Below are 70,291 nucleotides of genomic sequence, written 5' to 3'. Positions count from 1 at the left end.
GCTTGTGGGTGAAGAGCTGAAATCACTGGGGCTGGGAAAGGGGATTTGTAGGGCGGCTGCTGTAATCACTGCAGGGCTGGGAAAGGGGGCTGCACACTCCATAGGATCCGAAGGGCTGGCACAGGGACTGTGGAGTTCTTGCTGCCACATCCCTTTTATGCCTCTGACATGGATGCTGGGGCTGGGCTTGTGACTGAAACTAGAACAGGATGTGTAGTGCGCATGTGGGGGCTCTAAGATTGCGCCTGAAAATCCCGGCAAATCAGTGATATGTTCTCGGTCTGCGACGGCACCTGTGGGGCTGGGGGCAAAGTCACTGTGAGGCTGGGATTGTGTCTGAAAATGGAAAAAGAATTCTATTGCTGAGAGCGGGGTTCTGGGCTTTGAATTGAAATAATATAGGCTAGGCACAGTGGCTGGGCATTGGTGGGTGGCAGCTGAAATCACTTCAGAACTGGGATATTGATTCTGGGGTGGGCTTAGACACCCTGGGGCACGAGCTGAAGTGTTGCAGAGCTGCAGCCAAGGCCAAGATCCTGCACGCTGAAGATGGAGAAAGGCACAGCTGGAGCTAACGAAGAGAGCTGGCAGTTAAATAAAGCTTGTGGGTGAAGAGCTGAAATCACTGGGGCTGGGAAAGGGGATTTGTAGGGCGGCTGCTGTAATCACTGCAGGGCTGCGAAAGGGGGCTGCACACTCCATAGGATCCGAAGGGCTGGCACAGGGACTGTGGAGTTCTTGCTGCCACATCCCTTTTATGCCTCTGACATGGATGCTGGGGCTGGGCTTGTGACTGAAACTAGAACAGGATGTGTAGTGCGCATGTGGGGGCTCTAAGATTGCGCCTGAAAATCCCGGCAAATCAGTGATATGTTCTCGGTCTGCGACGGCACCTGTGGGGCTGGGGGCAAAGTCACTGTGAGGCTGGGATTGTGTCTGAAAATGGAAAAAGAATTCTATTGCTGAGAGCGGGGTTCTGGGCTTTGAATTGAAATAATATAGGCTAGGCACAGTGGCTGGGCATTGGTGGGTGGCAGCTGAAATCACTTCAGAACAGGGATATTGATTCTGGGGTGGGCTTAGACACCCTGGGGCACGAGCTGAAGTGTTGCAGAGCTGGAGCCAAGGCCAAGATCCTGCACGCTGAAGATGGAGAAAGGCACAGCTGGAGCTAACGAAGAGAGCTGGCAGTTAAATAAAGCTTGTGGGTGAAGAGCTGAAATCACTGGGGCTGGGAAAGGGGATTTGTAGGGCGGCTGCTGTAATCACTGCAGGGCTGGGAAAGGGGGCTGCACACTCCATAGGATCCGAAGGGCTGGCACAGGGACTGTGGAGTTCTTGCTGCCACATCCCTTTTATGCCTCTGACATGGATGCTGGGGCTGGGCTTGTGACTGAAACTAGAACAGGATGTGTAGTGCGCATGTGGGGGCTCTAAGATTGCGCCTGAAAATCCCGGCAAATCAGTGATATGTTCTCGGTCTGCGACGGCACCTGTGGGGCTGGGGGCAAAGTCACTGTGAGGCTGGGATTGTGTCTGAAAATGGAAAAAGAATTCTATTGCTGAGAGCGGGGTTCTGGGCTTTGAATTGAAATAATATAGGCTAGGCACAGTGGCTGGGCATTGGTGGGTGGCAGCTGAAATCACTTCGGAACTGGGATATTGATGGTGGGGTGGGCTTAGACACCCTGGGGCACGAGCTGAAGTGTTGCAGAGCTGCAGCCAAGGCCAAGATCCTGCACGCTGAAGATGGAGAAAGGCACAGCTGGAGCTAACGAAGAGAGCTGGCAGTTAAATAAAGCTTGTGGGTGAAGAGCTGAAATCACTGGGGCTGGGAAAGGGGATTTGTAGGGCGGCTGCTGTAATCACTGCAGGGCTGGGAAAGGGGGCTGCACACTCCATAGGATCCGAAATGCTGGCACAGGGACTGTGGGGTTCTTGCTGCCACATCCCTTTTATGCCTCTGACATGGATGCTGGGGCTGGGCTTGTGACTGAAACTAGAACAGGATGTGTAGTGCGCACGTGGGGGCTCTAAGATTGCGCCTGAAAATCCCGGCAATGCAGGGATATGTTCTCGGTCTGCGACGGCACCTGTGGGGCTGAGGGCAAAGTCACTGTGAGGCTGGGATTGTGTCTGAAAATGGAAAAAGAATTCTATTGCTGAGAGCGGGGTTCTGGGCTTTGAATTGAAATAATATAGGCTAGGCACAGTGGCTGGGCATTGGTGGGTGGCAGCTGAAATCACTTCGGAACTGGGATATTGATTCTGGGGTGGGCTTAGACACCCTGGGGCACGAGCTGAAGTGTTGCAGAGCTGCAGCCAAGGCCAAGATCCTGCACGCTGAAGATGGAGAAAGGCACAGCTGGAGCTAACGAAGAGAGCTGGCAGTTAAATAAAGCTTGTGGGTGAAGAGCTGAAATCACTGGGGCTGGGAAAGGGGATTTGTAGGGCGGCTGCTGTAATCACTGCAGGGCTGGGAAAGGGGGCTGCACACTCCATAGGATCCGAAGGGCTGGCACAGGGACTGTGGAGTTCTTGCTGCCACATCCCTTTTATGCCTCTGACATGGATGCTGGGGCTGGGCTTGTGACTGAAACTAGAACAGGATGTGTAGTGCGCATGTGGGGGCTCTAAGATTGCGCCTGAAAATCCCGGCAAATCAGTGATATGTTCTCGGTCTGCGACGGCACCTGTGGGGCTGGGGGCAAAGTCACTGTGAGGCTGGGATTGTGTCTGAAAATGGAAAAAGAATTCTATTGCTGAGAGCGGGGTTCTGGGCTTTGAATTGAAATAATATAGGCTAGGCACAGTGGCTGGGCATTGGTGGGTGGCAGCTGAAATCACTTCGGAACTGCGATATTGATGGTGGGGTGGGCTTAGACACCCTGGGGCACGAGCTGAAGTGTTGCAGAGCTGCAGCCAAGGCCAAGATCCTGCACGCTGAAGATGGAGAAAGGCACAGCTGGAGCTAACGAAGAGAGCTGGCAGTTAAATAAAGCTTGTGGGTGAAGAGCTGAAATCACTGGGGCTGGGAAAGGGGATTTGTAGGGCGGCTGCTGTAATCACTGCAGGGCTGGGAAAGGGGGCTGCACACTCCATAGGATCCGAAGGGCTGGCACAGGGACTGTGGGGTTCTTGCTGCCACATCCCTTTTATGCCTCTGACATGGATGCTGGGGCTGGGCTTGTGACTGAAACTAGAACAGGATGTGTAGTGCGCACATGGGGGCTCTAAGATTGCGCCTGAAAATCCCGGCAATGCAGGGATATGTTCTCGGTCTGCGACGGCACCTGTGGGGCTGGGGGCAAAGTCACTGTGAGGCTGGGATTGTGTCTGAAAATGGAAAAAGAATTCTATTGCTGAGAGCGGGGTTCTGGGCTTTGAATTGAAATAATATAGGCTAGGCACAGTGGCTGGGCATTGGTGGGTGGCAGCTGAAATCACTTCAGAACAGGGATATTGATTCTGGGGTGGGCTTAGACACCCTGGGGCACGAGCTGAAGTGTTGCAGAGCTGGAGCCAAGGCCAAGATCCTGCACGCTGAAGATGGAGAAAGGCACAGCTGGAGCTAACGAAGAGAGCTGGCAGTTAAATAAAGCTTGTGGGTGAAGAGCTGAAATCACTGGGGCTGGGAAAGGGGATTTGTAGGGCGGCTGCTGTAATCACTGCAGGGCTGGGAAAGGGGGCTGCACACTCCATAGGATCCGAAGGGCTGGCACAGGGACTGTGGAGTTCTTGCTGCCACATCCCTTTTATGCCTCTGACATGGATGCTGGGGCTGGGCTTGTGACTGAAACTAGAACAGGATGTGTAGTGCGCATGTGGGGGCTCTAAGATTGCGCCTGAAAATCCCGGCAATGCAGGGATATGTTCTCGGTCTGCGACGGCACCTGTGGGGCTGGGGGCAAAGTCACTGTGAGGCTGGGATTGTGTCTGAAAATGGAAAAAGAATTCTATTGCTGAGAGCGGGGTTCTGGGCTTTGAATTGAAATAATATAGGCTAGGCACAGTGGCTGGGCATTGGTGGGTGGCAGCTGAAATCACTTCGGAACTGGGATATTGATGGTGGGGTGGGCTTAGACACCCTGGGGCACGAGCTGAAGTGTTGCAGAGCTGCAGCCAAGGCCAAGATCCTGCACGCTGAAGATGGAGAAAGGCACAGCTGGAGCTAACGAAGAGAGCTGGCAGTTAAATAAAGCTTGTGGGTGAAGAGCTGAAATCACTGGGGCTGGGAAAGGGGATTTGTAGGGCGGCTGCTGTAATCACTGCAGGGCTGGGAAAGGGGGCTGCACACTCCATAGGATCCGAAGGGCTGGCACAGGGACTGTGGGGTTCTTGCTGCCACATCCCTTTTATGCCTCTGACATGGATGCTGGGGCTGGGCTTGTGACTGAAACTAGAACAGGATGTGTAGTGCGCACATGGGGGCTCTAAGATTGCGCCTGAAAATCCCGGCAATGCAGGGATATGTTCTCGGTCTGCGACGGCACCTGTGGGGCTGGGGGCAAAGTCACTGTGAGGCTGGGATTGTGTCTGAAAATGGAAAAAGAATTCTATTGCTGAGAGCGGGGTTCTGGGCTTTGAATTGAAATAATATAGGCTAGGCACAGTGGGTGGGCATTGGTGGGTGGCAGCTGAAATCACTTCAGAACTGGGATATTGATTCTGGGGTGGGCTTAGACACCCTGGGGCACGAGCTGAAGTGTTGCAGAGCTGCAGCCAAGGCCAAGATCCTGCACGCTGAAGATGGAGAAAGGCACAGCTGGAGCTAACGAAGAGAGCTGGCAGTTAAATAAAGCTTGTGGGTGAAGAGCTGAAATCACTGGGGCTGGGAAAGGGGATTTGTAGGGCGGCTGCTGTAATCACTGCAGGGCTGGGAAAGGGGGCTGCACACTCCATAGGATCCGAAGGGCTGGCACAGGGACTGTGGGGTTCTTGCTGCCACATCCCTTTTATGCCTCTGACATGGATGCTGGGGCTGGGCTTGTGACTGAAACTAGAACAGGATGTGTAGTGCGCACATGGGGGCTCTAAGATTGCGCCTGAAAATCCCGGCAATGCAGGGATATGTTCTCGGTCTGCGACGGCACCTGTGGGGCTGGGGGCAAAGTCACTGTGAGGCTGGGATTGTGTCTGAAAATGGAAAAAGAATTCTATTGCTGAGAGCGAGGTTCTGGGCTTTGAATTGAAATAATATAGGCTAGGCACAGTGGCTGGGCATTGGTGGGTGGCAGCTGAAATCACTTCAGAACTGGGATATTGATTCTGGGGTGGGCTTAGACACCCTGGGGCACGAGCTGAAGTGTTGCAGATCTGGAGCCAAGGCCAAGATCCTGCACGCTGAAGATGGAGAAAGGCACAGCTGGAGCTAACGAAGAGAGCTGGCAGTTAAATAAAGCTTGTGGGTGAAGAGCTGAAATCACTGGGGCTGGGAAAGGGGATTTGTAGGGCGGCTGCTGTAATCACTGCAGGGCTGGGAAAGGGGGCTGCACACTCCATAGGATCCGAAGGGCTGGCACAGGGACTGTGGGGTTCTTGCTGCCACATCCCTTTTATGCCTCTGACATGGATGCTGGGGCTGGGCTTGTGACTGAAACTAGAACAGGATGTGTAGTGCGCACGTGGGGGCTCTAAGATTGCGCCTGAAAATCCCGGCAATGCAGGGATATGTTCTCGGTCTGCGACGGCACCTGTGGGGCTGAGGGCAAAGTCACTGTGAGGCTGGGATTGTGTCTGAAAATGGAAAAAGAATTCTATTGCTGAGAGCGGGGTTCTGGGCTTTGAATTGAAATAATATAGGCTAGGCACAGTGGCTGGGCATTGGTGGGTGGCAGCTGAAATCACTTCGGAACTGGGATATTGATTCTGGGGTGGGCTTAGACACCCTGGGGCACGAGCTGAAGTGTTGCAGAGCTGCAGCCAAGGCCAAGATCCTGCACGCTGAAGATGGAGAAAGGCACAGCTGGAGCTAACGAAGAGAGCTGGCAGTTAAATAAAGCTTGTGGGTGAAGAGCTGAAATCACTGGGGCTGGGAAAGGGGATTTGTAGGGCGGCTGCTGTAATCACTGCAGGGCTGGGAAAGGGGGCTGCACACTCCATAGGATCCGAAGGGCTGGCACAGGGACTGTGGGGTTCTTGCTGCCACATCCCTTTTATGCCTCTGACATGGATGCTGGGGCTGGGCTTGTGACTGAAACTAGAACAGGATGTGTAGTGCGCATGTGGGGGCTCTAAGATTGCGCCTGAAAATCCCGGCAAATCAGTGATATGTTCTCGGTCTGCGACGGCACCTGTGGGGCTGGGGGCAAAGTCACTGTGAGGCTGGGATTGTGTCTGAAAATGGAAAAAGAATTCTATTGCTGAGAGCGGGGTTCTGGGCTTTGAATTGAAATAATATAGGCTAGGCACAGTGGCTGGGCATTGGTGGGTGGCAGCTGAAATCACTTCGGAACTGCGATATTGATGGTGGGGTGGGCTTAGACACCCTGGGGCACGAGCTGAAGTGTTGCAGAGCTGGAGCCAAGGCCAAGATCCTGCACGCTGAAGATGGAGAAAGGCACAGCTGGAGCTAACGAAGAGAGCTGGCAGTTAAATAAAGCTTGTGGGTGAAGAGCTGAAATCACTGGGGCTGGGAAAGGGGATTTGTAGGGCGGCTGCTGTAATCACTGCAGGGCTGGGAAAGGGGGCTGCACACTCCATAGGATCCGAAGGGCTGGCACAGGGACTGTGGGGTTCTTGCTGCCACATCCCTTTTATGCCTCTGACATGGATGCTGGGGCTGGGCTTGTGACTGAAACTAGAACAGGATGTGTAGTGCGCATGTGGGGGCTCTAAGATTGCGCCTGAAAATCCCGGCAATGCAGGGATATGTTCTCGGTCTGCGACGGCACCTGTGGGGCTGGGGGCAAAGTCACTGTGAGGCTGGGATTGTGTCTGAAAATGGAAAAAGAATTCTATTGCTGAGAGCGGGGTTCTGGGCTTTGAATTGAAATAATATAGGCTAGGCACAGTGGCTGGGCATTGGTGGGTGGCAGCTGAAATCACTTCAGAACTGGGATATTGATTCTGGGGTGGGCTTAGACACCCTGGGGCACGAGCTGAAGTGTTGCAGAGCTGGAGCCAAGGCCAAGATCCTGCACGCTGAAGATGGAGAAAGGCACAGCTGGAGCTAACGAAGAGAGCTGGCAGTTAAATAAAGCTTGTGGGTGAAGAGCTGAAATCACTGGGGCTGGGAAAGGGGATTTGTAGGGCGGCTGCTGTAATCACTGCAGGGCTGGGAAAGGGGGCTGCACACTCCATAGGATCCGAAGGGCTGGCACAGGGACTGTGGGGTTCTTGCTGCCACATCCCTTTTATGCCTCTGACATGGATGCTGGGGCTGGGCTTGTGACTGAAACTAGAACAGGATGTGTAGTGCGCACATGGGGGCTCTAAGATTGCGCCTGAAAATCCCGGCAATGCAGGGATATGTTCTCGGTCTGCGACGGCACCTGTGGGGCTGGGGGCAAAGTCACTGTGAGGCTGGGATTGTGTCTGAAAATGGAAAAAGAATTCTATTGCTGAGAGCGGGGTTCTGGGCTTTGAATTGAAATAATATAGGCTAGGCACAGTGGCTGGGCATTGGTGGGTGGCAGCTGAAATCACTTCAGAACTGGGATATTGATTCTGGGGTGGGCTTAGACACCCTGGGGCACGAGCTGAAGTGTTGCAGAGCTGCAGCCAAGGCCAAGATCCTGCACGCTGAAGATGGAGAAAGGCACAGCTGGAGCTAACGAAGAGAGCTGGCAGTTAAATAAAGCTTGTGGGTGAAGAGCTGAAATCACTGGGGCTGGGAAAGGGGATTTGTAGGGCGGCTGCTGTAATCACTGCAGGGCTGGGAAAGGGGGCTGCACACTCCATAGGATCCGAAGGGCTGGCACAGGGACTGTGGGGTTCTTGCTGCCACATCCCTTTTATGCCTCTGACATGGATGCTGGGGCTGGGCTTGTGACTGAAACTAGAACAGGATGTGTAGTGCGCACATGGGGGCTCTAAGATTGCGCCTGAAAATCCCGGCAATGCAGGGATATGTTCTCGGTCTGCGACGGCACCTGTGGGGCTGGGGGCAAAGTCACTGTGAGGCTGGGATTGTGTCTGAAAATGGAAAAAGAATTCTATTGCTGAGAGCGAGGTTCTGGGCTTTGAATTGAAATAATATAGGCTAGGCACAGTGGCTGGGCATTGGTGGGTGGCAGCTGAAATCACTTCAGAACTGGGATATTGATTCTGGGGTGGGCTTAGACACCCTGGGGCACGAGCTGAAGTGTTGCAGAGCTGCAGCCAAGGCCAAGATCCTGCACGCTGAAGATGGAGAAAGGCACAGCTGGAGCTAACGAAGAGAGCTGGCAGTTAAATAAAGCTTGTGGGTGAAGAGCTGAAATCACTGGGGCTGGGAAAGGGGATTTGTAGGGCGGCTGCTGTAATCACTGCAGGGCTGGGAAAGGGGGCTGCACACTCCATAGGATCCGAAGGGCTGGCACAGGGACTGTGGAGTTCTTGCTGCCACATCCCTTTTATGCCTCTGACATGGATGCTGGGGCTGGGCTTGTGACTGAAACTAGAACAGGATGTGTAGTGCGCATGTGGGGGCTCTAAGATTGCGCCTGAAAATCCCGGCAAATCAGTGATATGTTCTCGGTCTGCGACGGCACCTGTGGGGCTGGGGGCAAAGTCACTGTGAGGCTGGGATTGTGTCTGAAAATGGAAAAAGAATTCTATTGCTGAGAGCGGGGTTCTGGGCTTTGAATTGAAATAATATAGGCTAGGCACAGTGGCTGGGCATTGGTGGGTGGCAGCTGAAATCACTTCAGAACTGGGATATTGATTCTGGGGTGGGCTTAGACACCCTGGGGCACGAGCTGAAGTGTTGCAGATCTGGAGCCAAGGCCAAGATCCTGCACGCTGAAGATGGAGAAAGGCACAGCTGGAGCTAACGAAGAGAGCTGGCAGTTAAATAAAGCTTGTGGGTGAAGAGCTGAAATCACTGGGGCTGGGAAAGGGGATTTGTAGGGCGGCTGCTGTAATCACTGCAGGGCTGGGAAAGGGGGCTGCACACTCCATAGGATCCGAAGGGCTGGCACAGGGACTGTGGGGTTCTTGCTGCCACATCCCTTTTATGCCTCTGACATGGATGCTGGGGCTGGGCTTGTGACTGAAACTAGAACAGGATGTGTAGTGCGCACGTGGGGGCTCTAAGATTGCGCCTGAAAATCCCGGCAATGCAGGGATATGTTCTCGGTCTGCGACGGCACCTGTGGGGCTGAGGGCAAAGTCACTGTGAGGCTGGGATTGTGTCTGAAAATGGAAAAAGAATTCTATTGCTGAGAGCGGGGTTCTGGGCTTTGAATTGAAATAATATAGGCTAGGCACAGTGGCTGGGCATTGGTGGGTGGCAGCTGAAATCACTTCGGAACTGGGATATTGATTCTGGGGTGGGCTTAGACACCCTGGGGCACGAGCTGAAGTGTTGCAGAGCTGCAGCCAAGGCCAAGATCCTGCACGCTGAAGATGGAGAAAGGCACAGCTGGAGCTAACGAAGAGAGCTGGCAGTTAAATAAAGCTTGTGGGTGAAGAGCTGAAATCACTGGGGCTGGGAAAGGGGATTTGTAGGGCGGCTGCTGTAATCACTGCAGGGCTGGGAAAGGGGGCTGCACACTCCATAGGATCCGAAGGGCTGGCACAGGGACTGTGGGGTTCTTGCTGCCACATCCCTTTTATGCCTCTGACATGGATGCTGGGGCTGGGCTTGTGACTGAAACTAGAACAGGATGTGTAGTGCGCATGTGGGGGCTCTAAGATTGCGCCTGAAAATCCCGGCAATGCAGGGATATGTTCTCGGTCTGCGACGGCACCTGTGGGGCTGGGGGCAAAGTCACTGTGAGGCTGGGATTGTGTCTGAAAATGGAAAAAGAATTCTATTGCTGAGAGCGGGGTTCTGGGCTTTGAATTGAAATAATATAGGCTAGGCACAGTGGCTGGGCATTGGTGGGTGGCAGCTGAAATCACTTCAGAACTGGGATATTGATTCTGGGGTGGGCTTAGACACCCTGGGGCACGAGCTGAAGTGTTGCAGAGCTGGAGCCAAGGCCAAGATCCTGCACGCTGAAGATGGAGAAAGGCACAGCTGGAGCTAACGAAGAGAGCTGGCAGTTAAATAAAGCTTGTGGGTGAAGAGCTGAAATCACTGGGGCTGGGAAAGGGGATTTGTAGGGCGGCTGCTGTAATCACTGCAGGGCTGGGAAAGGGGGCTGCACACTCCATAGGATCCGAAGGGCTGGCACAGGGACTGTGGAGTTCTTGCTGCCACATCCCTTTTATGCCTCTGACATGGATGCTGGGGCTGGGCTTGTGACTGAAACTAGAACAGGATGTGTAGTGCGCACGTGGGGGCTCTAAGATTGCGCCTGAAAATCCCGGCAATGCAGGGATATGTTCTCGGTCTGCGACGGCACCTGTGGGGCTGGGGGCAAAGTCACTGTGAGGCTGGGATTGTGTCTGAAAATGGAAAAAGAATTCTATTGCTGAGAGCGGGGTTCTGGGCTTTGAATTGAAATAATACAGCATAGGCACAGTGGCTGGGCATTGGTGGGTGGCAGCTGAAATCACTTCAGAACTGGGATATTGATTCTGGGGTGGGCTTAGACACCCTGGGGCATGAGCTGAAGTGTTGCAGAGCTGGAGCCAAGGCCAAGATCCTGCACGCTGAAGATGGAGAAAGGCACAGCTGGAGCTAACGAAGAGAGCTGGCAGTTAAATAAAGCTTGTGGGTGAAGAGCTGAAATCACTGGGGCTGGGAAAGGGGATTTGTAGGGCGGCTGCTGTAATCACTGCAGGGCTGCGAAAGGGGGCTGCACACTCCATAGGATCTGAAGGGCTGGCACAGGGACTGTGGGGTTCTTGTTGCCACATCCCTTTTATGCCTCTGACATGGATGCTGGGGCTGGGCTTGTGACTGAAACTAGAACAGGATGTGTAGTGCGCACGTGGGGGCTCTAAGATTGCGCCTGAAAATCCCGGCAATGCAGGGATATGTTCTCGGTCTGCGACGGCACCTGTGGGGCTGGGGGCAAAGTCACTGTGAGGCTGGGATTGTGTCTGAAAATGGAAAAAGAATTCTATTGCTGAGAGCAGGGTTCTGGGCTTTGAATTGAAATGATACAGGCTAGGCACAGTGGCTGGGCATTGGTGGGTGGCAGCAGAAATCACTTCAGAACTGGGATATTGATTCTGGGGTGGGCTTAGACACCCTGGGGCACGAGCTGAAGTGTTGCAGAGCTGCAGCCAAGGCCAAGATCCTGCACGCTGAAGATGGAGAAAGGCACAGCTGGAGCTAACGAAGAGAGCTGGCAGTTAAATAAAGCTTGTGGGTGAAGAGCTGAAATCACTGGGGCTGGGAAAGGGGATTTGTAGGGCGGCTGCTGTAATCACTGCAGGGCTGGGAAAGGGGGCTGCACACTCCATAGGATCCGAAGGGCTGGCACAGGGACTGTGGGGTTCTTGCTGCCACATCCCTTTTATGCCTCTGACATGGATGCTGGGGCTGGGCTTGTGACTGAAACTAGAACAGGATGCGTAGTGCGCACGTGGGGGCTCTAAGATTGCGCCTGAAAATCCCGGCAATGCAGTGATATGCTCTCGGTCTGCGACGACAACTGTGGGGCTGGGAGCAAAGTCACTGTGGGGCTTGCAAATGGACTGTGGGGCTGGGATTGTGTCTGAAAATGGAAAAAGAATTCTATTGCTGAGAGCGGGGTTCTGGGCTTTGAATTGAAATAATACAGCATAGGCACAGTGGCTGGGCATTGGTGGGTGGCAGCTGAAATCACTTCAGAACTGGGATATTGATTCTGGGGTGGGCTTAGACACCCTGGGGCACAAGCTGAAGTGTTGCAGAGCTGCAGCCAAGGCCAAGATCCTGCACGCTGAAGATGGAGAAAGGCACAGCTGGAGCTAATGAAGAGAGCTGGCAGTTAAATAAAGCTTGTGGGTGAAGAGCTGAAATCACTGGGGCTGGGAAAGGGGATTTGTAGGGCGGCTGCTGTAATCACTGCAGGGCTGGGAAAGGGGGCTGCACACTCCATAGGATCCGAAGGGCTGGCACAGGGACTGTGGAGTTCTTGCTGCCACATCCCTTTTATGCCTCTGACATGGATGCTGGGGCTGGGCTTGTGACTGAAACTAGAACAGGATGTGTAGTGCGCATGTGGGGGCTCTAAGATTGTGCCTGAAAATCCCGGCAATGCAGGGATATGTTCTCGGTCTGCGACGGCACCTGTGGGGCTGGGGGCAAAGTCACTGTGAGGCTGGGATTGTGTCTGAAAATGGAAAAAGAATTCTATTGCTGAGAGCGGGGTTCTGGGCTTTGAATTGAAATGATACAGGCTAGGCACAGTGGCTGGGCATTGGTGGGTGGCAGCTGAAATCACTTCAGAACTGGGATATTGATTCTGGGGTGGGCTTAGACACCCTGGGGCACGAGCTGAAGTGTTGCAGAGCTGCAGCCAAGGCCAAGATCCTGCACGCTGAAGATGGAGAAAGGCACAGCTGGAGCTAACGAAGAGAGCTGGCAGTTAAATAAAGCTTGTGGGTGAAGAGCTGAAATCACTGGGGCTGGGAAAGGGGATTTGTAGGGCGGCTGCTGTAATCACTGCAGGGCTGGGAAAGGGGGCTGCACACTCCATAGGATCCGAAGGGCTGGCACAGGGACTGTGGGGTTCTTGCTGCCACATCCCTTTTATGCCTCTGACATGGATGCTGGGGCTGGGCTTGTGACTGAAACTAGAACAGGATGTGTAGTGCGCATGTGGGGGCTCTAAGATTGCGCCTGAAAATCCCGGCAATGCAGTGATATGTTCTCGGTCTGCGACGGCACCTGTGGGGCTGGGGGCAAAGTCACTGTGAGGCTGGGATTGTGTCTGAAAATGGAAAAAGAATTCTATTGCTGAGAGCAGGGTTCTGGGCTTTGAATTGAAATACTACAGCATAGGCACAGTGGCTGGGCATTGGTGGGTGGCAGCTGAAATCACTTCAGAACTGGGATATTGATTCTGGGGTGGGCTTAGACACCCTGGGGCATGAGCTGAAGTGTTGCAGAGCTGCAGCCAAGGCCAAGATCCTGCACGCTGAAGATGGAGAAAGGCACAGCTGGAGCTAACGAAGAGAGCTGGCAGTTAAATAAAGCTTGTGGGTGAAGAGCTGAAATCACTGGGGCTGGGAAAGGGGATTTGTAGGGCGGCTGCTGTAATCACTGCAGGGCTGGGAAAGGGGGCTGCACACTCCATAGGATCCGAAGGGCTGGCACAGGGACTGTGGGGTTCTTGCTGCCACATCCCTTTATGCCTCTGACATGGATGCTGGGGCTGGGCTTGTGACTGAAACTGGATCAGGATGTTTGGTGTATATGTTTTTTAATTGTGTAATCAGATGGATTAAGAAAAGTAGACACCCGTAGCAGATTTCTGTTGGATCTGTGTCTGTGAGAATTGGGATGCGTGCTGGAGATGGAGAGACGCTGTTGGAGAGTGGCAAGAGCAGCAGGTGTGAGCTGTGAGGATGTGGAGGGCTCACAGCAGCCCCAGGTGTGAGCTGTGAGGATGATGAGGAGGGGGCGGCTCCTTCGGTGGCTGATTTAGGGGGTTTTCCTCACATCTCTTTTGCACGGAGCTGCTGGAGGAGAGGAGTTTTTGGGGGGCTCCCGGGGCTGTCTCCTGGAAGGACGGTGGGCGCTTCGGACAGGGTCTGGGGAATCACCTGGATCCCCACCTGGATACGTGGAGCATTGCTCATAGGTGGAGCCGAGGGACAAATCTTTGTGTCGAGAAGCAGCAGCCAAGGAGGTGAGCCGGTGCGCCTTTGTAGCGGGGACTTTTCCCCTTTCCCTTTGAAATTTCGTCATCCTGAGGTTGAATTGGAGGGGGCAGTCCTGTTGTCCCCCCTTTTAAGGGGTTTGGACTGAGGTAAAAAGCCCCCTTTTGCCATGGTTTGAGGCAAGGCGCTTCTTTTCTTCTCTTCTAGAGGACGCGATTGAAGGGAAGCCTACGTTTCTTTTCCCTTGTTGGGGTGAGGTGAGCGCCGGAGCGTGGCGTCAGAGTCGGGGCTTCAGAGGAAGGGAGCTGCAGCCGTGGCAGCGCTGGCAGGACGGGGGTCGGGCTGTGCCGCTGCATTCGGGGCGCTTCTTCTGCCCCCGGCCCGGCAGCGAAGGGTCCGGCGCGGAGCCCTGCCGGCAGTGCCGGGGCTGGCCGGGGCGGAAGGGGAGCTGGGCGCGGCTGGGCTGCCGCGGGCCCGCCGGAGCCGCGCCGGTGCGAGCCGTGCGGAGCCGAGCGGAGCTTTGGCCGGGCCGGCGGGCGGGGGAGGCGGCGCGGGCGGGGCCGGTGCCGGCCGGTGCCGCCGCTCCGTCCGCTCCGGGCGCGGGGCTCGGGCGCCGCCGGGGCCCCCCGGGCCCGGTGCCGGCCCCGCCGGGCCGGGGGCAGCGGGCGGGGGTCTGCCGGCGCGGCGCCGCCTCTGCCTGCCGGAGGAGCCGCTTTCCTGCCGGAGCCGCGCTGCGCCCGGGGCCGGGAGCGCGGCTCCGCATCTTCCAGCCTCCCTCGCTGCGCTGCTTTTGAGGCGCTCCTGAGGAGCTCCTGGGATCGGTGGCTTTTGATCAGAGTCGCTGTAGCAGAAGGGCCCCGGGCGCTTCTTGGTTGTTACGGTTCTTGCTTCGGGTGCTCGTGGCACGGTTTTTGTTTTTGGGTTGAGTGTTGTTGTTGGATTTATTTTTGATCGGTTCTTATGTTTTTTAAGGTTGTGTTTCTAAAGCTTTACACTGATTTTTATGGGTCGGAGCATGGAGTAGAGGGTCGTTTTTCAATTCGGTTGTGGAGGCTTTTATTAGCACGAGGGCGTAGTATTTGTTTTGCTGGGCTTGAGGGAGTGGCCTGGAGTTAATCGGTGAGGTTTATTTAATATTGATTAATGCATTCTTGTTTATTACATTATAGGGGTTTCATTCATTTGGCTTATTTGATTGCCGTGTATGTTTCATTGTTGCAGAGAACTTGGGAGATATTGTTTGTGGTTACATTTCTCTTTTGGCGACGTGTTTATTTCTAGGTGGTATTTGTGTTTTGATGGTTTGAGGCAATTTTTGTTTCTTGAGTTAGGAATACCTATTTTGTTGTTGTTAATATATATATTTTTTTTTTGTAGTCTGATGTGATTGGTTGCTGTTTTTTATTGGTTTTATTTTTGGGAGCATGGGCATTTCCATGGTGGATCTCTTTAGGTGTTTATTTTATTTGGGGGGTGAATTTTTTGTTTCTTCGTGGTTCCCATATTTTTATATCTGTAATTATTTGGTGGGTTTTTTTAGTTAATTTTATAGAGCATTGGGTTCTCTTTATGAGTTAAAGTAGTGGTAGAGTTTTGGTTATTATTTTTTTTAGAATCGTTGGGAGTCTCTTGTATGGTTTGGAGTATGGTAAGTTAGTTGGCTTTTTTTTTTTCCTTTAGAGTGGTTTTTGTGATTTGCTGTGTGGGTGTCTATAGGGTTTTTAAAATGTTTGTTTCGTTTTTGTGACGTGATAAGAGCTGCTAGTGAAAGGAGTGTAGTGCGGGTTTTTTTTTGCTGGTAGTTGTTTGGCTGGTGGAGCCTTTCTGAATTTTTTGGACGGTACTGGTGGGAATTTGATGCTGTTTGTTTTGGCATTTTATTTTTAGGAATTCGATTATAACTGCAGTGTTTTAACTAGAACTCTAATGAAATAGAACACATGCATAAACATGATAATGGGAATATGAAACTTCAATTTTAAATGTAAATGGAAAACATATAACTTAAACGTGTAATATAAATAATGCCGTCCATTACTATTAGGTATAACCTTGTTTGATATGGAGTATTTTATATGTTTATATGCATATAAATATCGATTATAAACATAAATATCCGTATAGAAATGTATAATTAATACATGTGGTTATATGAATATTACAAAACAATAGGAATCAATACAGTACCTAATGCGTATTTTACTGTATGTGTCTTATTATAACGCATTTCATGTCATAAATACTATATATCGAAATATAGTACCTCAATATGTTGTGATAGAATAGATAAGTACTTGTAAAAATCAAAAATAGGAATATAGAAATATTTAAATATAATTTAGAATAAAGGGGATTTTTATTTTCTATTTGGTATTAGGTAGGGGTTTTATTATAAAAATTATAAATAGAAATAAAATAAAATTAGAAATCTTTGTATAGAAATATATCCTAAATACGTTAAGATCTATATAAAAATTCAAAGGTAAGTAAACATAAGTATTAGCAGTGTGTATGAAATAGAATTTAAAAAATAGTTTATCTATCTCGCTACCTTATTATATATGTATAAAATATATTTATAAATACATCAATATAAAGTAGAAGTTAAAAGGTGGCTATAATGATGAAAAAAATATAAAAATATTCGAAAATCGTTTAAAGAAAGGGCTTTTTTGTTTTTATTTGGTTGGAGGCAGGGTTTTAATGGAAAAGATATGAATATACATTTTAGTTTGATATCATTCTAAATGTGGAAATATATAATCAATGTATACAGGTGTATATATAAAAATATGAAATAGAAATAAAAATTAGTATTAGGAAGAGATAGACTATAAATAGCATCATACATCAATCTACATTTAAAATATAAAATTGAATATAAATGCGAAAAGTAGAGATACATTTAAATTGAGTTTAAATAAAGGGTTTTTTTTAAAAGATTTTTACTTGGATAGAGGCAGGGTTTTATTTTAAGCAATATAAACCTTTTAGAAATCTAAATCTAACTATAGAAATATGTAAGCAATCTAATAAGATATGTATAAAAAATAAAATGTAATAAAATAGAATAGGAATAAATCTAAGAAATTATAAAAATACAATTTTCCATCAGTATCCATTACAAATCCGACTGTGAGTATAAATCTGAAAAATATAAAACCAAGCCTTGTTGAAATGCAGTTTAGGAGGAAAGCTTTTTTCTTTCGGTTCCTGTCGGGTCGCAGGCAGGCTTTTTGTTCCGTTCTTTCCCGCGCGGACGCTTTGGGGCGTTCGCTGCCGAGGCCGTGCCGGCGGGGACGGCGCGGTGCTGCCGCCGTGTGGGCAGAGAGCGGTACTGCAGCCCGCCGCCCGCGGCCGCCATCTTGGGAGTGGCGTGGCGCGGCCTCGCTTGACCTTCTCGAGAGGGCGCGAAAACGAGGACGTTGAAACTCGAGGACCCGTGTCTGTTTTTTACACTGCCTGAATTGCGCGCAACGCCGGCGCCCCCCGACGGGATTTTCCGCGGAGTTTCGGGTGTCGTGCACACGGGCTGTGGGGTCAGCAGCACCGCGAGCGTGCGGGTTTTTGGTGGGAGCCGACAGGCATGGGCGAAAAACGCCTCTCTCCGTCAAGGTCCCCACGGGCCGCCATCGTGTCGCGGACCCTCTGGACAAGTGCTGCCGCCTTGTGGGCACGGGGCGGTACTGCAGTCCCCCAGCCGGAGCCCGGCCGAAGCGGCGGGAGGGGCGAGGGGCGGGAGCGAGCGGCGAGCGGGGCGGTGTCTGTGAGTGAGGGGAGGGCTGGAGGCGGCTCCGCGGGCCGAGGGCGGCCGGGGCCGGTGCCGGCCGGTGCCGCCGCTCCGTCCGCTCCGGGCGCGGGGCTCGGGCGCCGCCGGGGCCCCCCGGGCCCGGTGCCGGCCCCGCCGGGCCGGGGGCAGCGGGCGGGGGTCTGCCGGCGCGGCGCCGCCTCTGCCTGCCGGAGGAGCCGCTTTCCTGCCGGAGCCGCGCTGCGCCCGGGGCCGGGAGCGCGGCTTCGCATCTTCCAGCCTCCCTCGCTGCGCTGGTTTGTAGGGTCTTATCGATGTGTTTTAAGGATTATGGAGCTGTTCTAAGAGCTCTTCGGAATATGTAGCGATTTTTTTTTTTAAAAGCTTCTTTGGGGGCTTTTAGGGGTGTCTTAAAGTAGGGTATTTTTATTGTATTTTAAGGGCGTTCTGAGGCTATTTTTATGTTTTTGTGGGGGTTTTAAGGCATTTTGAAGATGTGGGGTTTTTTTAGGGCATTTTTATGGGGTTTTAGGGTCTTTTCATGGCATAGAGGCTGAGGGGCAGCTTGAGGGGCACTGTGGGGCCTTGAGGGTGACGGAGGCTGGGAGCTGAGGGGGGAACAGGGGAGGGGACAGTGGGTGACACAGAGAGATGCTGAGGGGGGCAGGGGCAGCTGGAGGGTGACACAGAGAAGCTGGGGGCTGAGGGGCAGAGGAGAGGGATTAAGGGTGGCACACAGGAGCTGAGGGGCAGCTGAGAGGGGGCTTGAGGGTGACAGCCAGAGCCTGAGGGCTGGGGGGCAGAGGGAGGGGTCAGGGGTAAAGGGTGAGGCCTTGAGGGCTGGACAGTCCAGTGGAGATCAGGGCTACAGGGTACAGCTTAGGAGGCAAGTTAGGGTACAGGTACGGCACCCCTCACGCCACCCGTACCTCACCCTAAGCAGCCTTTTCCCTTTTCAGCCCCAACAACAGCAGCACAGCACAGCAAGCCTGACAGCGAGACCACACCGGAAGCCTCCCAGTGGGACAGGGCAGCGACCCTCGCACCAGGACAACGCCGGAACCCTCAGAGGACAACAGGACCCGCTGCTAAAAGGTAGGGATGACATCTGTGGGCTAGAGAGCAACAGGAAGGGGTTTGGAGGCTGAGCAGGCTTCCTTGAGTGTTTGTTTTTTTTTTGCAGGGCTATTAGGAATATTTAGGGGAATTTTGAAGGCTTTCTCTGGTGACTTTTAGAGAATTGTTATGCCTTCCTAATGGCTATTGTAGAATTCCTTGGTGCATTTTTAGTGTCAGGATGTGGGTCTGACAGAATGCCCACTGAAAATGCAGAGTACTACTGGAATGTACTGGAATGCTTTGGGAAGGTGCCAGTGGAGGGCCAGTGGGTAAGGTGCCATAATGCTGGTCTGAAGGTTGTGATTTGTGAGCAAAGCAAGGTGGTTGTGGTTAGGGTTTTATGGTGGCAGATTTCTTGAGGTGAAATCCAGCACAGAAAATATCAAGCCCCAAGCTTTGTACTGTCAGTTTGCAACAGGTATTTGGTAAGAAATAAAAAACCCTGAGTACTTGGGGATGGGAGATTTGGACTGGGAGAAATCCTGCCCTGTTTTGACATTGAGGAGGCAAAAGGAAATTTAGGACCTGACAACCCAGGGGCATTGCAGGGCCCTGTGAATAAATGAGGGATATCTACTTGGTGAAAGCAAATTCAGCAGCCCAGGTTCCTGGCGTCAGTTTGAAGGGCTCCCTTGGCACTGTCAGAAAAGCACAAGTTTGGGGGGGGGGGCAGCTGGGGTCTGAATATATCCTTTAATATTTGGATTATTTCCAGTCAGCCTCACCCTAAGACCCAAGGAGCTCTGGGCACAATCACAGGCCATTTTCCCTGGGAAAGAAAACTCACCAGTCCAGGTTCCTGATGTCAGTTTGTAGGGCTCCCTATTATATTTTATATTATCTTTATTATAATATTAACTATAATTAATATTAAATATAATATAATATTAAATAAAATATATTTTATTATCTTCCCTGCAAGCAGAAGGAGGTGCAGATTCACGGTGCTTTGTGCTCAAGAGGGGCAGTGAATCTCTGTGGGTGCTTCTGCCCTTTTTCCCTGACCCTAAAGAGAAGGGACACTGTCCCTGCATGGACAGTCTTGGTCTGGAAGTAGTTGGCCTCAGTAACACAGTGTTTTAAGGGCAGAGGAGAGGAGAGGTGGTTCCCATGCCTGTGGGCAGCTCTTCCCGAGAGCAGGAGAGGGGACTGCATTGTTAAGTAGGAAGTGGATGTGTTTCCCAAAGAAAACTTCAGAAATTAAGCTCCAGGGGCAAATACTGTGAGGTTCTACCACCTCCTTGAGGACAGTGTTAAAACCACAGAGGCATCAGCAGAGCTTGGAGCAGGACTGGCCAACCCCAGAGCGCCTCACGAAGCCCTCTGTGTGTCTGTGGCAGTCGAGTAGCACCTGGGGGGTGCTGAAAGTCCCAGTTCTGAGAGAAAATTCTGTTTAACTTGTACACGTTGGCTGGGTGTGTCCCCCCAGTACAGCTCGGTTCTTCTCTGAGGCGGTGCCTGACAGGGTCTCTCCCTGTTAAGGGCCGGGCGTTTTTGGCACAACACAGCAAAGTGGATTATTTGCCCGGCGTTCTCAGGAGAATAATGGTGAGCAGCAGAATTGCTGGGTTGTGGCTGCTGTGCAGCTAAGATCATGCAGTGATGTTTGGTGTTCTCGATTGTAGCTGAGCACGGGACCACAGCCCGGTGACCATAGGACATTCCCCGCAGGCGAAGCAGCCTCCATTGCCACGCGACGTGGATTCTCATCCCCAGATGCCAGAGAGATAAGTGGAGGGCTAAGGCCCACAGAGGGGGTGAAAGTGGGGTGCTGGGAGGGCCTTTTGAATCAGCTTTGGGGGCAGGGATGTGCAAGAAGTGTCCCCTTAGACCAGCTAAAGGGAAAGTGTCTGTTTTGATCACAGTGCTGAGGTGCTCAGGGCAGAGCAGTTCTGGTGTGTGTCCTGTCACTTGTCTCTGGTGCACTCTGTGTTCTTTGGGTCTCTCGGTCCTTTCTTCTCCTCAAAAGCTCTCTCTCCCTGTCCTGTGTCACGGGTGTCTGCACGTATTTGTCCCACAGCTGCTCTGCCCTGCTGCATAGCCTGTAATAGCACAAGTCCTGGGGACTTGAAATTTGTAATTTGCAGGGTGTAGTTGGGCTCTAGATTGTATCAGGAGATTGACATAACATGTTTGGTGCTGTTAAGTTGTCCTGCAGCCATTTGACACTAGTCCTAACTTCCTTTCAGATGCAGACAGTTCAGATCAGTGGCAGAGAGCCCCAGTCCTGGGTGAGGGTTTTCCCATGATCGGGTCAGTCATTGTTTGCATTTTCAGGGGAAGCCTAAATAGTGACCATGTTACAGCAGTGTTCTTTGCCTTTATTTTTAGGAGGTCCAGGCAGATAGCAGCAGTCAAGGCCCTGTGTGCCAGGTGAGCAGTGGACAGAAGGAGTTGTTCTTGCTCAGGTTTCAGGTTTTGGTGCAATTCTAAGCATCCACTCTTGGTTACTTTGTTTTATTTTAGGCAGTCATCTTGCAAGATGTCTCTGGTCCGGATGTCTGGATGTCCAAGGCCAGGTGGGTGCAAGCGTAAGGTCTGGGTGGGTGTGCTTTTCAGGTCAGGGGGATGTTGTTTTCACAGTATCTCAGTGTGGGTTGTTTTGCTTTGTTTTTTTGCAGGTGCTGTCGCTGCCCTAGCTGTGTGAAGGAACAGAGGCGAGCGGGTGAGTTGGCATTTTGGCACGGTGACTCACAGGTGACCCTTATGCAGCAGCATGCTAAGTGTGTACCTTTTTGTTTTTCAGGTATCCTCCAGGCAGCTTGTGGAGTCAAATTGAGACTTCAGGTGAGCCGGGGCAGCGGTGTGTCGGAGTTTCGGGGATTCCTCTTTTCGTGGGCACTAGTTGCATTTTCTGTTTTGTCTTAGGTACCCTGAGGAGGAGCGTAGCTGAAGTTTGGAAACGGCAGCACCGAAGCTGATGCAGAGAACGTCTCGCCGTCCACATCCAACTGACATTGGATTCCATCCGGTTGTCTTGCAAAAGCCAAGTGCTGGGGCCAGTAGGTGGGAGATGGGGGGAAAACCTTTACTATCACAGGAGGCTATTTGATGTTAGCTTGGAGAATAGGCCCATAGTGGGACGGGCCCCTCGGGAGCAAAGGGAGAGGGTTTCTCCTCAGCCCCCCCAGAGTCTTCGCTGGGCAGGGCAGTTCCGATCCCTCTCTGGTTCTCGTGACGTTCGCATCGGCGGCCTTCTTTGACTCTTGACGTTGTCGTGGATCTTTTCACCATAGGAGCCCGCCTTCATGTCTGGAGCTATAGCTACAGTCACCCTGTAGTCATTTCTTCCTTCTCTAGGCCTACTGAGCTTCTTAGGCTTCCTCTTAAGTGCTTTGGCACTAACATCTTGAAAGGAGTTGCATGTCATCATCAAGTGCTACTGCCCTAGGGCTTTCTTTTCTTTGGCATCATCAGCCCATGGCTCATCTTGGGCTAGGAATCTTGGGTCCATAAGGTGAAATTGCCAGGCAGTTTCCACTTGTGTCCGTGTCACGTTGTCTGTGTCCGTGTCACGTTGTCTGTGTCATAGGCCTTTGTTACATCTCCATGCTTTAGCAACATCATTTTGTGCCGTATTGGCCATATTTTGCTCACGTACCTTCCCGGATATCAATTATTCTGGCATTTTTACATATTCACTTTTTGGGTCCGGACGATGTACACGAGATGTTCTCATCCATCTTCATTCTCAGTTTTGGTAGCCCTTCTCATGGACTTCCGTACGGAGCTTATTAGCCCCTCATCACCTGACCACAGTAGTTCCGTAGCATCTGCCTTCTCAAAGGATATAGGGCTCAAAAATTAGTCTTCTGGAGAATTATATCAAGTCCTCACTTATCTTGTATCTCTGTCAGCTTACGTTGTATGCACTTATGATGCACCTACCTGTGTCTGCTTCTATTGTATGTGCGTATGTTGCGCCTACCTATGTTAGCTTATATTGTTTGTGCTTACACTGTATGTACCTACGTTGGCTTATGTTGTTTGTGCTTATACTGTACGTACCTACGTTGGCTTATGTTGTTTGTGCTTATACTGTATGTACCTACGTTGGCTTATGTTGTATGCACCTCTGTTGTGGCAATTATGATCGGAGCTGCCTTGCCCGGGCAAGTAGTCACGCTCAGGTAGAGCAGTTATAAAGCTTTGCCGTTCATCTGTTCTCTACGGGGTTTGGGGTACAACGCTGATGGGCCCAGAGTTGGTATAGCTCCTAGCTCTCAGATAGTCAGTCACTGACCGCCTCCCCTTGTCTCGTAGGTCCCCGGGTCCCTACAGAATTTCCTGGAATCTACCATTTGACATGGAGGTCCTGCGGTCAGAAGAAGCGTTTAAGCATATTCTTCAGTGCAGCGTTTCACGTAAGGGTGGCAGCCAGCGTGTCAGCAGAAGAATGTGTGAGAGTGTGACTGTCTGTGTCTGTCTGTGAGAGTTTGTGTGTGCTTGTGTCTGCAGCTGTGTGTGTGTGTGGAGCAGATACAACCTTGTGTGTATGGCCTTTGCCTTTCAGGGGGGGTTTTCATCAGGCAGGAGGATTTTTTGGGAGTCTCCGGAGCGAGTTGCCGTGAATGTGAGTTTGTGCGTAACGCGAAGGGGGCGTGCACGTCGGCGGAGCGTTTTGCGCCGTTTTTGTTCTGGGTGCGTCATAACAATAAAAGCGTTGTGGACTTTTCTGAAATGGAGATACGGTTATATTGTGTCAATATGTATTTGGCTTGTAGTACATTATATTGTTCTGTCTTTGCAGTTGTTCCTGTCTTTTGATGTATTTTGCTGTATGTAAATTGGACTTGTACTTGTGTGCCTAGGTATGATGTATTCTTTGTTGTATTTGTCTCTGTACTTGCATTTGTATGCATTGTTTCCCTGTGTATTGCTGAAGTTTAAATTAAAGGAATAAAGATTAATCAGCCCTAATAATGATGCCTCTTACCCTCTGCCCTGCCCACCATTCATCTCCTGTCTTTCTTTGGTGTGGTTGAGTCCTATCATTTTCACCCTTTTTCTCCCTTTGCCTCTTACTTTCCTCCTTAGTATATTACTCACTTTATCCTTCCATGTGTAACTCTTTGTCTCTGCCTGTGTTTTCCTTTGTTTCCATTTCTAACACATCTCCATGTTTCTCTCACCCTATTTCCTTCTCACCCTATTTTCTTCCATTCCTCTACATGTATTTCCCCATGTCTCTTTGTCTGTCTCTTTCAATCTAGGTTTCACTATGTTTTCTTCTTTTTTTTTCCTTTGTCAGCCTTTGTCTTTCTAACACTTGCTATCATTGTCTTTGTCTCTGACCCTTTTTCCTTTTCTGTCCAACTTTAACTTTTTTGTCTAACTCTCTATTTCTTTCTCTCTTGAACCCTACCTTGTGTTCAGTCTCTCCATTTGTTTTCCTGTAGGTTTTCAGCTCTATTTCTTCTTTTTCTTGTCTCTCTATTTGCTTTTCTCTTTCATTTCAAGTGCTTCCTTTTCTGTTTGTCTTTCACTCTTTTTCTCTTTACCCCTCCTTTCTTTTGCCTTTCTCTTTCCAATCTGACTTTTTTAGTTTTTCTTTTTATCTCTCTTTTATTTTTCTTGCTCTGTTTTCTTCTTACTCTCTTCCTTTTCTTCTTCTCACTCTTTCTTCTTGCTCTCTTCTTCTCTCTTCTTCCTCTCACTATCCTCGTCTTCTCCTCGCTCTCTCCTCTTCTCCTCACTCCTCTTCCTCCTCTCTCCTCACTCCTCTTCCTCCTCTCTCCTCACTCCTCTTCCTCCTCTCTCCTCTTCTTCTCACTCTCTCTCCTCTTCTTCTCACACTCTCCTCCTCTTTTCGCTCTCTCCTTTTCTTCTCACTCCTCTTCCTCCTCTCCTCTTCTCACTTTCTCCTCTTCCTCCTCTTTCTTCTTCCTTTGACACTCTCCTCTTCTTCTTACTCTCTCCTTTCACTCTCCTCTTCTTCTCACACTCTCCTTTTCTTCATCTCACTCTCTCCTTCTCACTCGCTCCTCTTCCTCCTCTCTCCTCACTTTGTCCTCTTCCTCCTCTCCTCTTCTTCCTCTCTCCTCTTCTTGTTCTCTCTTCTTCTCACTCTGTCCTCTTCTCACACTCTCTCCTCACACTCTCTCCTCTTCTCACACTCTCTTCATCTCTCTCTCCTTTTCTCCTCACTCTGTCCTCTTCCTCCTCTCTCCTCTTCTTCCTCTCACTCTCTCCTCTTATTCTTCTCACCCTCTCCTCTTCTTCATCTCACTCTCTCCTTTTCTTCTCTGTCCTCTTCCTCCTTTCTCCTCACTTTCTCCTCTTCTTCCTCTCTCTTCTTCTTCCTCACTCTCTCCACTTCTCACCTCTCTCCTTTTCTTCTCTCTCTCCTTTTCCTCCTCTCTCTCTCCTTTTCCTCTCCTCTTCTTCTCACTTTCTCTTCTTCCTCCTCTTTCTTCTTCCTCTGACTCTCTCCTCTTCATCTTACTCTCTCCTCTCACTCTCCTCTTCTTCATCTCACTCTCTCTTCTTCTCACACTCTCCTTTTCATCTCACTCTCTCCTTCTCACTTGCTCCTCTTCCTCCTCTCTCCTTTTCTCACTTTCTCCTCTTCCTCTCCTCTTCTTGTTCTCACTCTCTTTTCTTCTTCTCACGCTCTCCTCTTCTTCTCACTCTCTTCTTCATCTTTCTCCTTTTCTTCTCAGTCTCTTCTCTTCCTCCTCTCCTCACTTTCTCCTCTTCCTCCTCTCACTTCTTCCTTCTCTCTCTTCTTCTCACTCTCTCCTCTTCTCACACTCTCTTCTTCATCTCTCTCTCCTTTTCTCCTCCTCTCTCCTCTTCCTCCTCTCTCCTCTTCCTCCTCTCTCCTCTTCTCACTCTCCTTCTCTCTCTTATCTTCCTCCTCTCTCTCTCCTTCTCTTCCTCTCACTTACTCCTCTTCCTCCTCTCTTCCTCTTGTCACTCTCTCCTCTCTTCTTCTCACACTCTCTTCATCTCTCCTTTTCTTCTCACTCTCTCCTCTTTCTCCTCTCTCCTCTTCTTCTCACTCTCTTTTCTCACTCTGTCCTCTTCTTCTCACACTCTCTTCATCTCACTCTCTCCTTTCCTTCTCTCTCTTTCCTCTTCCTCTTCTCTCCTCCTTCACACTCGCTGCTCTTCCTCCTCTCTCCTATTCTTCTTCTCTCTCCTCTTCCTCCTCTCCGTCTCCTCTTCTTCCTCTCACTTTCTCCTCTTCCTCCTCTCTCTTCTTCCTCCTTTCTTCTTCTTCTCATTTCTTCCTCCCACTCTCTCCACTTCTCACTCTCTCCTCTTCATCTCACTCTCTCCTTCTCACTCTCTCCTCTTCATCTCACTCTCTCCTTCTCACTCTCTCCTCTCTCTCATCTTCCTCCTCTCTCCTCTTCTTCCTCTCACTTACTCCTCTTCCTCCTCTCTCTTCCTCTTGTCACTCTCCTTTCCTTCTCACACTCTCTTCTTCCTCTCACGCTTTCCTCTTCTTCTTGCTCTCTCCTGTCCTTCTCACACTCTTCTTCATCTCTCTCCCTTTCTTCTCACTTCTCTTCCTCCTCTCTCCTCTTTTTCTTCTCACTCTCTTGTCTTCCTCATCTCTCTTTTTCCTTACTCTCTCCTCTTCCTGCTCTCTCCTTTTCTTCTTCTCCCTCTCTCTCTCCTTATCACTCTCTCCTCTTCTTCTCACTGTCTCCTTCTCTTTCTCTCTTTTTTTTCCTTTCTGTACTTAGAATAAAAAAGCAGGAGTAGAAAATACTGTGCTCCGAGGAAGTAAAAAAAGAAAACAACTTTAAAAATAAAAATTTCTACTCCCTGGGAGCATCAAAGTAAAAATAAAAATTTTTACTCCCTGGTAGCATCAGATTTTCTACTGCTGCGCCTGACAATATTTTTGGGTAGGGGAGGGGTCTGTCTGGTAGCCACACCCCCACCCTGAATCCTCCCTCTACCCTAACCCCTTCCCTGACCCACCCTCCACCCCCTCCCCCACACCCTGACCCCGCCCCTAACCACGCCCCCAATGCTGACCCCCTCCCCCTAACCCCCACCCCGTCCTTACCCCCTCCCCTGGCCCCGCCCCCAGCCACACACCCTCCCCTGACTTCTACTGATACCTATTAAGATACGTATAAAAATCTGAAATAAAATATAATAGGAATAAATGTAAGAAATTATGAAAATATAATTTTCCATCAATATCCATTACAAATCCGAATGTGAATATAAATATGAAAAATAGAAAAATAAAGCATATTGAAATGCAGCTTAAGAGGAAAGCTTTTTTCTTTCGGTTCCTATCGGGTCGCAGGCAGGCTTTTTGTTCCGTTCTTTCCCGCGCGGACGCTTTGGGGCGTTCGCTGCCGAGGCCGTGCCGGCGGGGACGGCGCGGTGCTGCCGCCGTGTGGGCAGAGAGCGGTACTGCAGCCCCCCAGCCAGTGCCCGGCAAAACCACCGAGTGGCTTGGCGCGGCCTCGCTTGAAAAGTGCTGCCGCCTTGTGGACAAAGGGCGGTACTGCAGCCCGGCTGCCGTCTTGGGAGCGGCTAGGCACGGACTCGCTTGGAAAAGTGCTGCCGCCTTGTGGACAAAGGGCGGTACTGCAGCCCGGCCGCCCTCTTGGGAGCGGCTTGGCGCGGACTCGCTTGAAAAGTGCTGCCGCTTTGTGGGCACAGGGCGGTACTGCAGCCCCGCCACCCATGGCCGCCCTCTTGCGAGTGGCTTGGCGCAGACTCGCTTGAAAAGTGCTGCCGCCTTGTGAACACAGGGCGGTACTGTGGCCCCACCACCCACGGCCGCCCTCTTGGGAGTGGCTTGGCGCGGACTCGCTTGAAAAGTGCTGCCGCCTTGTGGACAAAGGGCGGTACTGCAGCCCGGCCGCCCGCGGCCTCCCTCTTGCGAGTGGCTTGGCGCGGACTCGCTTGAAAAGTGCTGCCGCCTTGTGGGCACAGGGCGGTACTGCAGCCCCCCCAGCCAGCGCCCGGCAAAACCGGCGGGAGGGGCGAGGGGCGGCAGCGAGCGGCGAGCGGGGCGGTGTCTGTGAGTGAGGGGAGGGCTGGAGGCGGCTCCGCGGCGGCGCCGGATTAGGATGGCAGCGGCGAGGGAGGCTTTCTGTCCCGTTCCGGCCGCCGTCCGTACCGGAACGCTTTGTGCCTTTCTGTCCCTCGCCGGCCGCCGTCCCCCACGTGTCGCGAGCCCGGCGCCGCCGTGATGGCGGCGGGCGGTGGGACCGGGCTCGGGCGGCTCTGGAGGCGCTGCTGGAGGTGGGATTCGGGGCCCGGCGCGCTGAGGGCGGCGGCACCGGGGGGACAGCGGGGGAGGGCGGGCGGGAGCAGCCGGAGGGGACCCGGCACCGGGAATGGGATTGGGGGGGGCGGGACACACGGACAGGCCCCGGAGCCCTCGGGACCCCCAAAACTCCACCGGGACCCCCAAAAAACCCCCCGGGAACCCCTCAGAACCCTCTGGGACCCCCCAAAAATAACCGGGAGCCCCCCGGTCCCGCAGGGCGAAGGCGCTGGCGCTGACCGGGAACCGGGGAGTGGAGCCGGCCATGGACTGGTGAGGGGGGACCCCAAGAACACTCCCGGGACCCCCAAAAATACCCAGCGGGATCCCCCCAAAACAGCCCCGGGATCACCAAAAACAGCCTCGGGAACCCAAAAATTCCCTTCAGAAGCCCCAAAAATCCCCCTGGGACCCTCAAAAACCCCCTGAGACCCCCAAAATTCCCTTCAGGACCCCAACCCCCCCCCCCAGGACCCCCAAAATTCCTCCCAAAAACCCCCTGAAACCTCCAAAATTCTCCCCAGGACTCCAAAGCCCTCCCTGGGACGCCCAAAATTCTCTTTGGGACCCCAAAACTCCCCCTGTGACCTCCAAATTTCCCTTTAGGACCCCTGAAATTCCTCCTGGGACCCCTGAAATTCCTCCTGGGACCCCCAAAACCCCCTGAGACCCCAAAAGTCCTCCTGGGATGCCCCAAAAACCTTCCAGAACCCCCCAGGACCCCCTCCAATTTTGGGTCCCCCCCCGATTCGGGGTTCCCCCCGGTTTTTGGGTCCCCAGGCTGGTGGCTCATGAGGACGACCCCGACTCGGACCCCGAACTCCCCCCGGGTTTGGGGGCGCCGCCCGCGGGCCTGGGGGGGCCCCGGCAGCCGCCGGCCCCCGAGGACGAGACCCAGAAGTGAATTTTGGGGGTCGGGGGGGAATTTGGGGTTTGGGAAGGAAATTTTGGGGTATGGGGAGCTCAGGGATATTTTGGGGTTCAGAGTGGTTAATTTGGGGTTTCAGGGTGTTTATGGGCAGGGTTTTCGGGTATTCTCGGGAGGGCTTTGGGGTATTCTTTGGTGGGTTTTAGGGTATTTTTGGGTGGATTTTTTGGGATATTTTTGGGACGGTTTTGGGTTGGTTTTGAGGCATTTTATGGTGAGTTTTTTGGATATTTTTAGGAGGGTTTGGGTAGTTTTGGGTGGGTTTTTTGGGGGCATTTAGGACGATTTTGGGGTATTTTTGGGTGGGTTTTGGGCTGAAGGCGGCTCAGCGGCGGCGCTGGAGAAGGATGGCAGCGGCGAGGGGGGCCCGGCGGGGCCCTGCCTTTGCCAGCCCCTCCTGCCGCCCTCCTTGGAATGGTTTGAGGCATTATGGGGTTATTGAGGTAGGAGTAATTATTTTGTTGTTGTTGATTTAATGTGGTGTTTTTTTGTTTGTTTGTTGTTGTCGTTTGATGTATTTGGTTTGTAGAGCAGGAACTGTAGACAGAATCCTGCAGAAGTAATATGGAATTTGTCCTCCCAAAACCCACCCGGCTTCCAACCACTTTCAGCACGTGGTCTTCCTTAGCAGCACATGGTACCCCACACTTGGGAGCCGGTGCACTCTACTTTTCTCTCCTCCTTTGCTGACAGATCCTGCTGAGGCTGAGGACAAAGCCCTACCCCTACACGGACAAGGCAGCAGACCTGGTTCGGGAAGCCAGCGTGCTCCAGGCTGCTCCAGGACTCTGATCAAACATCAGCATCCCCGTCTCTCACGTTGATGGTATGTGGTAACCCCTTAAGAACAGAATTCCACCTTTTCTAACCCTAAGCAGCAAACTGGGGATGGATAACTCTAGAAATCTAGAAATCCTGTCATGTAAGGACCTCCAGGTTTCAGCCCTCCGTGTGTCCTTGGTATCAGAAGCTGGAATTGCAGAGTTGCCACTTTACCTCCAAACGTAATTTTTGATGTGGTTGTGCCACTTTAACAGTATATGAAATCTCTCTTCGTGTTCTTGCAGCAGCATTTTCGAACCACAATGGAAATCTAGTCCTTCTGCCCGGAGCTGTTCACAGAATTGTGGAATTCCAGATGGGTTTGGATGGGAAGGCACCTTTTTTTTTGCAGCATTAGATTTTTGCAGCATTGCAGCTTTTCAAGCTTCTAAGTAAGTTACTTCATTCAGATTTAAACTCTCTTGAAGCATGCTTGATATGGTTTGTTTTTTTCATTGTTATGTTAGTTTTTGTTTTGGTTTTAATTTGGCTTTCTTTTTTGCCTGGCGTAGGAAAATTTTACAGCTCTCACTTTTTTCTTCTCCAGTTGAGTATTACCAGTGTTACCTTCTTAATTCAAAAACCATTTGCTGTATGGAAAAAGCACCTTGCCTTTGTGAAGGGCCAGGTGGGAACTGTTTTAATGGCCAGTGGCACAGCCCCGTAGCACACAATTCCCAGGAAGTGGGGAGCCCTCTGCCAGGCAGAGCCACCTGGCCAGGTTCCTGCGGGTGCTGCTGCTGTACCCGGCTGATGAGGTGAGAAGCAGCTTGGCTTTACTGCCAAAATAAAACTCACCCGTTTTCCTATGAATCCCAGCAAAGTGGTCCCAAAGGCTCTGTCACTCAGTCTCTGCTTCCATTGGTGTGGAGAGGCTGGATCCCAGTTATCACCCCAGCAGTGCCCCTGCCTCCCTTTTCCCCACTTTTCTGTTCCAGTCGTGCGAAACATTCAGGCTTTGTTTTCTTCCCCCTGCGGTTCACTGCAGATCCCAGAAAACCCACAGGAGGGAAGATCATTCCTTGTGCTTCCACCTCCAGGTGAGAGAGGAGATGGTCACATCCTAGGAGCCTGATTTTGGAATGTTTTATGGAATTGGCCCAGTGGCTTTTACTTCTGGGGTTCCTGGAGTCTGTCCCTGGCAGGTCCAGCCTGTGCTTCAACTGAGAGCCCTCAGTCCGCAGGGAAATGAACCTTTGGGGAAGTTCTTACAGCTCTGCTTAGTGCTTTATGAATGGTGATGATTTTCTGGAAGTAGGCTGTCCATTCTGACCCTTTTTCTTCCCTCTCCCTGCAGACTGTACCTGCTGAGAGGCTGAGGTGAGACCAGGATCTGTAAAATCCCTGACTCTCCGTGTTTTCCTGAGGCTGAAGCCGTGTTTGCTGTCAGTGACGACAGGGTGGGAGATGCTAAACACTGAAAACTTTGGGGTTTTTCCCCTGAACTCCCCAAGACTCTCTGCAGCTGTGCCCTGTCTCTCTCTTGAAAGAGTTTCTGGATTTACAAAGGTTTTTACATTCTGCAATATTTATCTATAACTCGATTAAAAAGAATCATACTGTATCAATGTGGTGTTAATTACTTTGTTTGAGTCGGTTAATTAAAGCAAATTGTTGGTAAGGGGTTTGAACATCCCTTAGTTGGAGCTGGCAGCTCTTATTTAATTTCTCTTCATTCCTTTAATTTCTTTCAATTATTTCTTGAGCCATTACTGCAATTAGGATGTACAGTAAGGACAAGAGCATTTCTGCCCTGCTGGATTGGGAAATCCGAGCCCAATTCCTTGGAGAGATTGAGGGGATGGGGATCTGTGCCTCAAGCTGGGTTTTGACAGTGGGAATTTGGTGAGGAAGGAAGAGGAGAGATCCCACGGAAAGTGGCTGAGGCCAGTTCCGCTGGCTTTGGGTGCTCCTACCCCCGAGAAAATCATCCTGGCTGAAGGGAACTGGAAGAAGCCAGGGGGCTGCGCCGGGGGCTGTGCAGGGACCCCAAACCCTGGTCAGGGGCGCTGGGCAGTGCCAGCTGCAGAGGAACGCTGCAGAGGGGCTGCGCTGGAGCCCCTCAGCTTCCATGCAGAGATGCTGGCACTGCGGGGCTTTCGGGACACTGCCGAGAGGCTCCGCTGCCAGAGCCGGGGAGTTCTCCCGTTCTTTTCTGTCGTGCTGGGCACTTGGCAAGTCCTTCGAGCCCCGCAGGCTGCCAGTGCCAGCGGAGCAGCTGGAATCACAGACGGTCACACAGAAATCGGGCTGGGAGAGCAAATGAGTCGTTCCATGTTGTTTTTCACAACGCGTTTTGGATTTATACCAGAATCTCTTCTCTCCCCTCAGACCCCGTACCCCTGAGTTCTGAGTTTCCTCACAGAAATGTCTCGGCCTGCACCGGGAAAAAGAAAATTCCCTGGCACGGCGGGGAGCGGCGGGGTTTGGGGGTGCTGGGGCGGCACGGGGGTCCCCGCGCCCCGGCCGGTCTCGGTCAGCCCCGGGAAATCGCCGCCGCCGCCGGCTCGGCCCCGGCGCCGCCCCGGTGCTCCGGCCCGAGAGAGACCCCGACCCGCCCGCCGGGGCAGAGGCGGCACCGCCGGGAGCCGAAGCGGCAGCCCCGGGCCCATCCCGGCGGGCCGGGAGCGATGGCCCCGCCTCCATCCCGGGCGGGCCGGAGCCTCAGGGGCGGGGCCGGGCCGGAGCCTCAGGGGCGGGGCCGGCGCTGGCTCAGGTGCGCGGGACCGCGGGGCACCTGCGTGGGGTGGGGCCGAGCTTATTTAAGTGCCGGGAATCGCTGCAGCCGCCATTTGCTCACTCGGAGCGCGGTGCGGGTGGTGGGTTCTGTGCGGGCTCCGCAGCTTCGCCCTTCTCTCCTTCCCCCCCTTTACTCTTCCTTCCTCCTGCTCCCATTCCCCTTCTTTCCCTGCCTTTCCCCCGTTTTCCTGTCCTCCCCAAAGCCGACTGCTTTCGCTCCCCTTTTGTGCCCCCTTCTACTCTTCCTTCCTTCTGCTCCTATTCCCCTTCTTTGTCTTCCTCCTTTTCCTTCTCGTCCCATTTCGGCCTCCCGTCCCACCATCTACCCTTCCTTCGTTTTCTCCATATTTCTGTTTTTTATCCCCTAAACCCACTCTCCCTCCTCCCCCAAACGCGACGCCCCCCACTCGTCCCTCACCTGTCCCTGCCCCGCTGCTCCGTTCCATTCCCCCTCTCTCCCTCCTCTGTCCCGTCCCTCTTTCCCCCTGCCGGCCTTTCGCTTCCCCGCCCGCTTTCCTCCGCAGCCCGACCTCCCTCCCCACCTTCCCGCATGCCCCGCTCTGCCTCCTCTCTTCCCGTCCCTTTTTCCTTCTTTCCTCGCAGCCGCGGGGCTCGGGGCGCCGCAGAATAAAGCCCAGAGGGCCGGAGCCGGCGCCCCCCGCCCTCGCTGGGGTCCCCACACGGGGCCGGAGCCGCTCTGCGGGTCCCCCCATTGCAGTCCAATACACGGCCCGACACTGCCGGGGTGCGGCTTTCCCGACATCACACTGGGGGTCGGGCTGGGGGTCGGGAGGGGGTCCTGGGGGGAGGAGGGTGGGGGGGTTAGGAAGGGCCCCCTCATTAGGAGGGGGTCACGGGGGAGGAGGGTGGGGGGAGGGGGATAGGAAGGGCCCCCTCCGGAGGAGGGGGTCCGGGGGAGGGGGGCCAGGGTGGGCCCCCTCCGGAGGAGGGGGTCCGGGGGAGGGGGGCGGGGTGGAGGGGGGGGCCTTCCCCCCTCCAGCCCCGGCCCCTCCCCGGGACCCCCTCCTCCGGACCGGGGCCCGGGGGGGTTGGGGGGGGGGGGGGGTTGGGGGGGGCGGGGGGGGTGGGGGGGGGAGCAGGGGGGGGGCGGGGGGCGGGGGGGGCGGGGGGCGGGGGGGGAGCAGGGGGGGGCACGTCACTCTGTGCCGTGAACAGACATTAAAAAAAAAAAACCAAATGGCCGGCCGTTCCCCCCTTCCCACCCCACCCCCCCCCGCCCCCCCCCCCCACCCCACCCCCCCCCCCACCCTCCCCCCCCAACCCCCCCGGGCCCCGGTCCGGAGGAGGGGGTCCCGGGGAGGGGCCGGGGCTGGAGGGGGGAAGGCCCCCCCCTCCACCCCGCCCCCCTCCCCCGGACCCCCTCCTCCGGAGGGGGCCCTTCCTATCCCCCCCCCCCCACCCTCCTCCCCCGGGACCCCCTCCTAATGAGGGGGCCCTTCCTAACCCCCCCACCCTCCTCCCCCCAGGACCCCCTCCCGACCCCCAGCCCGACCCCCAGTGTGATGTCGGGAAAGCCGCACCCCGGCAGTGTCGGGCCGTGTATTAGACTGCAATGGGGGGACCCGCAGAGCGGCTCCGGCCCCGTGTGGGGACCCCAGCGAGGGCGGGGGGCGCCGGCTCCGGCCCTCTGGGCTTTATTCTGCGGCGCCCCGAGCCCCGCGGCTGCGAGGAAAGAAGGAAAAGGGGAATGGGGAACGAGAACAGGGGAGCAGAGGGGGCGCTCAAGGGGAGGGTGACAGGGACAGGGGGCAGGTGGGGGCAGGTCGGGGTGTGCAGGGGGCTGGGGGAAGGCAGGGTGAAGGAAGAGAAAGATTGAAGGCAGCTTTGGGGAAGGAGGCGGAATATGTGGAGGGGGAAAGGTATCACGGAAAGGCGGCAGGAGGAACCGGGAGCGCGTGGGGGGGAGCAGGGAGAGGGGGCACGGGGGAGCCCGGCTGGGGAGAGAAGGAACAGGGAAAGGATGGAGGAACAGGGTAGCGTAGGGGTGAGTAGGGGAATAGAGAGGGAGGACAAGGAAAGGAGAGTAGGGGGGCCCGCCCGGGAGGGAGGGAGGGGAGGGCTAGGGGGGAGAGGGAGGGGGGGGGGTTTGGGGGGGGGGAGGGTGTAGGGGGTGGGGGAGGGGAGGAAGGGAGGGTCGATAAGAGAGGCATAGAGAAAAAAAAATACAAAAGAAAAGAAACGCGCAACAAAAGCAAAAGAAAAAGAGATATAGAGCCCGACCGGCCGCAACCTCCCGCTCCGAGCGCCCAGCACCAAATGGCTCCGCCGGGCTCGCCCCGCGGTTTAAATACCCGCGGCCCCGCCCCGCGCAGGCGCGCTGGGGCCCCGCGCACCTGTGCGCGCACCTGTGCTGGCCCCGCCCCCGGCCCCGCCCCCCGCCCGTAAATGGCGGCGGCTCCGCGCCCGCCCCGTGTTCTGTGTGGATGCTCGGACGGACTGCGGCGGGACCGGCGCTCGGAGCTCCGTGCGGGGATCGGATCGGGGCAGCTCCCGGCCTGCGCGGCGTCCGAGGCGCTCAGCTGAGATCGGGATCGGGATTCGGGTTCTGGTCCCGCCGGTGTCTGCTGGGGGAGCCGGGCGGAGCCGCTCCTTCCTCGGCGGGCAGGGAGGGGGTGCCGGGGCCGGGGGGTCGAGGCGGGATCGGGGCTGGGATCGGGACCGGCAGCGCCGCGGCCGGGAGGAGCCGCTCCGGGACGGGCGCCGCCGCTCCAGCTGCGGCCGGCCCGGGGCTCGGGTCCCGCCGGGGCTCGGGTCCCGTTCTCGCTGTGGCCGCGGGGAGCCGGGGCTGCGTCGGGGCCGGGACCCCATCGGCACCGCCGCTCCCGCAGCGCCGCCTCCGGCCCCGCGGGCGGACACGGAGCCGCCCCGCAGCCCCCGCGGGATGCCGAGCCCCCCCGCCCCGGTAGCCCCGTGGCCACCGCGCTCCCCTGCGAGCAGCAGCGCCCGCCTCCCCCGCCCCGTGTCCGCATCCCCGGGGGAGCCCCGCCGGACGAGCGGGGCTGCGGCGCCGCGGCCGGGAGCGGCCGCTCCGCCGGGGCCGCTGCTCCCGCTCCGGCTGTGCCCGGTGCGGGGCTGGAGGAGCCGGAGCTCCGAAGGGCAGAGAGCACCTCCTGTCCTTGGCTCTGCGGGGCGGGAGCTGCCGTGCCCTGCCCGTGGCTCGCAGCGTGCCGAGCGCACGTCCCGGCACGGGCACCGGCGCACGGGACAGCGCTGGCACGGACACGGCTGAAGGGCTGCCCGCGGCTCCTCGGCCAGGGGCTGCTCCCCACAGGCACGCAGGGATGCTTCAGCCCGGACAGACGCCACCGACAGCCCACAGGGACCCCAGGGAACGGCTGGCATTACCTGGGAATGGAGGCACGGCCGTTTGCAGAGGGGCTCTGACAGCAATCCCTGTTTCTGACCTCCCACACAGCTGCCAGGTATGTTCCAGCCACCCCAAATCTCCTCCCTCTTTTCCAGCCGGAGGCTATCATTCACCAGCAGCATTTGAGCCAAGGCAATCTTCCTTCACAGGTACTAAATGCCAAGCAAGAGCCTTGGAGATGCCTTGAAATCAGAGGTTGGAGTGCAATTATGTTTGGAGATTTCCAGGGAGCCAGCTGGAGGTGCAGAAGGGATGGAAAACTCTCACAGGTGGGTCCCACTGGAGATGTGCTGCAGGCAGGGATGTGCATCCCTTTCCTGAGGGGAAAGGACATGCAGAGGCCACTGCCGAGGCTCTGAAAGGAGCTGAGCTTCTGCAGGAGAGATGTTCTGCCTCAGCACAGGCCGGGAGCTCATCCAGCCACTGCCTTGTCCTGCTTTAAAACATCAACTGGAGCCTGAGCTCCGGGGAGTGAAATCAGTTGAATTCCAGGGAACTCTGTCAAGTGACCCCAGACACATCCCTGGGGCTGGGGGATGAGGGTTTTAAATAGCAAGTTCTGTGGAATAGAGACCTGTCCTTGTCCTGATCCCACTGAGCTTCCCTGGAACCTCTGCTGGTTCCTGACACAGCTGGTGCTAAAGTGGCAGCTCTGCATGGGAATTTCCAATCTCCACGAGGCACTGTCAGGTTATTCCAGCAGGAATTCAGCAGGGAATCTGGGGCTGTGGGTATAATTCATCTGAACTAGCAAAGCTGATACTGAACCCCAAATCCAGGCACCATACAAAGAACAATCTTTGTGCTAAAGCCCCTGGGCTGGGAAATTTCAGCAGCCAAATGTATGGAATGATCTAAATCCCAGCAGGCAGCATCCCCCAGCGGGACAATCCAAGTGCCAGGGTGGGAGCTCTTGTCCTTCCCCTGCTGCTGGTGGGACAAATTCCCTTGGCACAGCTGGTGGGGCAGGAGCTGAGAGCAGGAGGGGCAGGAACAGGGATGGGAGATGAGGCTGCTGGAATGTCACCTGGAGCACCTGAACACGTTCTGTCCCTGCAGGAGCCAAAGCAGATCCCTCCTGGCCGGGCTGGAGGGCAGCTGCTGGATCTGCTCTGGGGGAAAACTCCCTGCCCCTGCCAGGAGCACTGGCTCTGCTCTTCCTCCAGCTTCTGAGCAGTGTCAGGGCCACCGTGAGGGAGTTCAAACCCGAAAAATCCCCACAGCCCACGGAGTGAATGATCCCAGGAGAGAAACGCAGCATTGAAATAAAAATCTTACAGCTCTGTCAAAAAGGCTGTGACAACACTGCAACGGGATTCCCAGGAACCTTCTGGTTTGCTCTCGGAATGCTCTTGGTTCTCTTTTATGTATTTTTAGTCCCTCAGTGGGCAGCTTGTAGGATTTATTCTGGGACTTAGAGGTTGAGCAGGGTTGGCTCAGGATTGACCTTCACCTCTGGTGCCTCTTTGTGCAAACACAACGTGGCCGGGCTGGGTGAACTCGTGACCTCAGCTTTCCCCTCCAAAATGTCCCTCACTAATTTCCCTGGGGTGAGCTGGGATTTTGGCCCAGACTGTCACTCCTCGCCTCCCCGTGCCCGCGCAGTGTCCGTTCTGTCCCCACGGTGCCCTGGGGACACCGGGGGGTCCCTTTGCCTTTCTCCTGCCCCTTTCCAGCCCGAGGCTCCTCTGCCCGTGTCCCACACAGCACAGGGGCACCGAAGGGGAAAGGCTCCAGAAAACATTTCTGCAATTCCTCAGCAATTATTTATTTATTTATTTATTTATTTATTTACTTATTTATTTACTTATTTAATCACATTCTTCTCCTCTTCCCCAGGGAGAAGAACATGAACTCACAGCCACCGAGGCCTGACGGGTTCCTGCAGCGAGAGCTCGGTGCGTGTCCGCAGAGGTGAGTGCAGCACCTGAAAGGAAAAAACACAGGGGAAAATGGGATTTATTTTGCTTCAAAGTTATTGCAAGTTCTTAAAGCCCAACCAACTTTTGCTCTTGCTTTTGGTCAGGTGGAGCAGGAGCAGTAGGCAGAGGTGGTGCCATCGATGTGGACGTGCCCGATGCTTTCTGGGGCAGAAAAAGGAGATTAAGCTCACCTTACATCAAGCAGGTATTTAAAAAGATTTATAGCTCTTCAAACGTAGCACCCTTTAATTACCATAATGTTTCTTCCATGATTTTAACTAATTCTCAGTGTATTTTATAAAACTTAAAATAACACCTCCTCCCCATAAAACAGACTCATCAAGCATTAGATAAAAAGTCCTTGTGCCAGTCTCAGGCTTCCACATCTAACAGGAGACCCTCCCCGTAAGCAAACAAAAAAATCAAAATAACGTACCAAAACTAGTCCTTGCTAACACTAAAAATACAGCTCGACCGTATCCAAAAAACCCCCGATTTTATTTATTCCAAACACCAAATATTCTTAAAATTCTAAATCAATAACTCTTAAAAAAAAACCCCATCAAAACTTACTTCAAATATAGAAAAGCCTAACTGTATAGATAAATATTTGTCCAAGCCCACAAAAAATATAAAACAATCTAATCAATATCCTACATTTAACAAAACCCACTACACAAATTAGTACCATTTAAAATGTAACATAAATAAAAATCTATTACTGAGAAACATATTTCCCAATAAATAAAACCACCCTGTAAAGATATAAGTAATAATCTTAACTCAACAAGCTAAAATGTCTCCAAAACCAAAAGACTTAAAATACCTTCAATATTTATAAATAACAACATTCAATATGTTAAGTGTTAATAAAATCAAACAAAATTAAATGTCAATACATTTAAATAAATACATTAAGTTTCTTTTTATCTATTAAAATTAAGTTTATTATTCCTTACTATCAAAATTCATTCAATCTAAATTTAAATGTTATTTAATATAACCTATCCTAAGTTTTATTAAAAATCACTTCTCTAAACTATACAGTATATGGTTAATATTCTTAAAAAAAATAAAACAACTCAAATTAAAACAACTAAAAGAAAACACTACCAAACACCTATTCAGAAGTAAAAAAAATACAGTGTATTGTATCATCAATTTCATCAAAAATCCTGTTCTTCATTACAATCTCTACTCTTACATAAAATTTCTAATTCCTACTTTTTTTTTCTCTACTTTTACAGCTCTTAAAACAAGTTAACTCTCTAACTAATCTCTACACTAACTCTATAATTTAACCTAAATTTATCTCATAGTTTTAAATATTTTTCAAGACTAAAAAAAATATATTTCATTAAAAACCTCCTCCAAACTGTTAATCTGATCACTTTCCTCAGTTATTATTACAAAATCACTTCAATATAAAACTCAACTACAACATTAATTTCTTTTTCTAAGTTTCACACTAAGTAATCGCTCTCTCATACATTTCCTCCACCTTCACACTCTCAATATCCAAATCCAAACTCACAATCCTGTCCATAACCACTTTCAAATCTTTAAAAAAAAGTTTACTATATTCAAATATATTCTAAAAACACTTCTAAAAAATCCAATTATTAAATAATGTGATTCATCTTTAATCCTAACATTTTTACTCTTAACTACTATTTTTAAAAACATTATATAAAAATATATTAAGTAACATACACCAATTAAAATTTAAACTATAACCTAACCCTATATCTACCTAAATAAAATAATTAACAGGAAACCCAAATATTTTCTACGTCAAAAATAAAATTCAAATAATTTTAACTTAACAATTTAACTTTATCAATATAACAAATAAACTTATTATTTTAAACTTAAAAAATCATTATCCACACATAATTATTTAACTTACTACTAATTTAACATTTATCAATTGTTAAAAACTCTAAAATAATGTACCATCTTTTAATACTTACTAATGATATAATTTCACCTATGTTACTAATTATAGATATTATCTAAGTAATTCCTAATTATTATCAATTTCTTCTTTACTACATACATTATTTTATTCTTATATTTCTTCATGCTTATAACTGAAAAATTATAACAACTTATACCATTATCTTGCAAGTCTATACAATTTTATAAAACAAAACTTAACAATACTTATTTCTTATATCAAAACATAAAGTTTACTTATATCTCAACAAGTACAAAAACCCAAGTAAATTTCAATAAGGAACATAAAACCAGATCACACAAAAAACACACTCACCACTCCACAAAACACCAATGTAAATACACAGATAAATTACACTATGTAAATACAAATGTAGATTATGCAAGAATTGCAACTTACACCTGACGTCTTGTACTGCACCCACCAAAATATATAAACTTTAGGTTTCTTTATAAATATAAAAATCAATATTATAAAAATCTTATTTAATAACTTTCAAAGTATAAAATTCTATCAAATATTATACTTCTACTCTATTTACTTTATTTACTTTTAATTATATCACTTTACCAATTAACCAACCTAAAACAAACATTTAAGTAACTTTCACTAAAGTTTCAAGTTTAAATACTTTGTATTTATCTAGCACTTCTCAAAAAAATCCATTTTTTACCTACTTACTTAATATACCAATAAAAAACATTACAAATAATCCATATAATTAAAAAGCCCTTACATTATTAACTCTTAATATAAAAATAGTTACCAATTTAAAACAAAAACCTCATTTATCCAAGGCGGGAGATGGGCATGCAAGGCAGTGAAGTGCCAGGGAGTGGTAAGAGGCCAAGGCAAGTCTAGGGTTGGCTTTGTCAGGAAAGCCAAGGGAATAAAAGCTGGCGGGAAAACACCAGAAAATTGTGAGAAAGGAAGAAAAGGGGTGTTCCTCTGGGAAGGTGACACGGCTGACAGGCAGGCTGAGGCGCCTTCCATCAACACCTGCAGCACGGGCAAGAAACAGGAGGAGCTGGAAGCCGCTGTGCTGCAGGAAAGTTACGGCCTTTTGCATCTCTGGGATGTGGTGGGCTGAATCCCATGACTGCAGTGTCACTACTGAGAGCTCCAGCCTGGTCAGAAGATACAGGGGAGGAAGGGGAGATGGAGGGATTGCCCTCTGCACCAAGAAGTGGATTCCACGTGAGGAGCCGTGTTTGAAGAACAGCCACGAGCAAGTCCAAAGCCTGTAGGCAAGAACCCGTGACCAAGGCAGCCAAGGAGCCCTGTGGATAGTATCTACTCCAGGCTGCCTGATGAAGGGGATCCTGCTGACAAAGGCTTCTTTCTAAAGCTACAGGAAGCATTGTGCTCGTTGGCTTTCGTCCTGCTGGAGGGCTTCAACCACTGCGCAGTGCAGATCCTTTCTTGACAGGTGACTGAAACAGAGTTCCAGTGACCTTCTCAGTTAAGGTCTGTCACATGCAAAGAAATGCTGCTTTTAGCATCACTAGAAATTAATGCCAGCTGTAGATATGACAAAACCACAAGTGTCTTGCCCACTGAAAATTTTGAAAGAAAGCAGACTGTCTTCAGCAAGATTTAGGATCAAATGCAAAGAGCCACATATCTCTTACCTGATTAATTTCATAGCCACGATTTTGTGTCTTTTGGCTCTTAACATGGATAGTCTTAAGCTGTACTTTGTCATCATTTGGTCAGCTCATGAGGTTTTTTAGTTTTAAAAAAGGCAGAGAAACTGCAACTATCTATCTTTGAGTAGAGGAGCACATACAAAATGTCAGGGTGAAAGATTACTCATACCAGTGTGAAAAACGCTAATCACTTGGTTTTTAAAAGTTTAAAAGTTTAATAATAATAAAATGGTTATAAAAATAATAATATCACTAGAGTACTAAAGTTTAGAGTTAGGACAATTACAAGACAATAAAAAAGTAAAGAATTACGGACGTCCGGATGTTCTCGGACATTAAGTTACGAAAAGCATGACTTGTGAATAAAGGAATCACCCTTAAACTAATATACTTGTTGCATATTTATATATCTTTTATGGTTACGAATGCATTCTATTTTAAACAAGAAACTCTGTTTGTTGTATGTTAATTGTTTCCTTTAATCCCCTGGCATCTTTGAGTCTGAGTAAGGCCTGAAGAAATTAACTTCTTCTGATAAAAGCCATAAATTCCTCTGCTTTGGAAGATTTAGGTGTTCTTTGAAGTAAGTATCTCATTCCTAAAAAAAAACTTCCCCACATACATAGTCTCTATTTTAACATTAGGTTAGAACCTAAAACTGTATTTAACACACTACTTAAGTGAATTAACACAGCATAACGTTCTAACATTACACATAGAATATTCATTATAGCCTTTGCGAAAAGCCAATCATAAAATATGCATTTTTCACACCAGCAAGGACAAGGAGGTATTGAAGGAGACTGTTGAAGGAGAGGTAAAGTCTTAAATGCTAAAACTGAAGACAGAGCATCACTAAGTTAAAGATTTGTCTATTTGCTTTTAAACTGATACAAAGCAAGACAAAGTAAATTATTATAACTACTTCAAATCTAGTTGAAAATGTGCTGAGGTGTGCATTAAGACCAAGGTGGAAGTTTACAAGTTACAAATGCTTAAGACAATTCTTGCTAGGGATAGATAGCATTGCATCAGGCAGTTTACTATTCCAACCATTCCTGAAAGATGTGCATCTCAAAAAGATATGGCATATGAATTCTTAAATTAGACCAATAATGACATGCACCCAAAAAAGAAAAACATTCTCTCTTCTCCCTTTCTTTTCTGCTTTCTTGTCATAGTGTGACTAAGGAGAAACTGAAAGAATCCATGAGTGACAGAGCTGATTCCAATCAGTCCTCCCCGATGGAGGGATCAAAGGCCAACTGTAGTGGACCAAACAGGGCTTTCCCCTTGGAAGTGTATTCCATCCCGTCGAGATCAGCACAAACACAAGGGATGAAACCGACTTCCCACGGCTGCCATCCAAGCTATGACACTGTAACTCAGTACCACCTGCACATTTTTTTTGCTTGAATCCTTAAAGTAATGATTCTCTCCATCTCCATCCCTTAAAATCCAATTCTGTCAGCTTTTCAGTGTTCAAAAATGAACTAGTTAAGATAGCACTGAGGAAAGAAAGAAGAAAATAAGCATATTTTATTGTGTAAGTAATTAGATTTGAGATGGAATTACTAAAAGGTAAGCATACATGGACCCCCCACACACACAGTTGTCTTTTTGCAGTTGCACTTAAGGATTGTACTTCAAATATGGTTACACAGATATCTTCCCCCCTCCACATTGACTGCCTCTTAATATTAGAACTAATCTGCCACAAAATTACATGAAATAAAACAGTGAGAAATATACTTGAGAATGACTGTTGTTTACGAAATGGGTAATTTATAGTATACAATTACTGATAAGGTAGAACAAGAGTTCAAAAACTGGACTGCATTACAAAGCACTTCTTCAAACATCAATTTTGGATTATTGCTGGAAGGTACTAACTGGTCTGTTATAGACTAATTTACAGACATTCATAAAATAGTGAAAAATGCATGCTTTAGAAACCTGGGACATTTCATGCCTTTGTGCTAGCAGAACATGAAAATGGAAGTGATTGGCATTTTTCAATGTAGGTTAGTAGCATTTAGAGTTTTTATTCTGGTGTACTAACTGATTCTTTGTATTTTTTCTCTTTTTCTTCAGGTGATTTTTCATCTTCAGGTTTAGTCCATGGAGGGCTGCGAAACTTCTGTAAAGGTAAAAATATGGTGTATAGAATACATATATACATAAACAGAAATAAAAAAGTCTGTTAAAATTGGAATTGTCCCTAGAAAAGGGTCCTGATCTCTAAGTGCAAAACCATACAAGTCTGATGCTACATACAGCTTCATATCACTGCATATTATATATATATATATAAACAACCACATAGGTATTTAATATTTAATTATTTTGGAAAACTCTCCTTACTCCTGCTTCCAGGGCTATACACATGACACTGTCAAATTAAGTAATTTGACTACCAGCTTTCTAAATATTTAATAGTTTGCAAATTGTTACCAGCCAGAAATAATTTTGAACAGATCAATTACAATCAGACACAGTCAAAGTCTGAATTAAGTAGTCTTCTCTTTTGAGACAGAACTTGGTGAAGAATGTGTAAGTCTACTTTAAGTAACTGAATCTCATGAGACCTTTTAGTAAAACCCCAAAAATTACTCTGGAAGAGAATACCTGAAAGCTTGTCTCTGTTTCTGCTGCTTCCAAACGAGATGTTGAATCATTACGATTCCCCAGACATGTCTTGGCCACCTGTCAATAGAAATGTCAGAGATAACTACTTCATATTTTTTCCAAAAATATTCAGTTTAAAAAAAAAAAAAACCAAAAAAAACCCAACAACAACAGCAAAAAAAAACAACCCAATTTGGGTCTTCTTTTAAGCCTCCTTGATGAAATGGAACTAAGTTTTCATAGCTAAACTTATCCCAGACTCCCATCATCCCTGTAACAGTCTTCAACAATACAGTCTCGTGACAGCGAGTTTAACAACTTCATACTTACCCAGCTTTTTTTCTTCGTGTTTAAATCTCATCACCAATAGTGAAGTTTACTTCTACAGGTGGTCCTAGGGAACAGAAAATTAATTACAAGTGCCTTTTATGGGTGAGGAAATAGTAACAAACAGTAGAAAATCAGCATTACAGTTAGAACTTCTCTATTACTATTCTCTTGGCTATACTCTGGATTCTTAGGTATAATAATCCCTGAATAGGAATATAAAGTCACTGAATGGAGAAGTCAGGTGACTCTCAAGGCAGAAAATCTTGCTGCATTACTTCCTGTCATTTTATTCAAGAAATAATGTCATATTCTTTGCCAATATGCTTTTTAATATCTGGGAAAGCAGAGTTGCACAGCATAAATAAAATTAATTACAAAGTGGATTTTTGAACTAAGGAGATCTTCAGGTATGAAACCAGAGATTTGCTCAACACTGGAAATTCTACTGTATTTAAATCCAAGTCCCTTCAGGAGTAGGGTTAAGGATGCAATAAGAAAAGGAGCTGAAAGATTAAATACAGTCAAATATTCATAATACTTGGTCATTGCTCTAAAATGAGTTCACATTGGAATTTCTCTACTTGTTTTGCTATTAAAAGTGACACATTTAAATGGAGTGAAAACGACAAGGTTTTTTTAAAGTTTTGAGTCATCAAGACTCTTTCCAGTGTAACAGTGGGAGGGGTTTAGTCATGTTTAAGCTACTGAAGGCAGCCTCTGAGATGATGCAGATGGATTTGATGTGGGGAACTCTTTCTCATATTTTCCCACTCTAGACAGTAGAAATAAAAATTGGATTCATGTAGGGAATAATCGAGGCAGTATTGATTAAAATAAAGTCTATTGATAAAGCACCTACTCCTTTTAGGACAAAAAATCAAACATCAAACAAACATGTGGTTTATGTCTTAGATAAAGACTAAAAAGTCAGATGACAGGGTAGCAATTTTTCGTAGTCTTGAAATACTTCAAAACCTTATACGTGTGGTCCTGTCAAAACTTCCATTTAAATTATTTACTCTTAATCTAGATTTAAAAAAATTATTCCAAGCTGAATTATCCTCAGAAAAAATGAAGATTTAGGTGACTTCTAGGTGTGTGGCTTGAGGACAAAAGATACTCTAGGTCCAACAATCAATAGTATTGCAAAATGTGTAATAAAGAGGATAGAAATAATGCTAATTAAATATGATAATTTACATATCCAGAATTTTCTCTGACTGTACCTACTAGAACATGAAATCAGGTGACCTATTTCACCAACATCATTTATAGGAGATAGGAAGCAAAAACTATTAATTGCATTAGTAAAGCTAAAGGTCAACTTCTTAAGACATATGCAAAGGAAAAAGAAAAAAACAACCCCGGTCTGCTTTAGAGAAAATAAAAGTGAACAATAAAACAATGCTGTATGAGTGAGTAGTCTTGCAGTGTCTTCATAGGCCAGACAACAAAGGCTATCTTGATAGGAAAAGAGCAATAAAGATTAAGTCTGTATTATTTCACATTTGTTCACTCAGAGATCTTCTCCTTTTAGTAGCACACCATATGGATCACTGTTGGAGAAAGACAGGGACTTTTTCCTAAGGATGTCTTTATGATGTTAAAGCATAACATATTCATTATTGACTCCTTATCACTGTGAAACATTGTATATCATTACCAAATAAATTACAGCTTGAAAACAACAACAGTTCAATAGCCAGCACTGTAACCAGCTCCTGTGGACGAGGTGCAAACACACACACACAGAGGGCTGGGTTTAACAGAACACAAACTGAATCCCACACACATATGACCTCAGGCATATATATATATAAATACATACATATACATACACCCCCACCTGTGTGTATTTATGTGTTTTTATATGTCTATATCTACATGCATATATAAACACATAAATATGCAAACACGCATAACACATATATCTTTGTGTCCCTCAGCTAAAGATCAGCGGCAGAATATAAACTCAATGAACTAGAATACCTTTCACACCCTTAGGTGACAAAGAAAGCAAAATATTAAACTTCTGTTATTGTTGTTAGTTCCCTCTATGCCAAATAGTGGATTGTTTTGTATGTTTGTCCATCAGATTTCCTCCCATGAGAGGTACAATCATTACCAATGGACAGAATGGGAGCTCAACATGGCAGAAACTATCAAAAAAGCAAAAACTATTTGCTGTGTTGCTTTCCTCAGCTTAGCGTGCAGCCCGATTAACAAATTATCTGTGTGTGAAATTATGGCTATAAAATCTGCATATTGATTGGTCACGTACACAAAATTTGGGAAGTTATGGTATTCAATTGTCCTAGTAAACAGCACTGCAAAGCTGGAGAGCTTCACAGCTGGATGTATAAATGACAAAGGTGGATAAACAAAGGGTGCATCTTTATTACTGTGAGAACCCCGGCCTTGCTCTGGGGTCTCATGTGGTGGTGAAATTCCTCCTCCAACCCGTGCTTCCAAAGAAAAACTCCGCAGGCTTTAGCTGTTCGGTCTCAAGGCAGTTTATCGCTAGTTATCTAACAGATTATGTTCTTGGACTGCGGCTGTTTGATCAGCGGCCTGGGTAGAGGCACACACACCCCCTGACATCCTCTCGATCTGCTGCCTTCTTCGTCTCCCTCTCCGCCCAGGGCTGCTGCTATCTTTTATAAGATATATTACGTATAACATGTTTACAATTATTCCCCAATACCTACTACCTAGTTGCCAAGTGTTTTTCTACTCTAAACCGATCTGTCAGTGCCAACATCACCAAGAACATGGAGGTAAGGAAAAAGAAGGAGGAAGAACAGGATCAGCCCACTTTCCTCCATCTTAGAACTTCTGACCCCCACCTACAAAGTGAAAACCCCCCTGTACAATACTAAAAAAATTTCCCCTCTACTTTGTAACTACTTTTACTATACTATCTAACCTTTTGTGATTGCTTGTTCCACCTCCAAAGTTGGCAATTCATTCCATGGCTCAAACTCAAAATCACAGCTGTTTTTCAGCTGTCTGCCAGGGTCTAGAATGCCTCTGACCAAGGCCTGGAACCTCTAAAAATGTCTGAGAGACATTTTGAGTTCCCACATATTAGAAAAATTTTAACACGCCAGTCAGAACTCAGCATGTCCAGTGGCTATTGAATCATGCAACTTTACCTGCGAACAGCTGAACAATGTAAATATAAGTATTTTCTACTGCATCAACTCAGCAAATCAGAACTGGCTTTATGGTCAAAAAAAACATAACAATTTAAGGTCAAATAATCAATTCACAAGTGAACAGGAAATCAAGTTTAAATAAGTGGTATTATAACAGTTTTTGCAGTTAGAAAAATCATTCTGCTGCTCCTAAAGAGCATCATCCAGATTTAGTTGACCAGACATTGGAGTTTCAGTGTTCCTGTGCATCACTGCTCCTCTTGGCTTCATAGGGCACAAAAAGCAGATAGGGAGGTTGTTTGTAAAGCACGATGGGGGAGAAAGTACTGGGTTAATTCTGAAGAAAAGAAACCAGATACAGGAGAAAAGAATGGTGTGGTTAGATCAACTGACAAACTATTTATCTTAGTTGTCAGGTTAGGTTCACAGTTTACTCAAAGACACGTTTTATCAGATTTGCTCATGAATTTGTTACAGATCTGTACTGGGAGCTGCTTTAATCACTGTTTAGAAGAAAGATACAGAACAAGAAGTATGTGAAATGTGCATATACCTTCTCAGAAGACACCTCTGCAGTTTTTCATACGCTTTTCCTGTTTTAGATCAGTGTGCTAAGGGGATGATTAAACTCCGATGATGTAACTTTCTTATGACCTTCCTCTTCCTAGTCCTCATTTACAGAATCAAATTTCCTTTAAGGATTTTATTTGCTTGAAATTTCGTTATAAAAATGGTTATTTTTTTTCTCTTATTACACCCTTTGGAAAACAATTGGAGAGTGCAATTTGATCAAAGCTCTGAAACAGATTTAAGAAAATAAAGCAAAATGCTGTAGTTGCTTAGAAATGTATACAATTTTGGCTCCAATACAGAATATCCTTTGTCGTTGAATGATTAATGAACATAGAGTGTTTTTTTACTGCAGGAAATTAAGGCGGTAAATAAAAAGCACTACCACTTCTATTTATCAGAGAAGATTCTGTAAGGACAAAGCAAAAAATCTAATAAGAGAACAAAGAATAATTTTATAAATTCTTTGATGTTGTAGCAATACCAAGCAGGTAGTTAAAAATGAGATGTTATATGCATAAGAATTATCTGACACGAAAAGGCAATTAAGTAAATTATGGTGTAAAAGCCAAAATCCCAAAAGCTTTTGGGAAGACAGAAAAGGGAAGGAATACAGGGGAAAAAGCTCTGCAGAACTCTGGTTCTGCACAGAGGCTTTCAGGAGTCAGACATAAGAAAGCATCTCCGGATAAGGCTAAGAAAAAGTAGTACTGACAAGATGCCTCTAATAAAGTACAAATAATAAAAAGAATGGAAACTTTTACAATACTGAAGGTAATTTGGAGGGGGGTTTTGATGAATTTCAGATGCTGTATCACAGGATATTCTACCTACTTCTGGCTATTGCTGGTCCTATGCCAAATTTCATTACAGATAAATATCAGCAGCGTCTAATTTCCAGATTTGCTACTCTGTATCCCATTTGCCAATAACTTTTCATTTTGTGTATTTCAGTATTTGTTCTAATGTAAACAACACTAATTACTCTGAACAGGCATAAACCCCATAAATACAAAATTGCAGAAAGATCACAAATATAAGATAGAGATGCTTAGCCGTACAGACTTAAAAATACCAGTTGGAACCAGCAACTAACCATTTTGCTTTATTTTTTGCCTCAGTATCTATAAGGTTGCATGTTCTTCTCTAGTTAGTCTTCACTACCTTAATTCTTTCTAAATAGAAATCACATTTTATTTATCAGAGACACAATAAAAGGACCTTTGTGAAGTTCTGAGAAAGGATTATTGAAATAATAGGTTTCTAAGCAATGCAGTTTCTAGTACATCTTCACTAATATTACTTTGAAATGCTGCATTACAACCTTAACCATCCAGCCTTAATCTTCCTTCATTTGAATGCAAGAAGCTGTAAAAACTTCAGAAAAAAATGACAGAGTCAAGTAATGAAAAAAACAATTAAAACTCTTCCTAAGTGTTGCATTTTCTCCAAGTGATACTGTTCACAGGTACAAATGGCAGCTTTGACTTACCAAAGAATTAGGATCCTTTGGGTATAAATTCCTTCCAGTACTTTCAGAACTTAAAGTGGTATTTCTAATGCCACTATATGTAGGCTAATTGTGGAAAGAAGATTTTTATTTCAGTTCTCAAAGCTAATAATTTGAATTCCTTGTGCCTTTCGTCTCTCTTTGTTAATGTGAGATGATGATGATGAAGAAGAAAAGGTTGCTAACCAATGTCATCACCTGCACTATTTTTATGGCCATCTTAGCCTATGTTAAGATGGACAGGGTGTCTGTCTGCTGATGGACTGAACAGTTAAAAATACAAGCTGTTGGAAGGACAAAAAACAACCACCTAAATAAGTAAACCACCATCTCAAAAACTAAAACCTTGATTTTATGGAAAGGTGAATCTTTTAGGTGTCTTTGATTGCAATACTTGATGCAGAAATTAAATACTGGTTTGACTTTTGAAATATATTACCAGTTATTTTCTTTTCCTTTCTCTTTTAATGTATTCACTTCTGTATAAAAGACCTGTTTAAAATGTCTGATACAAGTATTTAGCCTAAGAGGAAGAAGAAGAGGAGAGAGGAGGAGAGAGTAAGAGGAAGAAAAAGAGAAGGGAGGAAGAAGGAGAAGAAAGAGGAGAGAGTGAGAAGAAAGAGGAGAGAGTGAGAAGAAAGAGGAGAGAGTGAGAAGAAAGAGGAGAGAGTGAGAAAAAAAAAATGAAGAGGAGAGAGTAAGAAGAAAACAGAGCAAGAAAAATAAGAGTCAGAGATAAAAAGAAAAACCAAAAAAGTCAGATTAGAAAGAGAAAGGCAGAGAAAGAGGAAAGAAAGGTGGGGTAAAGAGAAAAAGAGTGAAAGACAAACAGAAAAGGAAGCACTTGAAATGAAAGAGAAAAGCAAATAGAGAGACAAGAAAAAGAAGAAATAGAGCTGAAAACCTACAGGAAAACAAATGGAGAGACTGAACACAAGGTAGGGTTCAAGAGAGAAAGAAATAGAGAGTTAGACAAAAAAGTTAAAGTTGGACAGAAAAGGAAAAAGGGTCAGAGACAAAGACAATGATAGCAAGTGTTAGAAAGACAAAGGCTGACAAAGAAAAAAAAAAGAAGAAAACATAGTGAAACCTAGATTGAAAGAGACAGACAAAGAGACATGGGGAAATACATGTAGAGGAATGGAAGAAAATAGGGTGAGAAGGAAATAGGGTTAGAGAAACATAGAGATGTGTTAGAAATGGAAACAAAGGAAAACACAGCCAGAGACAAAGAGTTACACATGGAAGGATAAAGTGAGGAACAGACTAAAGAGGAAAGTAAGAGGCAAAGGGAGAAAAAGGGTGAAAATGATAGGACTCAACCACACCAAAGAAAGACAGGAGATGAATGGTGGGCAGGGCAGAGGGTAAGAGGCATCATTATTAGGGCTGATTAATCTTTATTCCCTTAAACTTCAGCAATACACAGGGAAACAATGCATACAAATGCAAGTACAGAGACAAATACAACAAAGAATACATCATACCTAGGCACAAAAGTACAAGTCCAATTTACATACAGCAAAATACATCAAAAGACAGGAACTGCAAAGACAGAACAATATAATGTACTACAAGCCAAATACATATTGACACAATATAACCGTGTCTCCATTTCAGAAAAGTCCACAACGCTTTTATTGTTATGACGCACCCGGAACAAAAACGGCGCAAAACGCTCCGCCGACGTGCACGCCCCCTTCGCGTTACGCACAAACTCACATTCACGGCAACTCGCTCCGGAGACTCCCAAAAAATCCTCCTGCCTGATGAAAACCCCCCCTGAAAGGCAAAGGCCATACACACAAGGTTGTATCTGCTCCACACACACACACAGCTGCAGACACAAGCACACACAAACTCTCACAGACAGACACAGACAGTCACACTCTCACACATTCTTCTGCTGACACGCTGGCTGCCACCCTTACGTGAAACGCTGCACTGAAGAATATGCTTAAACGCTTCTTCTGACCGCAGGACCTCCATGTCAAATGGTAGATTCCAGGAAATTCTGTAGGGACCCGGGGACCTACGAGACAAGGGGAGGCGGTCAGTGACTGACTATCTGAGAGCTAGGAGCTATACCAACTCTGGGCCCATCAGTGTTGTACCCCAAACCCCGTAGAGAACAGATGAACGGCAAAGCTTTATAACTGCTCTACCTGAGCGTGACTACTTGCCCGGGCAAGGCAGCTCCGATCATAATTGCCACAACAGAGGTGCATACAACATAAGCCAACGTAGGTACATACAGTATAAGCACAAACAACATAAGGCAACGTAGGTACATACAGTATAAGCGCAAACAACATAAGCCAACGTAGGTACGTACAGTATAAGCACAAACAACATAAGCCAACGTAGGTACATACAGTGTAAGCACAAACAATATAAGCTAACATAGGTAGGCGCAACATACGCACATACAATAGAAGCCGACACAGGTAGGTGCATCATAAGTGCATACAACGTAAGCTGACAGAGATACAAGATAAGTGAGGACTTGATATAATTCTCCAGAAGACTAATTTTTGAGCCCTATATCCTTTGAGAAGGCAGATGCTACGGAACTACTGTGGTCAGGTGATGAGGGGCTAATAAGCTCCGTCCGGAAGTCCATGAGAAGGGCTACCAAAACTGAGAATGAAGACGGATGAGAACATCTCGTGTACATCGTCCGGACCCAAAAAGTAAATATGTAAAAATGCCAGAATAATTGATATCCGCGAAGGTACGTGAGCAAAATATGGCCAATACGGCACAAAATTATGTTGCTAAAGCATGGAGATGTAACAAAGGCCTATGACACAGACAACGTGACACGGACACAGACAACGTGACACGGACACAAGTGGAAACTGCCTGGCAATTTCACCTTATGGACCCAAGATTCCTAGCCCAAGATGAGCCATGGGCTGATGATGCCAAAGAAAAGAAAGCCCTAGGGCAGTAGCACTTGATGATGACATGCAACTCCTTTCAAGATGTTAGTGCCAAAGCACTTAAGAGGAAGCCTAAGAAGCTCAGTAGGCCTAGAGAAGGAAGAAATGACTACAGGGTGACTGTAGCTATAGCTCCAGACATGAAGGCGGGCTCCTATGGTGAAAAGATCCACGACAACGTCAAGAGTCAAAGAAGGCCGCCGATGCGAACGTCACGAGAACCAGAGAGGGATCGGAACTGCCCTGCCCGGCGAAGACTCTGGGGGGGCTGAGGAGAAACCCTCTCCCTTTGCTCCTGAGGGGCCCGTTCCACTATGGGCCTATTCTCCAAGCTAACATCAAATAGCCTCCTGTGATAGTAAAGGTTTTCCCCCCATCTCCCACCTACTGGCCCCAGCACTTGGCTTTTGCAAGACAACCGGATGGAATCCAATGTCAGTTGGATGTGGACGGCGAGACGTTCTCTGCATCAGCTTCGGTGCTGCCGTTTCCAAACTTCAGCTACGCTCCTCCTCAGGGTACCTAAGACAAAACAGAAAATGCAACTAGTGCCCACGAAAAGAGGAATCCCCGAAACTCCGACACACCGCTGCCCCGGCTCACCTGAAGTCTTAATTTGACTCCACAAGCTGCCTGGAGGATACCTGAAAAACAAAAAGGTACACACTTAGCATGCTGCTGCATAAGGGTCACCTGTGAGTCACTGTGCCAAAATGCCAACTCACCCGCTCGCCTCTGTTCCTTCACACAGCTAGGGCAGCGACAGCACCTGCAAAAAAACAAAGCAAAACAACCCACACTGAGATACTGTGAAAACAACATCCCCCTGCCCTGAAAAGCACACCCACCCAGACCTTACGCTTGCACCCACCTGGCCTTGGACATCCAGACATCCGGACCAGGGACATCTTGCAAGATGACTGCCTAAAATAAAACAAAGTAACCAAGAGTGGATGCTTACAATTGCACCAAAACCTGAAACCTGAGCAAGAACAACTCCTTCTGTCCACTGCTCACCTGGCACACAGGGCCTTGACTGCTGCTATCTGCCTGGACCTCCTAAAAATAAAGGCAAAGAACACTGCTCTAACACGGTCACCCTTTAGGCTTCCCCTGCAAATGCAAACAATGACTGACCTGATCATGGCAGCACCCTCACCCAGGACTGGGGCTCTCTGCCACAGATTTGAACTGTCTGCATCTGAAAGGAAGTTAGGACTAGTGTGAAATGGCTGAGGGAATGAAGCCCCTTAGCAAAGGCTGGGGTTAATATACCCTGATTGGGCCCGCCGCTCATTCCCGGGGCACCCAGGAAAAGGGAAGGGGCAAACCCCACCGAGTAGAAAAGCCCTCAGAGCAGCTGCAGCTGTTCGGCTCCTCTGGCTTGAATTCAAGGGGAATAAAGGGCTGGATATAGAAGGAAACTCTTCAGGGAAATGACAGCTCTTTTTTCTACAACTACTTGGAGCAAAAGGGCAAAAAAACTGGTAAGAAATAAAACTTTGTTTTTAGGCAGCATATCTAGATAAGTTGGGTAATTTGCTGTTAACTTACATAATTATTCCTCAGTGACTACTAAGTAGTGCTCAACATGAGACTAAGGGTGGAGAAAAATACTAATTATATGAACAGTCTAAGTCTTCTTCTTGGGGTTACTAATTAGGACTAACTACATTATAAATAAGAAAAATAATAGGCTCCTGGGCAGCATAAAGGTTAAGTATGTGCTAGGCTTGCCTTTCTCTGAGGTACTTAGTCCTAGGGCACAGAAAGAAGTGCCCTGAAAGGTAGTTTTAAATGCTGAAAAATCATTTTAAAAGAGCCTCCTTCAAGTGAATCCCTTAAAATGAGGAAATGGGGAATTTACCTCCACTGAAATGGATACCGTGGCAAATAAATGGCTTCTGCCCTTTCATTTAATCCCTTGAATACTGGGAAAAGAGAGGCTTTCCTCACTTTAAATCTCTCCAGTGATGAAGACAGAGGGATTTTCCCCTCAATCCAAACCCTTAAGAAAGAGAGATAGCTGGGCTTCCCCCTCAATTTAAGCCTTAGGACAACAAAAATGGTTACTCTTAATTCAAACCCATAAACGACACTGTCAAGGTTTTCCCCCTCTATTTAAACTGGAAAAAAATGGAATATGGGGATTCCCTGTCAATTAGCACCCCTAACAGCATAGAAAAGGCAGGGACTCTTTCAAATGAGACCATTAAAATTGCAGGGGAAGTGCGTTTCCTCATTATTTGAACGCAAGAAATGACGGAAAAGGAAGCTTTTTCCCATACTTGAAACCCCTTTTCTCTCCATAACCCCTCTTTTTTCTGGGAGTGCTGTGGAAGGTCTGGGGGTTCTAGGGGAGGACTGACATAATAAAAGGGGAAAGTTGAAAGCTCTCCCGTGGAACCCCACATGCTGCCCGGCCTGCTCAGGTGCTGCCCCTTGGCAAGAGGGCTCTTCCCTTGGCATTTTCTCCAAGGGATGCTCCGTGCCTGGGTGGGTCCGGCTGCTCCCTGGTCCCTGCTGGATGTTCCGACCATAGCTCCTGGCAGGTGTGCCCAGGTAGCTGCACTGAAAGCAGCTGCTCACGCAGGGAGCTGCTACACCTAGGAGTGAGGGATGAGGTGAAGAAAGGTCCTGTGGGGTGTTCCCTCCCCTACACAGCCCCTTGCCAGACCCTTAAACAATGGGGTGCCAGATTTTCATTGCCAAGATAATTAACAGTCTTTCCCCTGGCCAAACAGGAATTGCGCTTCCAAAATTGCAAACAGCGAATGATTTCTCACAGACCACACCTGCCGACACCAGAAACTCCCGCAGCCCTTGGAGAGCAGCACGCCTTGAGTGAACAGACATCAACACACAGGGAGGGTGAGGTTGGTTTTACAGGGAAAAAGGGCAGAGGTCAGGTCACGAGGTCTGTGGCCCCAAGTGACTTTCAACATCTTTTCGTTCTGAATGGCACAGGATTAATCCTGGAGCAAAACTGCTGCCAGCAAGAGTTCTGCCTGCCCTGGAAGAGACAAGCACCTCCTCGAAACCAACATCAGGAAGTGTAGAGGGTGAGCGGTGTTTCACAGAGAATAGGGCCAGCAACAGAGTCCAAGAGCCAGGGGCCCCGAAAGAAGGGCCACCCCCTGAAAATCTGAATGAAGAAGGAGGTGTTGTGGACCCAAGCTGCCCTCATGTCGATGAGGAGTTGCCTTGAAGATCCCAAGTACAACTTGCAAATTGACATCAGGAACCAGGACTGGTGAGTTTTCTTTCCCATGGAAAAGGGCCAGAGTATGTGCCCAGGTGCCCCTGGCCCTCAGCTGGCCCCTGACTTCACAAAATCCAAATATCAAAGAACGTATCCCAGACCAAAGCTGTCCCCGCCTCAAACTTGTGCTGCCCTGAGAGTCCCAAGGGAGCCCTACAAACTGACATCAGGAACCTGGACTGGCGAGTTTTCTTTCCCAGGTGTTTGTGCTCATGGCCCTGTGCCCACCACTGGGCCTCCTGAAATTCCGAATGGGATGCCAGATGCCTCCCACACCAAAGCTGCCCCTGGCTCTTGGCCTGGCTGCCCTTGCCGTGGTCCTGGGTGGCCCCGGGGTCTCAGTATGGAATATCCTGTGGCTCTGGGATGACATCAGCTCCCTTTGTCTCCTTTTCCATGGCAGATCGCTTCCAGGAGTCCCCGAGTCCTCCCAGCTGCCCCAGTTCCCTCCCAGTGTGCTACCCAATGTTCCCGCTTCCCTCCTGATTTTCCCAGTGTCCCTCCCAGTGTTCCCAGTGCAGGTACTGGACACAGTAGAAGTGGTTCTGTAACTGCTTTGAGCCTTTATTGCCACTATGGGAAGGCTCTGAGGGTTCTCGGGGAGGGCGGGAAGGGATGTGGGGGTCCCAGGGGTGCCACTCTGGGGGTTGGAGGTCCCAGATGGATTCCGGAAGGGGGGCATGGAGTGCTTGAGGGGGTCTCTCAATTGTCACACCGGGAGGGGCCCCAGCGGGTCTGGGGAGGCGGCCCAGGGTGTCCTGGGGGCCACTGGGGATTCTCAGGGATCCCTGGGGACTATTCAGGGGGTCCCAGAGAGTTCAAGGTGGATCCCTGGGGGATCGTTTTGGGGGGTCGCAGGGGTCAGGGGGATTTCCCAATGAAGATCTGGGGAGGAAGGGGGAGTCCTTCAGGGCCTGGCAGAAGGAGGACAACTAAGCATCACCAAACATGTTACGTCAATCTCCTGATACAATCTAGAGCCCAACTACACCCTGCATTACAAATTTCAAGTCCCCAGGACTTGTGCTATTACAGGCTATGCAGCAGGGCAGAGCAGCTGTGGGACAAATACGTGCAGACACCCGTGACACAGGACAGGGAGAGAGAGCTTTTGAGGAGAAGAAAGGACCGAGAGACCCAAAGAACACAGAGTGCACCAGAGACAAGTGACAGGACACACACCAGAACTGCTCTGCCCTGAGCACCTCAGCACTGTGATCAAAACAGACACTTTCCCTTTAGCTGGCCTAAGGAGACACTTCTTGCACATCCCCACCCCCAAAGCTGATCCTAAAGGCCCTCCCATCACCCCGCTTTCACCCCATCTGTGGGCCTTAGCCCTCCACTTATCTCTCTGGCATCTGGGGATGAGAATCCATGTCGCGTGCCAATGGAGGCTGCCTCGACTGCGGGGAATGTCCTATGGTCACCGGGCTGTGGTCCCGTGCTCAGCTACAATCGAGAACACCAAACATCACTGCACGATCTTAGCTGCACAATGGACAAAACCCAGCAATCCTGCTACTCACCGTTCTCCTAAGAATGCTCGGGCCACGCACTTTGGCCAGGCTCAGAGGCTGCCACCGTCTTCGCAGGGTCTGCCTGGGTTAAGAAGAGACAAAGTGACTCAGCATTGCTGAAACACGAGTGGACCTTGGCTCCCCCTCCCTACCTCAGCGACTCACCGCAACTCCTCAGCCATTGCCAAAGGCAACCCTGATGCAATCTTGAAATACAAAATTTCAAGGCTTCATCACAGAGTCCTGCAATACTTCCCAAGAGCTCACAAGCACAGAAAATCCAGGCCATCAGCTGTTGGTGACAAGGGCTTGGCATACGCTGAGTGGATTCCCTAAAGCACACAAACAACAATGGATGCTTACAATTGCACCAAAACCTGAAACCTGAGCAAGAACAACTGCTTTTGTCCACTGCTCACCTGGCACACTTGGCCTTGACTGCTGCTAACTGCCTGGAGCTCCTAAAAATAAAGGCAAAGAACACAGCTGTAACACGGTCACCCTTTAAGCTGCCCCTGCAAATGCAAACAATGACTGACCTGATCATGGGAAAACCCTCACCCAGGACTGGGGCTCTCTGCCACTGATTGGAGTTGTCAGCACCTGAAAGGAAGTTAGGACTAGTGTCAAAAGGCTGCAGGACAACTTAACAGCACCAAACATATTATGTCAATCTCCCCATATAATCCAGAGCCCAACTACACCCTGCATAACAAATTTCAAGTCCCCAGGACTTGTGCTATTACAGGCTATGCAGCAGGGCAGAGCAGTTGTGGGACAAATACGTGCAGACACCCGTGACACAGGACAGGGAGAGAGAGCTTTTGAGGAGAAGAAAGGACCGAGAGACCCAAAGAACACAGAGTGCACCAGAGACAAGTGGCGGGACACACACCAGAACTGCTCTGCCCTGCACACCTCAGCACTTTGATCAAAACAGACACTTTCCCTTTAGGTGGCCTTAGGAGACACTTCTTAGATATCCCCATCTCCAAAACTGACTCAAAAACCCCTCCTGGGGAGTCCCAACCCGGCACCTCTCTTCCATCCCCTCTGTGGGTGGTAGCCCTCCACTTATCTTGCACATATCTGGGGATGCAAATCCCCATCAGGTGCAGAACGAGGCCTCCTGCCTGTCTGGGAAGTTCCAGTTGTCACCAGGTTGTTATCTCTTGCTCTGCCAAGAGAAAGAAAACCAAATGTCAGTGCACTACCTTAACAGCACATGGGGCAGAACCTGACAATTCTTCTACTCACCGTCTCCCAAGAAGTATCGGGCCACACACCTCAGGCGTACTTGGATTCTGACACAGTCATCTCAAGGCACACCTAGGTTAAGGGCAGACAAGGTGACATGGCACTGCTGCAACTTAAGTGTACCCTCGCTCCTCTTCCCTGCCTCACCGCAACTCCTTGGCCATTCCTGTGGGTTACCAGGAGGGGACCTTGAAATGCAAAATTGGAAGGCTCTGTCACAGGGTCCTGTAATGCTTCTGGCAAGACCACACGTGCATGAAACCCGGTCCATCAGCCAGGTGGAGACAGAGGTATGAGTACTCCAAGTGGATTCCCTAAAGCACACAAACAACAGTGGATGCTTATAGTTCCACCAAAAACTAAAAGCTGAGCAAAAACAACTGCTTTGGTCCACTGCTCACCTAGCACAATGGGCCTTGACTGCTGCTATCTGCCTGGACCTTCTAAAAATAAAGGCAAAGAACACTGCTGTAACACGGTCACCATTTAGGCTGCTCCTGCAAGTGCAAAAAATGACTGACCTGATCATGGCAACACCCTCACCCAGGACTGGGGCTCTCTGCCACTGATTGGAGTTGTCAGCACCTGAAAGGAAGTTAGGACTAGTGTCAAATGGCTGCAGGACAACTTAACAGCACCAAACATGTTATGTCAATCTCCCCATATAATCCAGAGCCCAACTACACCCTGCATTACAAATTTCAAGTCCCCAGGACTTGTGCTATTACAGGCTATGCAGCAGGGCAGAGCAGTTGTGGGACAGATACGTGCAGACACCCATGACACAGGACAGGGAGAGAGAGCTTTTGAGGAGAAGAAAGGACCGAGAGACCCAAAGAACACAGAGTGCACCAGAGACAAGTGACAGGACACACACCAGAACTGCTCTGCCCTGAGCACCTCAGCACTGTGATCAAAACAGACACTTTTTGCCTTTAGATGGCCTTAGGAGATGCTTCTTGCACATCCCCACTCCCAAAGCTCATTCAAAAGGCCCTCCCAGCACCCCACTTTCACCCCCACTGTGGGCCTTAGCCCTCCACTTATCTCTCTGGCATCTGGGGATGAGAATCCACGTCGCCTGGCAATGGAGGCTGCCTCGCCTGCGGGGAATGTCCAATGGTCACCGGGCTGTGGTCCCGTGCTCAGCTACAATCGAGAACACCAAACATCACTGCACGATCTCAGCTGCACAGCAGCCACAACCCAGCAATTCTGCTGCTCACCATTATTCTCCTGAGAACGCCGGGCTCCTCGGGCCGCACGCTTCGCCCACGCCCTCCTGGCAGGGTCTGCCTGGCTGAAGAGCAGGCGAGGTGAGGTGGCGTTCCCAAAACTCGAGTGGACCCTGGTCCCCCTCACTAGTAGTTCCCCCACTTACAGCAACTCCTCGGCCGCTCCTGAGGCTCCCTGGTGCCACCTTCTAGTGACAAAGGTCAAGGCTTCGTCGTAGAGCCGTGTGCCGCTCCCCAAATTCCCAGGAGAGCGAAGGAGCGGCTCTGCGGCCGCTTGCAGGGGGGACTCGCTGGTACACGAGTGGACTGCCTAACGCACACAAACATGAATGGATACTGAGAGACACTACAACTGCAGGCACACAAATTCATAAATAAATAAACTAATGAAATGCAAAAATTCTACCAAAATATTAATTTTATTTACCCAGTATCCAAATTGCCAAATAGATTAACAGAGACACCCTGTCCTATCCCCTCAATTACACCTCTAAAATCTATGCCAAACAAATCCTGAAAACTAAGAAAACCCTGCCTGTATTGAAATAAAAACAAAAAAAAGTCTTGTAAACGTTATAAATTCGTTAACCTAACACATCAGAACCATAAAAATATTAAACCTTTATGAACACCAGTATGCACTACCCTCGTTTCAACGTATAAAAGTAAAGCTATCCCTACTACTACCTAACACAAATATCACAAAATATAGCAGTAAGAAAAGAAAAAAAAATAATCCTCACTATAACTAGAATATAATTTTTTTATTTTAAGCCAAAAAAAATCATACATTCTAAATAGGAACTTCCTCAAAATCAAGTATTTCAATAAACCCAAAAAACTCTAACATATTTCAAATAACTACAAAAAGGCTAAAAAACATAAAACAATCAAGCAACCCACCACAACTATCTAAAACTATCTACAATAAACCTTCTTTAAAAAAACCCAACAAATACTCCTTACCACCTCAACAATACATCACCAGCGACACCAAACAACTCAAAATACTCTAACTCCCATCCAAAAAATGCCCTATCAACTGAAACACTAAAACTCATCTAAAACACCCGCTTACCCTTCAATAACCTCCTCTAACTTACACACAAATCTAAAACCAATAAGAATTAACTATAAACTATCATACCTTAAAGAACTCCACCATTAAACACTACCGTACCAGACTTACTATAAATCAAAAACCCCAAAAAAACACACCACTGTTAACATCACCAAAACATTTTTCTCTATTCCTCTAACAACCAAATACAAACCTTGATTTACCTTCACTTGAAAAACATACAATACATCTACAACCAACTGCCCCAAAAATAAGAACACAGTCCTACCATCCAGCATAAATTCATCCAAATGAAACTTAAAAAAATAAAGCTCCAAAACATCTGTAATAATCCAGCAACATTAGATGAAAAGTATAACAAAAATACTTTTAAAATCATCCAAATTCTTCTAAAAGACTATTACACCACAAAAAAAAAAAAAAAAAAAAAAAGCAAAATCAAAAAGCATCAAAGCCCCCCAATTTCATCAAAAACAGCCAGAATGGCTCCACGAGCCAACAAAAAAAAACCCCAACCTACAAGAAAATGCCAAACCACCTCAGAAACAAACAATAAAACACAGCCCCTCTTACCATGGTATTATTTTAGTACTATGATTAAAATACACATTCTATACAAAAATGTCCTCTACCCTGCCATCAATGCCACATAAAGCAAATAAATTAACTGTTATCATACAGGACATCCATATAAAAAAATCTCAATCGCCCTAAAACCTTAAAAATAATTAAAAATTAACCCCAAAATGAAAACTTTAACAAAAGAAACCCAAAAACAAACAACAGAGACTAAAAATACACCACCATAGAACTAACTACCAGCAAAAACAACCCCACACTACACTCTTTTCACTAACAGTTGTCAGTGAGACACATCACAAAAATGAAACAAAAATAAAAATCAGCCCTAGAGAAACCCACAAAACAAATCACAAAACCCACTAGAAAAAGAAGTCCAACCAACTTACTAAACTTCAAACCATACAACAGACCCTGAAAGCTGCTAAAAATTAAAACCGTACCTCTACACTAACTCAAAGAGTAACCAGTATTCTGCTAAGTTAGCTTTAAAAATCAAAGTAATAAAGGAGATTAACAAAAACCTAAACCACTAGACAATAAAAAGAGAAGCACCCACATAAATAACTACCTGAAAAAATCCACTGTATAAATACACAAGTTCCTAAAAAAAAACACTAATAAAAAGCAACCAACAAATACATCAAACTGAAACAAAAACCCAAATAAATACAGTAACAACAACAAAAAATTATTCCTAACTCAATAAACCCATAATGCCTCAAACCATCAAAATACAAATACCACAGCAGAGCTTCACAGGGGGAGCGGCCGCCCATTCTCTTCCCTCTCGCAGCCCAGCACGGCACCGCTCGGGGTGCCGCGGCGAGGGGAGTGCCTGCCGCGTCACAACAAGAAATAAACACGTCACCAAAAGAGAAATGTAACCACAAACAATAAGTCCCAAATTACCGGTAACAATAAAACGTCCAGAACAATTAAACAAACCAAATGAATAAAACCTCTATCGGAAAATTTAAAAAATGCAATTACCAAGATTAAAAAAAAACCTCACTAATTCACTACAGCACACTACCTCGAGCCCACCAAAACTAACACTACATACTCATGCTAATAAAAGCCACCACAACCTAATTAAAAACCAACCCTGTACTTCATGCTACGACCCATAAAAATCAGTGTAAAACCTTAAAAAAACATATCCTTTAAGAAGATAACTACAAGCATTTTCACAATATGAAAATAATCAAAACAAAACAAACATCCAACATATCGCACAAAAAAAAAAAAAAAAATCCAACAACAAACTCAACCCAATAAAACCCTTGTCACAGCACCTGAACCAAGAACCGTAACAACCAACAAGTACACCGTGACCGTTCTCATACACCAACTACGAACAAAAGAAAACGACCCAAAAAATTCCTCAGGAGCGCCTCAAAAGCAGCGCAGCGAGGGAGGCTGGAAGATGCGGAGCCGCGCTCCCGGCCCCGGGCGCAGCGCGGCTCCGGCAGGAAAGCGGCTCCTCCGGCAGGCAGAGGCGGCGCCGCGCCGGCAGACCCCCGCCCGCTGCCCCCGGCCCGGCGGGGCCGGCACCGGGCCCGGGGGGCCCCGGCGGCGCCCGAGCCCCGCGCCCGGAGCGGACGGAGCGGCGGCACCGGCCGGCACCGGCCCCGCCCGCGCCGCCTCCCCCGCCCGCCGGCCCGGCCAAAGCTCCGCTCGGCTCCGCACGGCTCGCACCGGCGCGGCTCCGGCGGGCCCGCGGCAGCCCAGCCGCGCCCAGCTCCCCTTCCGCCCCGGCCAGCCCCGGCACTGCCGGCAGGGCTCCGCGCCGCACCCTTCGCTGCCGGGCCGGGGGCAGAAGAAGCGCCCCGAATGCAGCGGCACAGCCCGACCCCCGCCCTGCCAGCGCTGCCACGGCTGCAGCTCCCTTCCTCTGAAGCCCCGACTCTGACGCCACGCTCCGGCGCTCACCTCACCCCAACAAGGGAAAAGAAACGTAGGCTTCCCTTCAATCGCGTCCTCTAGAAGAGAAGAAAAGAAGCGCCTTGCCTCAAACCATGGCAAAAGGGGGCTTTTTACCTCAGTCCAAACCCCTTAAAAGGGGGGACAACAGGACTGCCCCCTCCAATTCAACCTCAGGATGACGAAATTTCAAAGGGAAAGGGGAAAAATCCCCGCTACAAAGGCGCACCGGCTCACCTGCTCGGCTGCTGCTTCTCGACACAAAGATTTGTCCCTCGGCCCCTCCTTTGAGCAATGCTCCACGTATCCAGGTGGGGATCCAGGTGGGGATCCAGGTGATCCCCCGGACCCTGTCCGAAGCGCTCACCGTCCTTCCAGGAGACAGCCCCGGGAGCCCCCCAAAAACTCCTCTCCTCCAGCAGCTCCGTGCAAAAGAGATGTGAGGAAAACCCCCTAAATCAGCCACCGAAGGAGCCGCCCCCTCCTCATCATCCTCACAGCTCACACCTGGGGCTGCTGTGAGCCCTCCACATCCTCACAGCTCACACCTGCCGCTGTTGCCACTCTCCAACAGCGTCTCTCCATCTCCAGCACGCATCCCAGTTCTCACAGACACAGATCCAACAGAAATCTACTACGGGTGTCCAATTTCCTTAATCCATCTGGTTACACAATTAAAAAATATATATATACCAAACATCCTGATCCAGTTTCAGTCACAAGCCCAGCCCCAGCATCCATGTCAGAGGCATAAAAGGGATGTGGCAGCAAGAACCCCACAGTCCCTGTGCCAGCCCTTCAGATCCTATGGAGTGTGCAGCCCCCTTTCGCAGCCCTGCAGTGATTACAGCAGCCGCCCTACAAATCCCCTTTCCCAGCCCCAGTGATTTCAGCTCTTCACCCACAAGCTTTATTTCACTGCCATCTCTTCCGTTTCACTTCCTCCTCAACACCTTCCCAGCAGTGCTACGTAACACTGCTTCTGGCTCTCAGGGCAGGATCTTTGCTTTTGCTTTAGCTCTGTATGGTTTCAGTTCAGCTCTTGAGCCCATATTCCTGCCCCATCCTAACCATCCCTCCCCCAGTAACTGCTCTACACTCTCTATCAGAGCCCTTGAAGCAATTTCAGCTCCAGCCATGCAATTCCCATCCCAGCTCCATATTCCCTATCCCAGCTGCACAGGGGTTTTACCCCGAACCCTACCACATTTCTGTGTCCTCCGGCTCTGCTGCCTCAGCTCCAGCTCCTCAGCTTCCTACTGCCTGCATCTAAAAGCTGCTCCTGCTTCTCACTGCTGCTTGGAGCTGTTGATAAGGGCAGAAATCAGTTACTGTCATAATGTCAATGCCTCTTGCAGCTATCCCACCCACCCTAATGGGATCCCAACTTTAGGGACCCTTGAGCCCTGAAGCCAAACATCTACCTTCCCCCACAGCCTGGGTTTCAGCCGAGCACCTCCCCAAAGGCCCCCTCACCTCCCCCAGGCAGCCCCAGGGGCTGGGAATAGCCACCGGGCCCCTGCTCCCACATCCCAATAGGTGCCCTTGTGCTGCTGCGTGGGCCCTGGAACCCTCCGAGCCCCCACATCCTCAGCCTCTGCTTGGTACCACGGGGCAGGAGCTGGGAACCCCCAGGCATCTCCTGCAGGCCCTGCACTGCGGCTCCATGCCCCTCTCCCAGGGCATTTATCCAACTCCAGCCCCAGCATTTCCACTGCTCCACATTGTTTTGGGCTTGACTCGTGCCAAAGTCCTTATTCCACACCCTGAGCCTTTATGTCTCCGGTGACCTCACAACCCGTGATTCAGCCCCAGCCGCACAACCCTTACTAAATCAAAATCGGAAAAAGAAAACAAACAGAAACAAATTAAACTTAATAAAACGAACAAAACAATGAAGTAATGCAATATAGATAAAATTATTAAGTAAAATCAAAATCAAATAGTAAGAAAGCAAACAACCGGCTTTATTCCCAGTATTCTCAATGTTACTTTAAATCCAGAAAGCGCGAAAGGGCTACTCCCCAGTGACAGCAGCCGGTCCCCCCTGCGCCACGCCAGGCCCCGCACCAGCCTCTGGCCGCCCGAGCCGGGCAGGGCGCGGCGCAAACAACTGGACACCGCCGGCCCCCGGACGCCGCCGCAGGCAGACGCGGGAGTCGCGTGCGTGCTCACCAGCGCTCCTCGGATCGGCAGCCGCGGGGGACCCGTCCCGGCGCAGCGGCGCTCCTCCTCGGAACGCGCTTCCGCAGCTCCCGTCGCCTCCAGCCCCGCCGCCGAACTGACGCCCCCACCTCCCCCACGCACGCTACTTATGCCTCAGAGCCGGGCCAGCCAGCCAATCACAACCCGAGGCAGCGCCGGCCCCACCAATCCGAGCCCGCCCATTCCCGCCGCGCTCGGCTCGCGACCACCCCGCGCTCCCCTCACGCGCCGCTCCCGCCGCCGCCATTGCAGGGGCCGGGTCCGCCCGCTCCCCGCCGTCAGCCCGTTTCCCTGGGAGAAATCCCGGCCGGCGCCTGACGGGGAGCTCCCGCCCGCCCTTCCCGGCCCCAGCGCCTGCCGAGGTTGCGGCAGCAGGGATAGCGCTCCGCCGGCTCCCAAAGCGGCGCCGGGAGCGGCGCCTCAAGCGCACGGGGGAGCGGGGCCAGGCTGAGGAGTCGGGCCGCGACTGAGCGGGCCGAAATCGCAGGAACCGCGCCCGGATTGGAAGGGCGGCCGGGATTGGACAGGGCGGAGAAAGGCGGGCCGGGATTGGCGGGGCTCGGGAGCTGCGCGGCCGGGCCCGTGGCAGCATGGGGCGGAGCCCGCGCTGCTCGAAGGGCCCGCGGGCGCCCCGGGTCCCGCTCGGAGACCCCCTGTCCCCTTCTCGGCCCGTGCTCGTGCCCGGCTCCCGGCGAAAAGGGCCCCGCAGAGCCCGAACTGCAGCCGCCCGTCGGCACTCGGGGCAGGGGAGAGGCGCAGCCCGGCATTGGTTCCGGGCGGCAAAGGCGGACTCCGCGCTAGCAGCTCGGATCGGGGAGCGGCGGCGACGCGGCGGGGAGGCGGCTCGGTGGCGGGGAGTGGGGAGGGCGCGCAAAAACAGTGAAGTGCCGCGTCCCCCTGCCCGCCCTCCGCCTGTTGCGAGCCCGCTGCTCACCCTCTTTCTCCCGACACAGTCGTCGGATGCTATAGAGGGGACAATAATATTGACGTTCACATTCATAGATCAGCTTTTTGCAGCACAAGTATTTCGATATGGTACAACTTACTTTTAACTGCTTTGTATAGTATAATTTTTATAATAAAACCCCTACCTACTACCAAATAGAAAATAAAAATCCCCTTTATTCTAAACTATATTTAATTATTTCTATATTTCTATTTTTGATTTTTACAAGTACTTATCTATCACAACATATTGAGGTACTATATTTCGATATATAATATTTATGAGACGTAATGTGTTATAATAAGACACATACAGTAAAATACGCATTACGTACTGTATTGATTCCTATTGTTTTGTAGTATTCATATATCCACACATATTAATTATACATTTCTAGATGGATATTTATATTATATAAACATATAAAATACTCTACAGCAAACAATATAATACCTAATAGTAATGGATAGCATTATTTATGTTACATGTTTAATTTATATGTTTGCCGTTTATATTTAAAATTGAAGTTTTATATTCCCATTTTCATGTTTATGCATTTGTTTTGTTTCATTAGAGTTCTAGTTAAAACACTGCAGTTATAATCGAATTCCTAAAAATAAAATGCCAAAACAAACAGCATCAAATTCCCACCAGTACCGTCCAACAAATTCAGAAAGGCTCCACCAGCCAGCCAACTACCAGCAAAAAAACCCGCACTACACTCCTTTTACTAGCAGCTCTTATCACGTCACAAAAACGAAACAAATATTTTTAAAAAGACAGATAGAAACCCACACAGCAAATCACAAAAACCACTAAAAAGAAAAGAGCGGGTGGGTGGCGAATGAGGGGAGGGGGTCACGCTGGGTGCCGTCCCGCAGAGGGACCCAAAGCTGCCCCAAAATTCCCAGGGAGGGGTGTGTGTAGAATACCAAAAATCTGGCAAGTGTTTCGTTTTTATAGCTATTGGTAAAGAACAGGAATCTATGGCTAAACTCATTTGGAAAGAAGCCCTCTCTCTATCCACTCATTTGTACCCACGAATGTAGGAAACTCTGACTGGGGATGGGCAGTAGTTTTGAAAATCATGCCCTAGCGTTTTTCTCTAGGAACGAACCAAGCGAGTGCCCTGAAACCAGCGGAGCAAGGGGCTGAAGGGAACAGAAAGGGCTCCCGGCACCTTTTGCCTCCGTTCTCAGCTATTCCCCAAAACGTGTCGCAGTCCTGGAAGAGGCGTTTGCCATGCAGCCTGCCAAAATAAAGACCTGTCAAATCCTAGCTCTGCCTTTTGTTTAACGTGTTCTTAGTTCTTATTTATGTCATCACAGAAAGCAAGGAAGGAAGAAATGTGACTGGTTCCCACTATTGCTCCGTGCAGGCATTTTTAAAGGCTGCTGTACTTCTATCCTCTTTTTCCCCTCCAAGCTTGACTTTTCCCCTCCTTTTTCGAGGTCTGCTGCTTTGGGTGTCCCAAGGAGGGCTGAGTTCCTCGGCAGGGGTCTTAGGAATTGGTGCTGATTCTGCTTTTTGCGAAGGTGTATCAAAGTGTGCCAGCAAAAGGACTGTTTTCTCCAGGGGAAAGCTTTCTCTCAATGACCATCAATGCATGTACGTGCTTTAATCGTGTACCCAGATGGATTAAGAAAAGACAACACCCGTAGCAGATTTCCAATGGATCAGTGTCTGTGAGAAGTGGGCTGTGTGCTGGAGATGGAGAGACGCTGTTGGAGGGTGGCAACAGCGGCAGGTGTGAGCTGATGTGAGGATGATGAGGGCTCAGAGCAGCCCCAGGTGTGAGCTGTGAGGATGAGGAGGAGGGGCGGCTCCTGCCGGGGGGAGGTTATTTTAGGGCGAGGGTTTGTCTTTGCTGGCTTTTGCACGGAGCTGCTGGAGGAGAGGAGTTTTTGGGGGGCTCCCGGGGCTGTCTCCTGGAAGGACGGTGGGCGCTTCGGACAGGGTCCGGGGAATCCCCTGGATACACACTTGGGCACCTGAAGCATTGCTCAAAGGAGGAGCTGAGGGACAAACCTTTGTGCCGAGAAGCAGCAGCCGAGCAGGTGAGCCGGTGTGCTTTTATAACGGGGACTTTTCCCCTTTCCCTTTGAAATTTCGTCATCCTGAGGTTGAATTGGAGGGGGCAGTCCTGTTGTCCCCCCTTTTAAGGGGTTTGGACTGAGGTAAAAAGCCCCCTTTTGCCATGGTTTGAGGCAAGGCGCTTCTTTTCTTCTCTTCTAGAGGACGCGATTGAAGGGAAGCCTACGTTTCTTTTCCCTTGTTGGGGTGAGGTGAGCGCCGGAGCGTGGCGTCAGAGTCGGGGCTTCAGAGGAAGGGAGCTGCAGCCGTGGCAGCGCTGGCAGGGCGGGGGTCGGGCTGTGCCGCTGCATTCGGGGCGCTTCTTCTGCCCCCGGCCCGGCAGCGAAGGGTCCGGCGCGGAGCCCTGCCGGCAGTGCCGGGGCTGGCCGGGGCGGAAGGGGAGCTGGGCGCGGCTGGGCTGCCGCGGGCCCGCCGGAGCCGCGCCGGTGCGAGCCGTGCGGAGCCGAGCGGAGCTTTGGCCGGGCCGGCGGGCGGGGGAGGCGGCGCGGGCGGGGCCGGTGCCGGCCGGTGCCGCCGCTCCGTCCGCTCCGGGCGCGGGGCTCGGGCGCCGCCGGGGCCCCCCGGGCCCGGTGCCGGCCCCGCCGGGCCGGGGGCAGCGGGCGGGGGTCTGCCGGCGCGGCGCCGCCTCTGCCTGCCGGAGGAGCCGCTTTCCTGCCGGAGCCGCGCTGCGCCCGGGGCCGGGAGCGCGGCTCCGCATCTTCCAGCCTCCCTCGCTGCGCTGCTTTTGAGACGCTCCTGAGGAGCTCCTGGGATCGGTGGCTTTTGATCGGCGTCGCTGTAGGAGAAGGGCCCCGGGCACTTCTTGGTTGTTACGGTTCTTGCTTCGGCTGCTCATGGCAAGGTTTTTGTTTTTGGGTTGAGTGTTGTTGTTGGATTTATTTTTGATCGGTTCTTAGGTTTTTTAAGGATGCGTTTCTAAAGGTTTACACTGGTTTTTATGGGTCGGAGCATGGAGTAGAGGGTCGTTTTTCAATTCGGTTGTGGAGGCTTTTATTAGCGCGAGGGCGTAGTATTTGTTTTGCTGGGCTTGAGGGAGTGCCCTGGAGTTAATCGGTGAGGTTTTTTTTAATATTGATGAATGCATTCTTGTTTATTACACTATAGGGATTTCATTCGTTTGGCTTATTTGATTGCCGTGTATGTTTCATTGTTGCAGAGAACTTGGGAGATATTGTTTGTGGTTACATATCTCTTTTGGCGACGTGTTTCTTTCTAGGTGGTATTTGTGTTTTGATGGTTTGAGGCAATTTTTGTTTCTTGAGTTAGGAATACTTATTTTGTTGTTGTTAATTTAATTTTTTTTGTTGTTGTTTGATGTGTTTGGTTGTTGTTTTTATTGGTTTTATTTTTGGGAGCATGGGCATTTCCATGGTGGATCTCTTTAGGTGTTTATTTTATTTGGGGGGTGAATTTTTTGTTTCTTCGTGGTTCCCATATTTTTATATCTGTAATTATTTGGTGGGTTTTTTTAGTTAATTTTATAGAGCATTGGGTTCTCTTTATGAGTTAACATAGTGGTAGAGTTTTGGTTATTATTTTTTTTAGAATCGTTGGGAGTCTCTTGTATGGTTTGGAGTATGGTAAGTTAGTTGGCTTTTTTTTTTTTCCTTTAGAGTGGTTTTTGTGATTTGCTGTGTGGGTGTCTATAGGGTTTTTAAAATGTTTGTTTCGT

At 49.2% G+C, this 70,291-nt stretch overlaps 1 protein-coding gene, 1 long non-coding RNA gene and 1 pseudogene across 8 annotated transcripts; 2 read left to right on the top strand and 1 right to left on the bottom strand.

The window, feature by feature from the left end:
• The first annotated feature begins 20,339 nt into the window (after positions 1–20,339).
• Positions 20,340–31,279, top strand: LOC144248608 (UBX domain-containing protein 1-like). Of its 5 annotated transcripts, none has more exons than XM_085558578.1 (7): positions 27,434–27,940; positions 28,185–28,238; positions 28,746–28,865; positions 29,587–29,719; positions 29,964–30,107; positions 30,704–30,755; positions 31,013–31,279. In XM_085558578.1, the coding sequence occupies exons 1-4, from the start codon at positions 27,888–27,890 to the stop codon at positions 29,594–29,596; spliced, it is 237 nt and encodes a 78-aa protein (XP_085414704.1). In that variant the 5' UTR covers positions 27,434–27,887; the 3' UTR covers positions 29,597–29,719; positions 29,964–30,107; positions 30,704–30,755; positions 31,013–31,279. The 5 variants fall into 5 exon arrangements, 2 of the variants coding, with proteins under 2 accessions (XP_085414704.1, XP_085414168.1); XM_085558042.1 differs by having other exon boundaries at positions 27,437–27,940; positions 29,961–30,107; XR_013341902.2 differs by lacking the exon at positions 28,746–28,865 and having other exon boundaries at positions 27,646–27,940; positions 29,961–30,107.
• Positions 31,280–34,572: 3,293 nt separating this feature from the next.
• LOC146768539 (uncharacterized) lies at positions 34,573–37,657 on the top strand (annotated as a pseudogene).
• Positions 37,658–41,564: 3,907 nt separating this feature from the next.
• On the bottom strand, positions 41,565–57,821 carry LOC146768538 (uncharacterized). 3 transcript variants are annotated; one of them, XR_014949531.1, is made up of 10 exons: positions 57,716–57,821; positions 57,462–57,628; positions 57,306–57,378; positions 55,007–57,228; positions 53,652–53,715; positions 53,532–53,573; positions 52,899–53,438; positions 44,332–51,601; positions 44,002–44,079; positions 41,565–43,513 (listed from the first exon to the last, which is right to left on the bottom strand). It is a non-coding gene; the product is annotated as an uncharacterized LOC146768538 (long non-coding RNA). The 3 variants fall into 3 exon arrangements; XR_014949570.1 differs by lacking the exon at positions 57,716–57,821 and having other exon boundaries at positions 52,903–53,438; positions 57,462–57,530; XR_014949318.1 differs by lacking the exon at positions 57,716–57,821 and having other exon boundaries at positions 57,462–57,524.
• Positions 57,822–70,291: the final 12,470 nt, after the last annotated feature.

Source organism: Lonchura striata, chromosome 1 (genome assembly GCF_050655825.1).
Source record: "Lonchura striata isolate lonStrDom1 chromosome 1, ASM5065582v1, whole genome shotgun sequence".
NCBI lineage: Eukaryota > Metazoa > Chordata > Aves > Passeriformes > Estrildidae > Lonchura > Lonchura striata.
Note: the sequence above shows the minus strand (reverse complement) of the source record. Positions and strands in the feature narration are given on the sequence as shown.

Coding starts and splice junctions, on each gene's coding strand:
- LOC144248608 (XM_085558578.1), top strand. CDS start 27,888: ATGGCGGCGGGCGGTGGGACCGGGCTCGGGCGGCTCTGGAGGCGCTGC. Junction 27,941..28,184: donor CTCTGGAGGCGCTGCTGGAG/GTGGGATTCGGG, acceptor CCGGTCCCGCAG/GGCGAAGGCGCTGGCGCTGA. Junction 28,239..28,745: donor GTGGAGCCGGCCATGGACTG/GTGAGGGGGGAC, acceptor TTGGGTCCCCAG/GCTGGTGGCTCATGAGGACG.